The 71,348-nt window shown below is 43.9% G+C and overlaps 1 protein-coding gene across 2 annotated transcripts; it reads left to right on the top strand.

The window, feature by feature from the left end:
- Positions 1 to 12,868: 12,868 nt before the first annotated feature.
- Positions 12,869 to 47,225, top strand: PDGFRA (platelet derived growth factor receptor alpha). Of its 2 annotated transcripts, none has more exons than XM_059844831.1 (23): positions 12,869 to 13,068; positions 20,320 to 20,380; positions 21,718 to 22,032; positions 24,777 to 25,040; positions 25,664 to 25,794; positions 27,143 to 27,314; positions 27,417 to 27,606; positions 28,098 to 28,213; positions 28,700 to 28,826; positions 29,326 to 29,519; positions 29,975 to 30,069; positions 30,179 to 30,311; positions 34,334 to 34,438; positions 35,111 to 35,221; positions 35,944 to 36,097; positions 37,089 to 37,255; positions 38,415 to 38,530; positions 39,085 to 39,207; positions 39,789 to 39,900; positions 41,535 to 41,634; positions 41,756 to 41,861; positions 42,567 to 42,802; positions 43,845 to 47,225. In XM_059844831.1, the coding sequence occupies exons 2-23, from the start codon at positions 20,332 to 20,334 to the stop codon at positions 43,990 to 43,992; spliced, it is 3,264 nt and encodes a 1,087-aa protein (XP_059700814.1). In that variant the 5' UTR covers positions 12,869 to 13,068; positions 20,320 to 20,331; the 3' UTR covers positions 43,993 to 47,225. The 2 variants fall into 2 exon arrangements, with proteins under 2 accessions (XP_059700814.1, XP_059700815.1); XM_059844832.1 differs by lacking the exon at positions 12,869 to 13,068 and adding an exon at positions 13,481 to 13,499.
- Positions 47,226 to 71,348: the final 24,123 nt, after the last annotated feature.

Here is a 71,348-nt window from a genome sequence, read left to right as displayed (position 1 = left end):
CCTGCATTGCTGAAAGTGCTGCATATCTCATACCAAACACTTATCAATATTTTCATAAAATCATGTATTTTTTCAAAATTTCTTATCTTTTTGTGCACCATAGGAACATTTAGGATTGCAATCACCCTGCCTGTTCAAGCCATAGCGAGTCACATCAGCTTCAACCAGATGACACTGGAGGCAGAAGAGCCTGGAAAGGAGCTGTGTGCATTTTTTTGATCCTGTTCCTGGTTTTTGCCACTCTCTGTTCTCAGAATTGTTTAGAGAAGCCTTGCATCCCCAGGCTGACCAAATCCATCAGAATCTCCTTCCCTCTCAGGTCTCTATCAGCTGACTCAGTCCAGAACTGCCACAATAATCTCCTCTGCCTGTGCCACAGGCGCAGCTCAAAGCCTTGGTGCTGGCTTTGCCACAAAGGAGCAAGCGCCGACCTGTCTTTCTCCTGACCCAGTTTTTCTCTGTCCCCGGTGCAGTAAGTGGGAATGTGCTACAGTCTGAAGACAGGCAGATGGAGGAAGAGTCTCAGGATGTGACTGTTGCAAGAGCTTGAAAGTGAGCCAGCAAAACTTCATCATTGCACAAAGGAGTAAACAAGCTCAGCTGGAGTATGGAGCTGAGATAACCCCAATGCTCAGTGTCAGCTCTCAAGCTGGGGAGAGTCACCATGCCACAGGGATGTTTCCCATTCTTGTCTCTCTTTCTCTCTTTTTTTTTTTTCTTCTATATTCTTTGAGAGGGAAAAAAAAAAAGGAAAAATTAAACTCAAAGAAATGTGGAATATGGTAACCTGGTAGTGTTTTAAATAGTTTTCTTTTCCCCCCAAGGCTATGATTTAGATCTTTTTAGTTTTGTCTAAAATGAAGAGATTTCTCAGAGAAAAAGAAAAAAACTTCCACAAGAGTCTATTAAAAATTTCCAGCAAAAAGCAGTAATCTGTTTTGGCTTATGGAAATTTTTAATTTATGTTAACAACTGTCAGAAGCCCATTTGGAGCAGTGATTTTGCACTGTTTGCCAGAGAGGGATTTGGGATGGAAGATATCCTACTTGATGGTAGAATATCTATCATGTCCTGACAAGCTACATTCAATATTCTGAGTTTCTTCCATAGGGATGCTGAAAAAGAACCCCTGACATGAGGAGATGTACAAATTGGTACAGCTTATTGAAGTTTTTTAACCACCTTATAGTGAGTTTTAGGAACCCTAATCTTAACTCAGGCTTCAGGTAGTATGGCCAAGCAGAAAGACTTTTTACATATGATATGCAGAGGTATGGGTTATGGAGCTCCTGATTAGCTCTTATGTAGTTATTATAACAACATTTTTTTGTGTTAGGGAAAGAGCAATGCTTGCAAAAATACTCTGTTGTATCTAATAAATTACATTTCAAGATGAAAAGCTACTATACTACCTCTGAGTAATGTTGCTCACTACTTAAATCCTTCAGCAACTTCAGAAAGTATTTAGTAAAATATTTAGTATGCTATAGCACATTTTTAACTTTTTTTTTACCTACTTTATACCAGAGTGGGCCCTACTTCATGAGAGGAGAGGAAGCAGGAGGGTGGTGGCTTACCTGTCTATAGCAGGCATAGGCATCCCAACAAATTTAAGACTTTTATTGACCTTGTTCTCCTCAGGATCAGGACCTCTAAATTTTAATAGCTGTCTGGTAGCTACAGAAGCCTCTTTATCTGCATGCTTCCTCTACATGATAGCAGCAAATCCAGTGACTCCACCAGATGCAGTGCACAGCCTCTTTGAAGAGTGTCAGACATTGCTAGCACAATGCCCTTCAAACCCAGAGAGCACCAGCCCAGCTGATCTGCAGGGAGTGAAGGACTGGCTGGGTAATATCTGCCGGTCAGGAGCCAGAGCCAGAGAATTTCTGCACATTTTTGGGAGTATGTGTGCAAAGCAAGTACGATGCCTCCTGCCTGTGAACAGAAATTAGAATAATGAAAACACTATGAAGAGGATGGAAAGAAGCAAAATCTGAAAGCAGCCTTTACAGGGCTATGGAATGATTAAAAAAAACCCCTCTGAATGTGCTTTCTGAAATCTACTCCTCTGCAGGGTCATGAGCTGTCGTGTTAGTCTGGCTGCAGACAGGAAAGGATCTCCTGGCCCCATCACTCTGTGCACTGCCACCACCATGGGGCCTTGGGCCCTTCTGTCCCACCAGCTCTGCCCACACTGGAATCCTGGTGTGTTTCTTCCAGAGGCGCCTCTAAGTCTCCAGGGGCAGGAGTCAATTTTGGATGGCATGCAAGAGCGCTTGCAATGCCTGTGCAGAGCCTGCTCCTCTGCGGCGAGAGGCTGAGGAATCTAAGTGAACGGTCAGCTTCTTGAGATTTAGGAAACAGTCTGGTATTCAGGCTAGAGTAAAAACAAATGTTGCCTGCAAGAGCAGATGAGGATGCTGTGTCTCACTTCCTGGAATTTAGGGCTGGCAAATGCAGAACCCTTTTAATTCATATCATAGCAAGGTCTTCTGCACATTCCTTCTGAATGGGAGATGCTGGAAGTGGAAAGTTGGCTCTGGTTTTTATTGTTTCCAAAACAAAGTTCTTTTGGTGATATTCCTGACAGAAACACTAAAAACTTTTCCTAGAACCCCACCTCCAATATACTGATTTTTCTGAGACATGTCTAATGGATCCCTGTAGGTACAGCCTGTTACATTAAATGTTGTCCTTACAGATTTTCTGATTTACCATTTCAGTTTTCAAAAAGTGAAAAACATCATGAATGATCACTACGAGTTCAAAGAAAAAAGACATCCTCTTGGTCCCATTCTTTTCTCACTGTAACTTGGTGGATTTCAACCATTATCCCTCTTTTACATGAGTGAAGTTACTGTAATCAGTATGAAGTGATTGGTCTTTCTCCCTGTACAACTAGCACTAACATGAGTTGATCCATTTAATTTGGTTGGTTGAACCAAGTCTTCTGGACCATAACTCCAAAGGGTATTTCATGTGTTGGTGTACATGGGCCCAAAGTTTTCTAAACTAATATGAACAGAAATAGTGGGTGGTCTGAACTTTCACCTTTGTAGCCTTGTAGCTTCTTTAGTGAATGCGAAGTGGATAATTAACATAAATGCCAGCATGAGGGCACAGGCCTCTGCCTATGCTTTTTCCACAGGCTTAGTTGCTCTGTCTATTCTGGATTTTCCCTGCTGGAGACATACTCATGCCACTAATGTGGACCTAATCATCCAATCATCAGCAAAACCACTCTCCATCCAAATGGAGGATTTGAGGAGTGGCAGCAATGCATTTCAATATGCCTGGAGACCACCACCTTAAAGACCAGGAGGTACCCTGCCTGTACCCTCTGCATGTGGCTGTACCCTCTTGCACTGTGGTCCTGTTCTGATTCCAGGTCTCAGCACTATCCCTGACCTCAGGGGACCACAGACTGCATCCAGGTCTTTTCCAGCAGAAAGCCTGCCCTCCAGTGTGTTACTCTCCTGTCCCTCTGGCCACACCTATGGGCTCAGGTGTGGTGGGACTTGGGTCTCCTCAGCAAATGGTAGTGATGCAGGTCCACAGGAGTTAGTCATTACGTTGCCATACCGATGAGACACACTCAAAGTGACATCAGGATGACATCCTATTTCTCAGCACTGACTCCTTACCAAAGCCACAGTGCTGCCATGTTTGGATTCATTACCTGCTCTCATAATGAAAGGGTTACTTTTTAATCCAAACAGGTTCAAAACCATCACCCCTGGCACTTTTTAACCTCTGTAGAGATCTGAAAGGTTTTCTGCCTGAAAGGACACCTCACCACAGACTACTTTGGGTTTGACTTTTGTGGTGTCTCCTTTCTGTTGTGGTTTCTGGAGATGCTGCAGGAGTTGCAGGGTTGGCTAGGCCATGGAGCTGGGTGGAGGGAGCCCATGGTGCCTGTGCTTACAGACTATGCTAATTTTATTTTTGTTTCTGGGTGGGAAGCCAGCAGTTGGTTTCAATCCCAATTTGAATGTGTCTTTCTCAGAGTCTGGCTCTCTTCTCGTGTAACACTGTGACGCTGAGATATTCTGGGACACTTTTACTAATCATGGCAGAGAAACATTCCTGGAGACTGGAGCGAGGGTGTTTTTCAGTGCAGGGCCACATGTTTGAGTGATTCCAGCTGGGAAACCCACTCTCTCTGGTGGTCTGATGGAGCAGAGGTTTACTGACCTTCATAAAACTGTGCCACCCACTGCAGCATGACTGCCTCCCCCCTGTCACACCCATTCCCCTTCACACTGCACACCCCTGTGACCTGGGGCTTCACCCTCGCTTCTCCTGGGTTTGGGCAGGCAGAGCAGTTTAGAAACAATGATGGCAGAGAGAAGGGAGGAAACAAAGCTACCCAAGAATGACAGCAGATTTTACTCAGGCTCCAGTGGATGCTTTGAGGGATCCAACATGCGTTTTTGAAAGACGGTTTGTTACATCCTTAATTCCAAATAATCCTCACTGCTGAAATGGGAAGCAAACATCCTCCACTGTGATCCTGCTTCTCTCCTGCTCTTCAAAATAATTGAGGAGTGATACTTACACAAGGTGACTGCCTACCCTAGCTCCTCTTGTCCCTTTATCTTCATTCAGATGCTAATGATGGTTTAAACCAATGTTTGTGATTCACAGGCCTAAAGCAAAGCTAGGCAGAAGGTCTGTAGACAGTAGGGGAGCCAGCTATTTTTAACTCTCCTCCTTCCCTAAGTCAATATTAGGATAAGCAGCAAAGAAAAAGGCCAACACACGGAGAAAGAATTTGAAGCCAGGAGAGCTGCAGAAGCCGTCAGAACAAGCAGCCTCACAGGGCAAAGGGCAGCAGAGAGACACTGGCAGGTGCTAAGAGGGCTGGGGGACCATTTGTCTCCCACAAAAAAAAAGCACTAGACTCCCCAGATATTTACAATGGCTTCTGTCCACTCCAACTGTCTAACTACCTATATATTTTAACCTCCCCTAATCAGAGCTGTGTGCCTCCAGCATCCCTGTTAATGCAGAGGCTATGGTTATACTTCTGAGTGCTGTTTTGATCAGCCCCCAGCTGTACAGCTGCTAATGTTTCTGGGTAAAGCATTTCCTCAACCCTTCATCTTGTCAAGTTGACTAAATCCTACAATGTTTTGGAAAGGGATAATCTGAACGGGCTTCAAAGATTCTTTCAGACTACCAGAGACTCTGCTTGAAGCTTGCTTAGCAAGAGATTCCCAACCTAGTTTCATTGAGGTGTGGATTTCAGTAAGATCTTTTTCCTACAGTACTATATAATGCATTGGGAGGGAAATAACTAAGAAAAAAAAATAAGTTTAGTGATGGAAATTATGGAAAGGAATTGCAAGAATTTATTTGAATTTATATTGGCTTTACAAATGTTTTCTCCTATTGCAAAGAGAGGGAGAGAATATTCTGTACTCTCTTGACAGTAAGAAGATCATGCTTGCATTTCCTTTGACTATGAAATAAAAAACAGAGATTAAGTGACCTGTGCCTATTCCTTCTTCTTGGTGTCCATGACTGATGGACAAAGAGAACTGTTCTGAACTGTGCATTTCTTTGTATCCTTACCACTATTCCTTCAGCACTTAGCCTGTTAACAAGGGACAAAGGAAGAAAAACATGGACGGAAATAGGGGCCAGGTTGGTGAGGGATTGCCCCACAATTCCCTTTCTCTGAAAGAAATCTCAAATGTGCAAAATCAGAATGGGCTCCATCTTCCTGGCTCTTCCAGTACATGTTCTTTCAAAGATGCAGCCTGGGTTCTCCTCCCGTGTTTGCTTCTTGCAACCTTCCAAGGCACACGTGCAGGGCAGAGAAAGGATGGTGGACAAGCTCACTGCTACAGGAGGTTGTGTGATGTGATGTGTTAGGGTGTTTCCTAATTCTACAAACCTGCTCAACAGAGAGATTAAAAGATTGCTCTGTGAAAGAGTCGGCTTCACCACGGTGTCTTTGTTCACTGATTCAGCAAGGAGTCAAAAAAGAAGGCTGACAAGGCTTGACACTCATGTACTTTTGAAATAACAAAATAGATTTGACTCCTCCTACATGCCAACCCCACTTAAAAAGAGCAAAATACAATTTCCAAATACATGTTCTTCATACCCCACAAGGAATCAAAGATAAAAGACCCTTTCCCCTTCATCCCTTCTTTTCCTACGCACCCTAAAGAGAGATCTGATTAATCCATGATCAAAATCTGGGGCCAGTCAAGAGAATGATAAATGTCCTTGTGATTTCTTTGGTGCTGAAAGGCAGACCTAACAAAAATTGATCAGCATCTTCTCACCAATTGCAATCAAATTATGGTAACATATTTTCTATGATGGGCATGGGCCTAACAGATACAGTGCCAGTGGACATAGAAACTGTTAAATGTCATCTCATTTTCTTACAGAAAATTATTGTGTAGCAATTTATAGTATTTCAGCATTCCTCTAGGAACTCCTTGCAGAGGTTGCTTTCCAGGGTTACTAAGAAACTAGAAAATTGCTCCTTCTCAATGTGTTGAGTTTAGCAGTCAGATAGCAAGGTTTACACCATAAAAAAACCATGTTGATTAAGGTCTAAATTCAGAATTATTTCAGTGCTTGTGTTGTGGCTAGAGCAGTGAAATTCGTTACTTCAACAGCAAGCAGAAGTTTGCAACTGCCGGAGCAACATTTGTATCCTTTTAATGGAATTTGGTGTTTTTGGACAATGTCCTGAAAAATTATGAGTTTCTGTACACAACATTTTAAGCACAGTTACTTGTCAAGGGTTAACTTGGTCAGTGGAACCTAAGCGAAAGTTTTAAAATACTGCTGTCATAGAGAACAAATGCCTTCAAAGTGTCTATAGCATATGTTATTTAAAAGAGCATTGAAATAAAGTCCTGGTTTTAATTATTTTTCTTTGCAGAACTTCTCTAACTTTATTGCCAAAGAAAAGACTTCCAGAGCCAATTTTTAATCTTAATTATACCAGATTCAATCTGGAATATTTCCCTTGAAGTTAGAGTTACACCAGGTTTACACAAAGCAGAATCTGGCCCAGTTTCCACATTAGACTCCTTCTCAAAAGATAACGCAGATTAAAAAGCAAAATATCTGACTAAAAAAAAAAAACCCAGCAGTCTAAGGATCATAATGTAACTAAATGCTGCTGTATCTTCTGTTCTTGAGCCACATCAGAGCTTTCCTGTCAAAGCCTGAACTGTAGCTTCACATGCATGGCTGTGGGAACGTTTACCTGTATTTTCCTCTCATCTCACTCTCTCATTTCTCTCTCCACAACCACCCTGCTCAAGAAAGTGCATATAACTGAGTTCTCTGAAGGATTGTCAACAACAAAAAGGCAAGTGATCATGTAACTGATGCAGAAAGTGCTCTCTGCAAAATTACATGAGATACAGACTAAAACAAGGGGATCTCGGAGAAAAAGGCCAAATAGTCTTTTGGAGAAGTAACAAAAAAAGGGAGGAACTGTTTCCCTTGACATTTCAGTGTTTCAGTCTCTCCTGCATATGAACTAAAGAAAGGAAAATGAGGACATGGGCATTGGGCACAAATGGGCATTGGCCACTTGGAATGGCTTGAGGTGTGATTGGTGCCTGCCTGATTTCTTCCATCACTGATTAGAGCCATAGAACCTTGAGTACAGGAGACATGCAGTGCTGCAAGAAGAATGAACACGTGATTTGTGCCTCCTGCTGACATACCTCCAGCATAATCTTGGTAAATATGAGTAAAATTAGTGAACTAATTCAACGACCAAGAGAAATGGCTGCATTCATTTCCAGGTCTGGAACATTTTGCTGACTGTGACAACTCCTTGCAGCTCTTGCAACTCTTAGTGGTGGCTCCACACAAACTCCAATTCTGCAAGCTCTTAAGAAGCATTAATGCCTTTCCATCTTCTTAATCCTTGGGATAGGGTAGATCCAAGTTCAGAAACACTCCTTGCCAGAGAAATAGAGGGACAATGTTTTATTTTCAGGGGTATTTTGGAGCCCAGTTGAGGAGAGGGATCCTTTTAGAAACCTAATTACAATTAATAAACCTTGGCTGTAGCTCCAGTATTTCCACAGCAAATCACCCCAAAGGTGTGTGTTAATCACTAAGTGCCAGAAGAAAACCTGTTGTGGGATGAAGCAGAAAAATTACATCCCTTGCCTGGAGCATGGGCTGTTTCAGGCACTCAGTGAACAGATACGTTTCTCTCCTGAGTCTGACACTTTATCATGCTCAGCCTATCTTGGCTCTTCTGTGCCCATGGTAGGAATGTAGGGTGGACATGATCAGCCCAGGAGTACATGGGGACCGACATTGACACAGATGTTGGCACATGCCCACCGTGTCACAGTGAGCACAGCCGCGACATCCAGGGTGGCCTCCACACCATCCAGCTCCCCCGTGCAGAACTCAGGGCTGGGCTCCCAAGCACAGTAGCCCGAGGGGAGCAAAGCTGGTACTAATAGTAAATAGCTGCAGAACGAAAGCAGCTTGGTCTGGCTGTGGTTTTGTCCTGCTGCAATCCATTAATTGCTGCAGCTCCAAAGAACAAAGGCAGGGATAATGGGCTCGGGAGTTACGAACCGAAGTCAAACCTGGGCTGTATCAGCAGACGATCCTTTGATTTCAGAGGGAAAAGTTTGTGGCACGGGAGGAATTTATCTCCCTGCTTTACTTGCAACATGCCACGTCCCCCGAGCTGCTGAGCCGGGTGCTGGCTGGACCTACGGTGCTGGACCTACGGGGCTGGAGCCATTGGGTTCCCGGACGGCTCCTCTTCGCCATATTCTGCAGCGCCGGTCGGTCTCTGATGGAGCCCAGAGGCAGCAGCGGTGCCCCTGCCGGGCTGGGCCGGCTGCTCCCGCGGGCTCCGGTGCCCTCTAGTGTCGCGGGGGCGGTGGCACTGCCCGGGCGCCCTCGGCCGGCGGTGAAGGCGCCCCGGAGGTGCCCGCACCCCGGCGGCGCTGCCTCCCCGCCCGTCGGTGCGGCGGCGGGGCCGGGGCTCCCCCACCGGGGCCCGGAGCGGAGCGGAGCGAGGAGCCAGGCGGCGGCGAAGGGCCAGGCGGGGAACAACCCCTTTCCCCCTTGCTTTGCCTCGCCCCTAAATTTTATTCAGCCTGCTTCTGGACCAGAGCGGGCTGTTTATTCTGTCAAAAAAGTCAGGGCGGGAGCAAAAGGAAAAACAAAGTCTGTTTTTCAAAGGCTTCCACGGCTGTTTTGGCATCTTTTAATGTCGAGAGCCGAACGCAACAATGAAGCAAAACAGCTCGACGTCGTGGCAGCCGCGGCCTCGGTGGGAAAACGACGGGCATGGGGAAGGAAAACGACGGGTGCGGGGAACTACCTCAAGCAGCCATGTGGCGAATAAAAATAAAAGCTAGGGAGGGCAGGCTGGGCAAAGTTAATTTCTTTTGTCTGGCTGCCTGTCCTCCCAGTGACACGGGATCCCTGCTATTCAGAGCCAAATTCTGTTGAACAAACAAAATGAGGGAATCTGTAGTCGTGGAAAGATGGAAAGAAATAAAAATCTAAAAATCTGGTAGGACTGTAAACCTACACAAGACCCTCCCGCCGCCAGAACACTTTTCCCGGAGGGGCTCGGGCCCTTGGAGTTCCCGTGTTTATCTCTCCTTCCAGGTGAGGCAGCCCTCACCGCTGTATTCACCTCCCTAGGCGACGGATGCAAACACAGATGTGAGGCCGCTCTGCTTTCTCCCTCTCTCAGGGGTTTGAGGGGTCTCTGCTCCGGGCTGTAGCTGCTCTTCACGCAGGGGTTCCTGCTCTAAAAGGTAAAAAGGGTGACTACTGCTCCGTGCATCGTGGAACGTGGGTAATGATAATTAAAACCAGACAAGCCTTCCCATCCAGTCAAAAGGCCCCCCTCAGTGGGGGCTCCCGCGGAGCCCGGGCCGGGGCAGCCCCTCTCGCCCGCCAGTCCCTCCGGTGGCCACACAAGCCACCTATTAGGTTGTTCAATAGGCTTATCCAGTTAACCGCTCCCCGGCTCACCCTTGGGAGAGAGCCGCAGGAAAGTATTTATTACTTGAAACAAATTGTGATTTCCCCAGGGACGGGGATGCTGAACGGAGGAGGGACTGAAGGGGCCTGAAGGCTCCCAGCCCCCCTGGAAGCGTCTGAGAGTGGAGAGACCCGCCCGGCAATAACCCGAGCCGTCGGTGCTCCTGCTGCCCGGACTCTGACGGCTTCGCGGGCCCGGGGAGGGGGACACAGACCCCCGCCCACCCCGGGGGGCAGGTTGTTAGAATAAACAGGCGAGAGCGGCCCTAGCCCGGGTGCCGCACTTTATTTGAGACGTGCAGCTTCCATCTGTTACCACATAAACACACGCTAACGGGATGCTTTATGCTCCAGCCCTTCAGAGGAGGGGAAGGCAGGAGGACAGGGGAGAGGTAAAAAATCCCCCCACCCCCAGCCTGTCCTCTAGCTAACCCCATGTCCCACTCGCCTCCCTGGACGGGAGCCCCCTGCACCACACGGGGCGGGAGGCAGAGCTCAGCAGCCGTCCTGGAGGGTTTATTTTAACTACCACCTCCTCTGCGCGGGACCAATGCATAGGCACAGCGGAGAGGGATCGGCCCAACACCCAGAGCGGGCAGAGCCCGGCTCCCGCTGGCTCGATGCTCCGCGGCACGGCCGGGCCCTTAGTGTGGGGAAGGGAAAGCTACGTTGGGGAAAGGGCCACCATTCCCACAAGGGTCCCTGAGAGACGGAACACCTCCGTCCCTGTCTCCACAGAGCCGTCAGGCCCCCGCCAGAAGGGCCAGATTGGCCTAGTAGGCAGCCTTGCCAGTCGCCTAGTTTACAGTTTTTATTTTTGGCTGGGTCTTGTGAGATCTCACGTGGAAGCCGTTAACGAACTCTCGATAATGATCGTGACAAAGGCATTATTCAAATGAGGCAGGTAATTGCAACCAGAAGGCACCTCCTCCCCTTTCCTTTTGCTCCTTTCTTTTCGAAAGAGTAACTCTCACATTACATCCCATCCTGATGGTATTTCGCCAGGAATCACCTCGCACGTTGAACCAGATACGCTCACGCCGGTACATCGCGGCCCGAGCCCTGCAGGATCGCCCCGGCGCTCAGGCAGTTGACGCTCATCTTCGAGGGATTTAAATTTGTGAGAGCCCGCAGCTCTGATCCAAGTGATGAGAAAGCATTTCCCTCCGCAAATTAAGGGGTTTAGGATGCTGGGTGCGCTCGCCCTCTCAGATGGAGAGTTCCAGGGTGCGGTGTGGGTTTTTTTTCTCCTGTGTTGTTTGTTTGTTTGGTTGGTTTAGATTTTTTTTTTCCTCTATGTTTTTTGACTCACTGGGAGCCTGTTGTTTATTCACAAGCATTACGGTATCCTGTTAGCATTCCGACCAGGGGCTGCTCATAGATCTGACTCCGATGATTTCCTGGAGGAACATGTGGAAGCAATAGCGGGGTTGTGCACTCACCGGGGCCGAGGACGCACTAGGGGAGGGCGTGCAAAGGGCCGGGAGCGCCTCGGGAACCTTGAGAGCTCAGGCAGGGGTACCTCAGCCCTGGGCGCGCATCCTTGGGAGTTGGGTCTCGTTTCTGCCTCTGTTCTCTTCGCGGCATCTTCGTTTCAGAGGCTGAACTCTCCCTCGCTTAGGGAAGAGAAAAACCACTGGGTCCGGGTTCTTGACATGGAGAACAAACTTTTGTTCAATACTAAATGGGAGAAAGAGGCGAGGGTGGTGGTGGTGCTGGACTGGGGAAGGAAGGAAATGGGAGAAGCCCCAGCACGCAGCTGTGGGGCCGGTGCCCTCCCCAGAAGGCAGGCGGCGGGCAGGGATCCGCTCGGCTCGGCTCCGCTCCGTTCCTGGGGCTGCAGTGCCCCCTCTCCAGCGGCCGCCGCATCGCCGCGCCCCGCCGGCCCCGCTCGCCGCGCTCCGCACGAAGCCTGCAGCAAAAGGGCGGCGAGGGCAGCTCCCCGGCAGCTCCCTCGGCCACCCCTTATCGCCAGTGATAGCGACGGCCAACAAAGCAGAGATACCCAGTGCTGGTTCCCCGGCGGGGATCAAAGCTCCGTCTGGAGCGTGTTCAAACAGGACGGGCTTGGACGTGCGCTGCCCGCGCCTCCGCCGGCACCTCCGGCCCTTGCTGTATCCCTGGTTTGGTTATTACTGGGGTCTGTTTGAGCAGGGCAAAGCGAAGGCAGAGACGAAGAGAAGAGTGTTCTCGGTCCCGTCGGAGCTGCGGGTTTTGGGCAGGCTGACTCCTGGTGAAGGTTACCTTTCGTTGTGTCTTTCATTCATAAATGTTAGTGATTCGTCTCTCCCCCTGTCTCTCTGTGCCTCCTGGTCCTGGCTGGCTCACGGCCGTCCGTCCAGCTTTCTAGCCCGAACCCGAGCGCAGCGGTGTACAAAGGACACGAGGAAGCCGCGAATTCGTTTCCAAATCAAACTCCCCGTCCATAAACTCACACTGTAAGCGTGGACATCGAGCCCTGCGCCCGAGCCACCGTCCTGGAGGGTCTGAGGAGGGAAGACTCATTCATGAAATTTGGGAGCACTCTGAGTTTTCACGAAAGTTTTTGGGTCTTTCTTTTTTTTTTTTCCTTTTTTTTTTTTTTTTTTTATTTTCTCCCCCTGCAGAGCAAAACTCCCCTCTTCCCCCTTTCCTCCCCCTCGCCCCTGCCATATGGCCAACCTCCCCCTCCCCTGCGAGGCTGCTGAAATCTGGAGGCAGAGACTGGCCCCCTGCCTGCGTAAGAGCCTCCCGCCGGCGCGCCCGCCTCCGGCCGCGGGGCTGGGGGCGCCGGGCGAGCCAGCAGCTCTTATTCTGAAGGGAACTGAGGGGGGCTTCATTTCCTGACAGCTATTTACTTAAAGCAAATGATTAGTTTTGGAAGGATGGTCTATAACATTGAATCAATTACGGGACGCGGTTTGTGAGACCATTACAGTCGGATCGGGAGGGAGGGCGAGCGAGAGGGAAAGAGCGCGGCTGAGCAGGGAAAGTCACAAAAGACGTGGACATATTTTGGATGTTTTACAATCTGCAGGATTGGGGCTGCGGATTGTAAAGGAGAAGGTAAGAGGTGCAGGGCATTTTCCCCACTTTTTTCTTTTTTTACACCTTTTCTCCCGCGGTTTTTTTTTCCTCGTTTATTTTATCAGGTTTTCTTTATTTATTTGTTGAGGTTTTCTTCTTTTTTTTTTCTCTCTTTTTTTTTTTTTTTCTTTCCCCCCGATGCTCTGAGCCGAGCGGAGGGCTTCCTCTCTCGGGGAGCAGGCGGCGGGCGCTGGCGACCCCGCGGAGGGGAGCGGGGGTGCAGCGCTGCGCCGCGCCGGCCGTCGGGGTGCGGCGGCGAGCAGCGCGGGCAGCGCTAATGACAAACACATTGGGACGGCGGCGGCCACCGCGCCGCATTCCTGCCGCGGGGGCGGGAGCGACCCGCCGGGGCTCCGCGGGCAGCGGCAGTGCCCGCCCCAGGGGGGAAAGCGGGGACGCGCACCGATCAAGTAAGCGGCTCCCTCTCTTCTCGCTTCCTTCACCCCGCTGCTCTCCCGTCCCTTCCCCCACCCTTTGTTTTTCGCCACCTTCCCTCCTTTAGATCCCCTTTCTCACCTCGCTCCCCCCGACCCGGTAGCCTAAAATGCCCCTAGATCCAGAGCAGAGGCACGCACACAACCCCCGAAAGGCGACCCGACCTCCATCCCTGCGCGTCCCGTCTTTTTTTTTTTAAGTGTTTCCGTGAAAGGGAAGATGCTGAATTTAGACAGGGCTGGTACCTGGAGCCTTTCCAGCCTGCAGCCCCTCTCTCGACGGGAATGCCAGCCCCGCCGTATGCCCTGCCGGACTGCTGGACCCCACTGCTTCCTACCCCGGGAAGGGCAAAGTCTTCGCGGCCACCTTTTGGATTTTGTCAAGAGCAGAACTGCAAACTTGCCAGCCTCTGCCAGGCTGGAGTCCCCTGGAAAAGTCCTAGGAGCAAGTAGGAAATGGCTTTTTGGCTGTCCGCGGCATTGCTCAACATTTTTGGACGCGGATCCCATAGCTCAGGAACCGTTCCAGAGAACAGGACTTGGACAGCTTTTTCTGGAGCCAGCAGCGACAGATCTAGCAAGGCAGCAGCAGTCCCAGGGCACAGCCGCCAGCCTCCGGGGCTCATCCGCACCCCGCCGGGGAGGCGGCTGCGGACCCGAGGCGGGAGCGCTGCCCTGGCCCCCACCAGCGCCGGGGGCACGTTCCCAGAGCCCCTCGACGGTATTTTCGGCGCGTCTCTTGCCAGTGTTCGAGCTCCCTAGCGCTCCTGCGGGGCCCAAGTCTGCAAGCCCGGAGAAGGCAGCACATCGCCTCGGCCCTGATGGGAACCTACGAACCCGTTCCCGGGCCTGCGGGCGCATCGCTCCCTCTTGGTCCCGCAGCTCCCGGGGGGCACAACCTCCACCCCCCGCCGGGACTCCCGCCCCTCTCCAGACCCCGCGCCCTGGGGCTTCATGCTTTGCCTGACGAAGAGGGCTGGAGAAGGAGAGTCGGGTCGTAGCGCCAGCTCCGTAGGGAAACACGTCTGTGCTCTGCTCCTGTCCGTCTCCCTTGTCCCTCTTTTTCTTTTCCCCGGCTACCCCGCATTAAGAAAAAAAAGTAGTCTCTCCAGCTTGGCAAAGGTTTTCCTATTGTTTCCCAGACAAACAGTGAAGTGGCTGGGAGCTGCCATCTCTGCTAGGTTTGCTCGGTGTCCCGGGCAGCCTTTGATCTGCAGCGGCTCCAGCCGTCGGGCTGCGCCGAGGGTGGGCTGTCCCGCTCCCCGGGGGCTGCCGCCCGGGCTCCCCACGGGCCGGCAGGGTCTGTCGGGCGCCTGCAGCCTGATGGGGGCTCGAGGGTGTGAACAGAACTTCCCACCACCATCCACACCCCGGTCCCGACTGGCTGCAGGTGGCCGCTGTCTCCCCGACGGGACGCACCGGAGGAAGCAGGATGGCTTGTTACGCTCTCGGCATCTCCTAGGGCCGATGTAGAGCCCAGCTGGCGTCCCAGCTCGGCTGACTAAGCTCTGTGTCCTTAGATGGGACAAGACACAGGATCAAAGCAAGGAGACAGGCATCAAAGATTTCTCTGTCATCGTCTCGTCAAAATCTGAACTGTGGAGATCCGACTTTAACTCTGCATGTAGAAACACTAGGAAAAGATCTCCCAGCAAGGGACTTCTGTTTTAGCTTCTAGTTAACAATGAGTGTTTTAGAATGGCCCTCAGCTAAACAGCAGTTTAGCCAACCTCAAAGCTTGGGGGAAAAAAGTTTGCAGAAAAATGAGACCCCACAAAACACTAGCATTTAGGAGTCCACAAGCAAACCAGCTCTCTCAGCCTGCAAGCACTCTGATGTTGCTTTTAAATGAGATCCCTTGTTCTGGTACTCCTCTTCAGGCACTGAGGGGCAGGAGTTGTGCCAGTCCTGCTGCCGTCGAGTACTGGGGCCATCTTTGCTGTTACCAGTTTGTTGATGTATGGGAAATCTTCATGTGGCTCTGAGGGTAATACATAGGTATTAGGTTACAAGAAAGCAGGAAGTAATAAATATTTTAATAAAATACCTCTCTTCTCTACTACAGCATTGGGCTAGGATTGAAGTAAAGTATACACAGACAGAAAGTCTTGCATAGCCCAGACCTCACAGATTATTTCCAGCTATACCCGTTGGTCTAAAAAGGAGGCTGAAATGTACAACTTTATATAATCCTTGCCTTCCTTGCTTCTTTATTTCATCATGACTACAATCACACCTACTTTTGTACGTGAACTCTAAAATTTTTAATAGAAGATGTTTCCTTTTTTACCTTTGAAGACTTCAAGACAAAGGAATGGCTTTTGAGAGGTGATTTTTCCTGGTGGTGGTGAGAATTGCTGATAATTAAAAAAAAAACAAACAAGAAAACAAATGATCCTTTCTCTCCCTTATGCCTTGCTCTCCTGCTTGACTCATCTCTTTCAAGCCTATGAAGCTTTGTGTGGGTGCCCAAGGGAAAAGTTTGCAATAGCTAGGCTTCCTAGCTCTTCTGGTCAAGAGAGATGGATTTTTTTTCTGCACAATAATTCTCAGCACTTGAGTTGAGATCTGAGGTGTTCTTTGATTTGATTCTGAGAACCTAAGGAAGATGTGTTACTTGGAAGTGCCAGCCGGTTTGTTTGTTTGTTTTTTCTTTTCCCCCCTGTTTTCTGGGACAGTCTGGAAAACCCTCCTTGGACCAAGTGGGAAAATTTAGGTTTTGCAACTCCCCCACTACCCTTAGCTCCTAGACTTGAGGGACTCTGTCCTGGAGGGTTAGGCTGAAGAATTGGGACTGACTAGAAGGCTCGTTAGGAGGTAGCCTCACTGCGTCCTGCAGAGCACAAAGTACTCAGCAGGAGACCAGCACTGGGCTACCCTTGATGCATGGCTATTCCTTGGGTTTTTCTTGATGCATAGTTTTTCTATGTACAGGCTATGCTGGATTCAAATATTTGTAAAGGGCCATGGAGCAAGCCTCTTTTTGTGAGAATATTTATGCCAGTCTTTTTCACTGAAGAGCTTTGAGCCTTTCCCCAGCAAAACCATCAGACCCACATGTTAGCACTGCAGGGTAGCGCTGCTCTTGTGGAGAGTTGAGTTTGCAGTTTGGGAACTGAGGAGCAAGAAATGTTTCAGAAGGTCCTGTCTGAACATTTACATTCAGCTGGTGACATATACCACAAGAAAGAAATGTCTTTTCTTGGGCTGGCCTTAGCTCTTCCTGGAAAAGATCAGCTTTCCCAGAAGGACAGACTGCCATTCTGACAAAATCACGACTGAAATTACCCAGCCCTCTCATAACAAGGATAATCATATCATTACATGCCAAGATTTACAATCCAAATACTCTCCTATCACTTATGTAAATACAGAGAAAATGGGACCAGGGTTGGTGTGTTGTTGGGGTTTGGATTTTTTTTTTTTTTTTTTTTTTTTTTTGGTTACTTTTCGGTTTGTTTGTTTGTTTGGAGTTTTTGTTGGGTTTTTTGGTTTTGGTTGTTTTTGTTTTGTTAGTTTTGTTTCGTTTAGTTTTGTTTTTTTTTTTTTTGATCACGTCAAATTAAAAATGTAGGAATTTTGAACGTTAAGTTGATCTGGAGAGCCAGCTTGGGCTGCTCGGTTGGAGACCAGCGCAGCCTTTTGCAGGACAAGCGATGAGGCTGGTTAGTGCGGATCAACATTGCCATCCCGCGGCCGCCAGCAAGAACTTCTGCGACTGGGCAGGAAATCAGCCCAGCAGTCCCCGGTGCTCGGGACATGGGCTGGTCTTCTGTCTTGAAAGAGCTCTTGGTTGATTCACAGCAGTATGAAAACAACATTTATCCTTGCCTCTTCTAGGTCCTCCTCCGCTCTTTCTCTTTAGGTCACGTAGAGCACTCACCTAGGAATATCGTAATTTTCTAAGCATGTGTTTCCATTGAGTTTCTGAACATTGATTTTACCTTGTCTTTTGTGGCAAAGCCAATGAAACCTTTCTTTATAGGAAGGCAGTGCTTGGCAGTTAGTGTTTGGAAAATTGACTCCTGGCTGATAACAGCTCTTCAGGATTAGCTTTCTGACTTTTTTTTTTCTTTTTTTTTAACCACGAAAGTGCACAAGAGAGATACCAGGATTTCAGTCAGAACCTTTCAAAATCTATGTAAATTCAATGACTGTCCAACGTGGGGCAAACCCCTGCAAAGAGCTTGGCAAATCTGCCAGTGCTTTACCTTGCTTTTACTATACACCCATGCTTCTATTTCAGATAGCAACGTCCTAAGTATGCAAGAAAACAAGGTTTGCTCAAACTCACATTGTATGTGTCGTGCTGATACTGGGTTTCAGCTTGCATAAACCTACTGGCTTCAGCAAGGCTACACCAAGTTATGGATTGATAGACTAGTGTTAGGAACTGAACCTGAGGTATTTATATCCAGGGCTGAGATTTGGATAGCTGGGGACAAAGACAGCTGGTTTGCCATAAGGAAGGTAAAGAAGCTAAAAAGGTGTATGTGATTGTAAATATAGAAAACCAGGATAGGTGTACCTGCCAGGTGTTGTGGGAATGAGTAAACTCTCTTGCCATGAGTGTGAAATGGTGCCTGTGTTAAACCTTGAGTCCAGCATGGATGTGTGAGGGTATGCTGGTGATGGCACCAACATTCTTAAGTCAGACGTGTGATGTAACTAAATTCAAATAGGTTTTGAATACAGTGATGTGAATCCTTAGTATGTTATTCTGTCTTTCACAACGAAGAAGTGTTGCTCTGGGTCTTGATGAGATTAACTGTCATTGAGGAAAGATCAAAGCTCTGGGTTACGAAAGAAGAGCCAGATGGAAAAAGCAAATTTAGTTAAGTCCTTGTGTTTTTAAAGTGCAGTGCTACATTGAGACACTCATTGTGCCAGCCCAGCCAAGACAGCAAGTTCAAAGCAGCACTTTAGAAATGCCATCACCTGTATTTCCATTGTTGGGCTTCAGTCCTCACTTACACACACAGCTCTGCAACAAGTCCACTTCAGCAGAGCTTCTGGTGTGCAAGAGATGAACCAGCTTGGTTTTTTCTCCTCCTTTGCTGCACCACTTGCACTGAATAGTCTGGCAAAACAACACAAGATGGGGAGAGAGTTGCCTTTTCAGTCAGAATAGGGAGGGACCTTGGCAGAAGTGGGGTAACATTGTCTTGTGGATCTTGGGAGATTAGGAGTCAGATCAGTAAAGCAGACCATGGTAAATCTTTAAAGAGTCACAGAGGGCTACTTTATTAGAAAAAATGCAGGGTATAAATGTGATAAAAATGAGTAAAGGGGCTGAAAGTGAGGGAACTATTTGATATCCAAGAGTCTGTTATTGATGGGAGACAGATACGTAAGCACATGGCAATTATTGCTAATTGAAGAAGCAGGCAAGATGCCTTTCTCTGCTGGAACATTGTTAGCTGGATTTCTGAAGGTGTTTGTACACGCTTTTGAGGCAGGTAGTCTCCTAATCCTGCTCCTGAGACCTTTATGTTCAAATAAAAAATTTTTGCTCTGCAAAGGGGTGCTGTCTGCTCCACCCATTGCAGGAGAAAAGCAGGACTAGATCAGAAACACTTCTTGGCATGTTGTAAGCATTTAGTTCCCATATGGCACTGCCACAGTTGTAATAACTAGATGCACCTACGTGCTTTCAGATCTCAGCATCAGGAACTGAATACCAGAGGATGAATAGAAACTCTCCAGAACCTTTGAAAAACAGTCCCTGTCTTGGCACATCATTCTTTGTTTTACTCCTTGGTCAGTGTTTCAAATTAGGGGCTCTTCTGTGCAGTGTTTTTTTCATCTCTACTGGATTTGGGCCAAATCCAGTTGCTATTAGAAGTCACCAACAAAGCATCTGTTGGTTACAATGGGAGCAGGGATTGCAGGATCTTGTCCTTTAGAAATTACCTAGCATGTTGCTAGAGGGCTTTGTGTAAAAATGTCATTACATGGCACAAAAATGACATAGATGCTGATTGCTATTGTTGCCTCTATACGACAGATGCTTTAGGATTATATGTTTGAAAGCTGGAATAATTGCATGTGATCTATGACTCTCTGCACTCTTGGGGAGAATAGATGCTCTATGAATGGCACTGCTGGCCTAGAGTCTGTAATGGATTTATTTCATTAGAAAATTTCAGCATGTGTTTTAAATAGCATGTCTCTCGATCAAGGGAATTCTTGCTAAATAAGCAATAAGTGCTATTGTATTACATTGTATTCTGTAAGCTATATATACACATATGTACAATGGCAAAACAAAAATATCACTCAGGGTTGTACTATTTGTAATAAGAGTGGCTTTAAAAATGTACTTTTCTCCCATAAAAGCTGCTTGCAGTTGAAAGGTCAGAACTTACTGCATGAAGATGAAACATCTTCATGATGCTTGTGAGGGTGCTGCCTCTGTGCAGGGGCGTTTCTGTGGGCTCGGTCCCAGAGGCTACAGGGTGAGCAGAGCTGCCTGCCAGCTGTTGGAGAGGGGATGCACCAGGACTTGGCTCCTTACACCAGGGCTGGGCTCCTTACACTGCCAGTGGAGGGAAGGGGGTTGGTGTCTCATCTGCCTGTGACCAGCCTGTGGCCACACGCACCTTGTGGCAGTAGGTGGCATGAGTCTCACTGGGCTGTGGCCGTGAATTGAGGTCCCTGGGCCACTCCTCTTCGTGGCACTGTGGGGAGTGATGGGAAGCTGCACTTGGGCGCTGCAGAAGAAGGGTCCTGCTAAGTCTTATACAGTTGTCAGTCCATTAACTGTCTCTCTCTTGCCTTCTCCTTTCTGTTTCAGTTGTTGGCAGCTATGGGTACTTACCCACAGACGTTCCTGATCCTGGGATGTTTTCTCACAGGTAATGTTCCTCTAAGCTTCCCCACCCCTAATTCTTCATAAATCCATGTTTAAACTCGCTTTCATTCTGCCCACAATAACAAATGCCACATGGTTGCCAGCTGGTCACAGACCTGGTTTTTCCGCTTTTCCCCCCGTCCCGGTAGGCTATGACGAGACCTACTGAGAAGGCAGCACTTTCACTGGCCCCTCTCGGCTGCTTCGCCCCTCCTGTGCTGCCACAGCCTGCCACCCGAGCGGTGTGAGTGTGCGGGGACAGTGCGCAGCGCGCCTGCAGCGTCCCCGCCCGCCCCCGGGGATCGCGGCCGGGCTGCCTGGGTGGGCTCCCCGCATCCTCCCCCGCCGCGCCTGCCGGCCCAGCCTCCGGCATTGCTGCGCTCCTGGTGATGGCAGGCAGGGCTGGCCGGGCCACAGGGTGACAAATATAGAAAGGGCCTCTGGAGCAAGGGAACTCTGGGCAGGAGTGGAAAATGATTTCAAAGACAGTCTGGATTCCCGGTGCCGGTTTATTGCAGAGAGTGCCAACTTCACTCAGTGGGCCTAGGTGCTTGTTTATTGTACAGGTCATTTGGGAGACTGAAACCACAAACATATTTCCTTGGTGAGTTCCTCATTTTGTACGGTTTGGATCCTCTAATTTTCCTTCTGTGAGTTGGACCTGCACCAACCCACCTGCAAATTAACTAGACTTGCAAATCTGAGCCTGTAACTGGAGATTGCATCTGAAAACCAGTTCCATCTACAACATAGTTCAGTGAATTGCAGTTTTATTTGGCTACAAGCCTTCTGAACATTTTGGCTAGAGGTAGACCTGATGTACAAGCTCTTGTTCTGGCCCTTTGCAGAAACTAAAGTCAGATGTAAAATGCAGGTTTTAGTCTTGGGAGGTGGTTTCCAAATTTCAGCTATGAGCTTGCTTGAAAGCTGACAGGACTGCTGGTTTCCTGACCACTGCTGTAAGAAGGTGTGAAATGCCGGTGACCCAGCAGCCAGGGTGTGGAATTCACTGTTCTGCAGTAGAGCTGTGTACAGCTTAGGGCTGGAAAGCTGTGGTGTGGATTGGGAGCTATCTCTAACTTCACCTCTGTCTGTCTTTCACCTCTTGATTTGACAAACAGAAGTCAGCAAGCAAACACTTAACATTTCAAAGGAAAGCCATTTGCTATTCCTCTGGCAAAGCTTTGGCTTTTAAGAAGAGCAAATTTCCTGGGACATCAGCAGGTCTGAAGCAGTCAGAAAAGAAAGCTGCTCTGGACTCCCTCTGCTTCCTTTCACATCCCTGTGCTGTGTATTGCAGTTTTGTGTATTCACGTGCTATTTATTTGTGTCTTTTTGCAGGACCACTCCTAACATTTTGCCAGCTTCCTCTGCCAACTATTGTTCCCAACAGGAACGAAATGGTGGTACAGCTGTATTCCAATTTCACACTTAAATGCTCTGGAGACAGCGAAGTGAGCTGGCAGTACCCAGTGACCGAGGGAAACCACAGGATAGACATTAGACACGAAGAGAACAACAGTGGCCTCTTCGTGACAGTGCTCGAAGTTGGGAATGCCTCGGCCGCCCATACGGGGCTGTATGTTTGCTATTATAACCACACCCAGGAGGAGGATGGCGAGGTGGAAGGGAAGGACATCTACATCTATGTGCCTGGTAAGTGGGAGATGCCACAGCCGCAGCTGCACCTGGAGCTTGGGGCGGGAGAGGTGAACCATGGATGTTCAGAAGAGGTGTGTTGCTGGCGGCAATTTACTGTCTGAGGAAGAGATATAACCCCAGGGTTAAATCACGTGTAAATGAAGGCCAGCCCCTGTAAATCTACAGATGCTCTTCCTTCTTTCTATTGGTTTTCACTTTTTGATAAGAGTTTGAGTTCTCAAGAAGAGTGATGAATTCAAAACTTTAGAGCTGAGGTCTTCTGACCACCAGGGGGCTGGAAAGCAGACCTTGGTGGCTGGTCAGCTCATCTGCGGGAGTATGCCCAGCCTTCAGGTTTGCCTGGCTCCCAGGGGGGAATTAACAGAAATTCCAGGCTTTTCAGGGGGCACTTGGGTGGATATCTTGGGATGTGTACTGACCAAACCAATGCTGTGTATGATACTAAAGCTCCTGAGGAAGGCCATATCCTGTTCTTAACCTGAATTAGGCTTTAACTAAGAACTGGAAAAAGCTCATGTGTGGACTGGGCCTGGGAAGTGTAAAGCAATGGAGATGTCCTAGAGGTGACTGTCCGAGGGAGGGGAAAGAAGTGCTCTTGCTGGCCCGCCTGATACAAGATTAAACACATGTTGCTACTGTGCAGTGCCCTGTAATTTTCAAGGCAAACACAGCCTTCCAAGGCCCTGTATTGCATTTCTCTTTAGTGGTGGAAAACTGTTGGGCTCAGAAGAAATGGCATCCCTTCTTTTTGGAAGCGCCTATTTCCAGTATTGCCCTCCCACCCCCTTGTTCTGACTGGAAATCTGCTTAAAGGCTTTCCACAATCTCTATGGGATAAGAATCTTTATTGTCATAGCTGATCAGCTGAGATAGCTGATAGCACCAAAGGCTGAGCCATGACTGACTGCTCCTGTAAAGCCCTGTCTGGATGTTTCCTTGGCATTGGCTGGGCTTCAGGGGGTGAGGGTCACAACTGCAGGGCTGGAAGAGATCAAGCCACTGGATTTGCAGTAAACATATTGAACAGGGAACAAAAGAGAGAAGAGATTGCAAATCATCCTGCAAAACTGCAGTGTGTTCTGAAGGAGTGACGTCTGCAATGGCAAGGAAGATTCTGGAAGGGCAAAAAGCCAGGAGGCAATAACAGGACTTGTTTTAAAGGCTATTTTGCAGTGGCATTAAGTTTTTGCTGTTGACAGTGTGTGATTCAAGGAGAGTGATTCTTCCAAGACTTTCCATTTGCCACAACAAATGTAAAGTGTTTGCATTCGTTCTTGAAGCAAGATGTTTCAGCAGAGCTGGATACTGCCAGCTTTGGCACATATATCTCAATATCCAAGCAGCTCTAACCAAATTGCCAGAAGATGTTGTTTACGTTAAGCAGTCATGCAACTCACCCAGTGGAGGAATATAAAGGCAAGAGCTGGAAGATTTCTTCAAGAGGACTTTTTGGTTTGGTTTTTGAAAGCCTCTCGACATCAGCCTACCAGATTTGCAGGGCAGAGACACCCTGTAATTTTTTCCACTTGCTAACCATCAAGATGTCATAAAGGCAGAAACATATCCTTTTCTCCAAATTATAGAGAATGTCTCTGTTTCCACTGTAAACTTTGTCCTTACAATTGCTTTTCCTGCAATGAATTAGGAGGGCAATGGGTGGCAGCAACCCACTGTAGCCAGGGAGGATTACGTTGGGACTTCACACAATATCCTATTTTCACTAACAGCACATAGAAAACCAAACTAGGTGAATCTTGTTTCTGTTTTAAATTACAGTGGGAAAATGAATACATGGAGTTGGCAGCATTTTTGGGATGGAGCGCTGTGTTTGGAATATTGCTACAAAGAGCCTGCCAGTGCAGCAGAAAGTCTATTGTTGGAGGGATTTGGATTGCTATTTATTAAATTTTATTATAAAGCTTTGCACAGAAGCTTCAGGCTAGCAGGGATTACTTGTTTATTCTGAATGGCCAAATGGAGACGATTTGAGGGCTATGCTTTTTATGCATAATGTTATGCAATTATGTTTTAAACTCAGACTTTGGATTGGCTGGATAAGAAAGTTGGCATGCATTTTGTTGACTTTAAAAGAAATAAAACTACCAGGTCCTTGTTTGCTTTTTTTCCTAGTTGAATACTGTATTTTGAAAACCACATGCTGTGACCATAATTAACTATGCCTCATAACTGTAATGTTGGACATGTTAGAAATACATGAAGATAAGTACCTTGAACTATTTTTGATGAAATGTGGCTTTAGTGGTGCTCAACATAAACAACATGAGACTGACTTCTACTTTTTTTTTTTACTTGGAAAGTGTTTGGAATTTTATTTTATTTTTATTTTACCCCCTGCTAATATATTGCTTAAGAGACAGCTACTAATAAAAAAGGTGAAAAACATCTAACTTAAAATCGTGTGAGTTGTGGATAATAACACTTAACATTTTGGGGGGAGGATCTTATATATTTATCATTTTGCATCCTGAATTGTCACAAAGGAACCTAAGCCCTGTCCTGTTTTGTCCTTAGGAGAAATGATTCATGACATGTCACATCAAGTAGCTAAAATGAGATACCACATGAAATTAGCAAACCTTACCTGCAATATCTGAAACACTGGGAGAATGAACTGCGCAAGTTTCACTTATGACCTATAAGTGGTCATTGATATGCAATTCTTGTACACGGACTTGCTGCAAACAAGACAGTGTAAGATTATCTCTTGTTTTTTACAGACCCAGACATGCCTTTTGTTCCTTCTATACCAGAAGACCAGTTCATCCTGGTAGAAGAAGGTGATCCTGCAGTTATCCCTTGTCGGACAAGTGACCCAGAGGCTCAAGTGACTTTAGTTAACAGTCTAGACAAGCCTGTGCATGCCTTATATGACACCAAACAAGGCTTCATAGGGAATTTTCCTGCAGGCTCATACACGTGCAAAACAATGGTGAAAGGTGTGGAGTTCAAGTCTGATGAGTTCCTCATCTATATTATAAGAGGTATTTATTTCTATTCATTTTTTAAAAAATAAAAAGTGCTTGTGTTCTTTCTTCACACTGTAAGAGCACCAGCATCACGGGGTTATATCAGATATTTCTCCAATGATGGGCTCCTCGCTTCTTAGGTGTCCCTAACTTTATCTTCTCTCCAAAATTATTGCAAGAAAAATGTTTTGTAGTCCATATATTTTCAGTCTATTTGCTGAAACACAACTTAAAAGGCTGGTGTTTCCCAGTGGCTTTGAACTGTAGAACTCTGGGTAGTCTGAAAAACATAATGATTTCATTATTTTGAAAACATTTTTCCTGGCCATCAAGGAATTCTCAAAGACAGTCACTGATTAGCAAAATGGGAAATTGCTTTTCTACCAAATGCTTTTGTACAGGGGGGTTTGAGATAGGAACCTGTAATTGAAATTTTATTTGTGGGATTGAACTGCCTGTGCAGTTCATGTTTTAAATACAAATTGTTTATATTAGTATGGATCAGCAGTACTTTTAATGACTTTTCAAGGTGATTCCTCAGTACAGGAATTGAAATGGAAATCTTCCTCTGAAACTGCACCATGTGAAAATTGTACTCTTTCAAAAATTAAATGAGATCTCTCTCTCTCTTCTCTTAGCTACTTCACAGCTGCCTGTTGAAATTGAAGCTCTTAAAACTGTCTACAAAACAGGCGAGACCATCGTAGTAACTTGTGTGGTCTTTGACAATGAGGTGGTTAATTTACAGTGGAATTATCCTGGGAAAGTGGTAAATATCTCTCTTTCTTTTTTTTTTTCCACAACATTTGTAGTTATTTATTCGGCAAGCAAGTGAGGTTGTAAAATATTCTTCTCTTATCTGAGTGAGGGCTGCTGAGGAGAGAAAACCAACTAAGTTCTTTTAATTTTAGGTTATCATAAAAGAAAGTCAGTCCCAAAAGGTAAATTTGCTGTTAGTAACTAAGCAAAGCATGAGAAGAAGGTGAGGTATGGCTGAGGAAGTAATGCTGTCTCTCAGGTCTTGTGCTGCTGGAGAAAGAGAAATGTTGTGAAAATTGAAAGATCTACGTATGTTGGGCATCTGAGTAGAGCTCTGCTGCTGAAGGTCTGAGCCTCTAAAACATCTCTCTTAAATCCTGGTTCTTGGTTATAATAAAGAACAATGAAGAACCAAGTCTATAATCTTAAGTGTTCTTCATTATGCGGATGTAAACTGAAATGATTCTTACAGTCTCTGAATTTACTAATGAGAAACATAAGAAAACCATGTGGAACCCTGAAATTTTTAAAACTGGTTTAACATCCTTGTAGAACCTGAAATTTTTTTAAACTGGATTAACATCCTTCTGCAGTGAAAACTTTTATTCAGCGGAACTTGGCTAGGGCCAAGCAATTTCAGAATATCCCATGTAAAAAGTCTGGTTGCTGAAGGAATGATGTAATTGAAGTCTACCTAGCTGTCACTCCAAATCCCACTTTTTATTTAAGTTAGGAGCCGAAGAGGAAAAATTATTTGAGCAAGGTTTGTCTAGTTTTCCATCGTACACATCATTACAGTCTCTGCTATATGCCACCTTTCAAAACTAGCCCCAGCATATTTTTGTACCAGCTCCTCATGATAACATGGTGTGTCATTTTCACCACACCTTTACTCTCAGGAGTTTTCTCCTTCTCAATAAATTATTCTTGTTTTGAGAGTAGCCAGTACATAGCACCTAGTAACTGGTTACTTTTTGTCTGGTGAAGGGGATAAAAATTCATCTTACTTCATGGACATTGAACAAAGGGGACTCAAGTGGCTTTTACATCTGAGGAAAAGGTAGTGCATAAAGAGTAAATTTCTCAGTCAAGTTGCTTACTCAAATTTTCAAAGGTATTTTTTCTTTTGTGAACAAAATATGAGCTCTCAACCTCCTGTGCCCACCCCCAAAAGGGTGTATTTTCATAGGCACAGATTTTCTGTTGGGGCTGAAAAAGGCATCCTTATCTGAGTAAACAAGTCTTCTGCCACACAGAATTTAGATGTTTACTCTCACTTCAGGGGTATCAAAGAACCTCAGTGATGTGCTTTCAACTCAGTTACTTAGACAAGGTTTTTTTCCTTCTCCAAACTACAGAAAGAAAAAGGTCTGATAAAACTTGATGATATCAAAGTGCCGTCACAGAAGCTGGTTTACACCCTGACCATTCCTGAGGCATCGGTGAAAGACACAGGGGATTATGAATGTACTGCTCGGCATGCAACCAAGGAGGTCAAGGAGAATAAGAAAGTAGCCATTACAGTTCATGGTATGGTCTGATTTCAGTGTCTAAAATTATCAACACATTGGAAAACACCATTCCTGAAAAATGTTGCATAGTGTTGTTTACACAAGGCTTTTTCATTTACAGACAAAGGCTTTGTTCACCTGGAGCCTCAGTTCAGCCCTCTGGAAGCTGTCAACCTGCATGAAGTCAAAAACTTTGTTGTTGATGTGCAGGCTTACCCAGCACCAAAAATGTACTGGTTGAAGGATAATGTGACTCTGATTGAAAATCTTACAGAGATTGTAACTACTTCAGGAAGAGTCCAGGAAACAAGGTAAAAAACCTTCTTTCTGACCCTTACTTTGCCATGCTGACTTGAGTTCCTCCCCCAGGAAACTGGGCACTACTCCTGCTCGCTCTTTATGCCTTAGTTTGTTGCTTCTTCCTCAGTGGCATTTAAAAATTGTTTGTATGTTTTCTGTTCTAAAGGGCAATGCCTAATTTACTTCTTTTTACTATCTTCATAATATCAACCTCTTCAAGGTTCCTGAGCTCCCTTTAACACGTCCCACACCAATAATTCCTGGCAATTTCCAGTAAAATCAGGGCTTTGTCAGGCCACTGCAGAAAGTAACTAAGGCCACTTCTTTCTCAGTTGTATGTTGATAGTTATTTACCACTTGAGTAATGACTTAGTTGAAGGCATGCTAGAAATGCTAAATGTCACTATGTTATAATTGCAACATACCCAGATTACATGTTGCCCCCAAATGATTTTTTTAATGCCTGCTTTAAAAATACAAACAAAAACTTGCATTTCTGCAGGTTTCAGAGTATTTTAAAATTGATACGGGCCAAGGAGGAAGACAGTGGATACTATACTTTGGTTGCTGAAAATGAAGATGAGATTAAAAGATACACCTTCTCATTGCTAATACAAGGTAAGCAGCCCCAAAGCCTTGCCCACCAGAACTCATGGCACACCGCAAAGACTTGATCCACTCACACACGGCATGGCCTGGAGTATGGATACATAAAAGGCACGCACCAGGCTGAGCAGAGGAGAGCGTGTCAGTCTCTGGAGCTTTTCTAGCCTGATCCTGGCTTTCACTTCTGCACTGGCCTTGAGCCAAAAAGAAACTTCATCCACCCAGCTAAGTAATTCCAGCTGACAGTAGGATGATAGCTCATTTAACATGACATGAAGACGTGGCACAACTGCAGCACTTCCTTCTCATTGCTCTAGCCTAGAATCCGCTGTGTGCTACAGCAGATAAGCACCTCCTGGTTGAGTCAGTGTCTGTAGCTCTTGCTAAGGCATTGGCCAAACAACACCTGTCCTGCTTTGAAATTTGAAGCTGGTTTTTTTTTTTTTTTTTTTTGTAAGCACTGACAAATATTTTAACAAACTCCTGACTCCTTCCCAGTTCCAGCTCTGATCTCAGCCCTCGTGGATGATCACCATGGCTCTGCAGGTGGGCAGACTGTGAGATGCTTGGCAGAGGGGACCCCACTTCCCGATGTGGAATGGCTGGTTTGCAAGGACATTAAAAAGTAAGAGGAGTGGGTGTTTTCTTACCTGAAATATGACCTAAATCCTCAATTATCTTAACATAATTAGTTACTTTACCATGTTTTCCTCATAAAGAGACAGTAAGTTTCAGATAATTCATATTTCTTTTTAGAGGCGTGCTGTTTATATTTCAAGAGATGCTGTCAGTGCCCTTCTTTACATCCTAAAGGACACAAAACAATGTGTCAATTCAGCTTTCTCTCATAAAAGCTTTCTGTTCAGTAAGCTGACTCCAAGGATTTCACAGCCCAGGTCTGAGTAAGGATTTTGAGAAGTAGCTGTCCCTCCATTTAGGGAGTATTTTTATTTTGAAGGAAGAAAGGTGCAGGTTTTTCAGAGATGCAGTCTAAAGACCCTTCTGGCCCTTAAATATGTTGTTGTCAGAAGAAATTTGCAGGGAAAGGTAATTCTTGTTCTGTTCACTCTTATTTATCCATAAGTACACCCAACGCCCATTTCCCCCATTATTCTTCTCTGCAGGTGCAACAATGACACCTCATGGACCCTTTTGACTAACAATGTCTCTGATATCCATATGGAAGCCCACCTGGATGAGAAAAACATGGTGGAAAGCCAGGTGACCTTCCAGAAGGTAGAGGAAACCCTGGCTGTGCGATGTGTGGCAAGGAATGACCTCGGTGCCGTTACTCGAGAACTGAAGCTTGTGGCTCCCAGTGAGTTTGCTTTGTCCTTCTATGCAATTACAACAGCCAGTTTGGCCCTGCTCTAACTCCCCCCAGCTCATTCCTAATGGATAAAAATATGAATTGTTGTAGATGATAAATTAGGGTGGATTTTCTTTTTCACCCCGGTATTTCTGAGGATGAGGCCTTTTACAGGTCTTTATGGTGCATCTGCTTTTTGCTTATTATGTGGCTCCATAATTCATTTTATCATTTTATTAGTACTGGCTATGGGACATTCTTCTAGACAATCTGCATTTGCTTTTGAAACACGATGGCACAGCAGCTCTGGGCTTGGAAAGGCTTTAGAGTCACCAGCCTTAGGAACTGCTCCTGCCACTTCTGCAGGACACAGGAACTGCACTGATAGGGGAGGTGGGTGTCTTATGTGTGTGATGTTCCTCATGGCTCATGAAGAAAATATGGTCTATCTTTTTACTCCACAGCCTTGAGATCAGAGCTAACTGTGGCTGCTGCTGTCTTGGTGCTGTTAGTGATTGTGATAATTTCCCTGATTGTCCTGGTCATCATATGGAAACAGGTATGTAGAGAAGTGTTTCAATTTGGGTGCTGAGCCCTGCTGGGTTTTGGTCTGCTCTAAAGTCAGGTCCAGGACTAATGCTTGGTTTTGCATTCAATGTGCTCTGCAGAAGCCCAGGTATGAGATTAGATGGAGAGTCATTGAGTCTATCAGCCCTGATGGCCACGAGTACATTTATGTGGACCCAATGCAACTGCCTTATGACTCCAGATGGGAGTTTCCTCGAGATGGGTTAGTGCTTGGTAAGTTTTCTTTAAGGGACTGGCCCCACCCTTCTTTTGGGGAAAGACATTCAGTGACCATTCTGAGGTGTCTGCAGGATTTGCAATGGAAGTTATGGCCACAAAGTCCAGAGTGTCTGTCTGTTCTCATCAGTTCTCCTTCCTGACCTTCTTCTACAGTGGCATCAGCCCTGAGCTCCCTGTTAGTGTCTCCTGTGCCTGCATTCCTGTTCTCCTCCTGTGTGCAGCATCCACCCCTACATGGCTTGGGGGAGTCTCTCAGTGTTAGACACCCTTTTCAACCCTCATTTCTGCTGAGGCATCCACAAGAAGGACATAATTATTTTTTGTTTGCAAGACATTTAAATACTTATGTGCAGAGACCAAAGAAAATCTGCAACTAATTATGTAGTTTTATTAAAAATATTTTTAAAATTATTAATCCATGCCATGCACATATCAGTGCTGAGTAACTACATATTTTTGTGGCTACTGTCCTTCTTTCTTCTTCCTTCCCCTTTGGCTTTCTTGTTTTGCTATTCCTCATTGGAATTCATACAGAATTGAGTCGTAATTATTTCCTCGAGGCTGGCCCAACCTCTCATTTGTATCAATTGAAAGTGTAATGACTATAGAAAATTTTAATGCTCTATCAAGATAGTGCTCTAAACATACAAGGCTTCCCTTTCTTGGAGATATCTGTGAACCAAATTGTATTGCAAAACACAGGAGAAGAAGATGAAATGTGTCTTTTGTTTGATGTATTTCAAGAAACATATTCCCCTGGTGTATTTCTTCACCATCACAGAGAAAGAGTTAATTCTTGAAAGAAGCACGAGAAAAATTTCCAGTTCAGGAACAATATCCTTTAATTAAATTCATGTTGCTAATTGAAGACTAGAGGAGGGTGAATGTTTTATGGAATTATTTTATTATAACCCAGACTTTAATTATATGCCTAAATAGGATTTGTCAGATCTGAGTTGTTGAAGACCACCACTGTGACTTTGTCTCCCTCTGACTCATGAGCACAGCCTGCTTCAAGGCCTTCTTGTTTACAAGTGTATTCAGGATAGTCAGTAACTTTCAAACCCAGTGCACCATATCCTTCTGTCAGTCTGGGTTGCACAACTGCTCTACTTGACACACTCACCTGCTGGCACTTTAGCCATATTAAATTCTTGCTGGTGAGGGGGGACCCTCTTTTGTTTCTGGGGCTGACAATTCTGATTTGTGGTGATTTTCTCTTATTTAAGTGGGAGATGACAGCAAAGCAGTTACATCTTTAGTTCAGGGAGGCTCTGAAGCAGGTCACAAACCCATTTTGGCTATGCCAGATTAGTGTTTTCCATCCTAGCTGTGTAAGCCAGCTGGCATTCATTTGTTTTTTTCTAGCCAGTAGTGCCTGGAGTGCAGTGCTCTGTTAAACACCAACTCTGAGCATTGGCTGGATGGAGCTTCAGTTGATAAATTTGGGTTGCACTGCAAATTTCCCTTTGCGATCACTGATCCACAGTATATGCAGTGCACTGCTCTTTAGAGGGCTCCTGATCCAGTGCAAGTCCAGGAGATGTGTACCAGAAGGAACAATGCAGTAATGCCATGAGCTGTTTGAACACCACTGCCTTCTCCTGGCTCTGCTGAGAGTTAGTGTGGTCCCAGCAGGACCTGGACCTCCTCATCTGGCTGACAGAGCTGAGAGCAGTGCCTCTTGAGGCATGGGGTCTGAGTGCTGCTGCTCAGGGAACCAGGGAGGCTGTACAGAGACAGCAAATTGCTCTCATCACTTCCCAGCAAGCCACTTATTTGTCCTGGTGACCTTAATTAAGTGAAATGCTGGTCTGACACAGAATCTGACCCATCCCTATTTGAAAAAGGCAAATTAAGATTCAGGTCACACAACAGTCAGAGATGTGGTATCTAATTTCATGAGTCTAGAAACTGGGTGTAGATTATAAAGCTTGACACTTGTTTGGCTTTTAATATAGTCCCAGAGAGTTACGTTTCATTTAGAGTGGGTTGATTATCCCAGACCAATTTTAGAAAAAGAAGCATGTAGCTGAGATGGCTGCATCTGGAACAAATTCACACGCCCCACCCTTGTATCCTCCGAGCAGAAAAGCAGCACCTCTCTGGCAGGCACAGCAGATAAGCTCTGTGGATGGGTAGAGAGGCTGAATTAGCTGCTGTTCCTCCCCTAGTTTGAGGAATCTTGAGCTGCTGCTGTGTCTGCACAGTCCCTCTGTGGTGGTGAAGCAGCACTGCTCCTTCAGCGAGCAGATCACAGCAGTGCCTTTACACTGAAAAGTAAACGCATGCTGTAATTTTGCGCTTCAATGAAGAACCCATCAAGAATATGATGGCATTACAGATGCTTGGGCAGTTAGCTCCCACCTGGCTCCAAATTTCAAATGCAAAAGATGTGGGGCTTGGGCTGCATCTGCAGAGAGGGTTGAAAAGGGGAAATAGCAGTGGTGGCTCCCTGCCATTCCGGAAGTGCTCTCACTGCCTCCACATGCACCCCAGCCCAGCAGAGGTGATGGAGAGGGAGATGTGTGCCTCGTGCTCAGCTGACAATATGGTTTTGGGGAGGAATTGGCTTGTGAAGACAAGAAGATCAAGGAGCATCAGCAAATGCCATCACATTCTGAAAGGCTGCATCCTGCCATATGGCTCCCAGACCTTCAGCCTGAAAAGTTTCAGGGGCCAAATTTCAAACTCAGGTTGTTTGAATTAGTCTAAAATTTAGTGTGAAGCTTTCTCACATCCTGATTGGGAAGGATAACCTTTGGAACACGGGAATCTTGAAAAGAAATCACATAGCTTCTGTGTGCATGACAAACTATGCTGTCATAATCTTGGAGAGGTTCACCAGTGCTAACTCAGCTAAGCATTCTTTAACCATTTATTGTGCTTATTAATGATGTAGATATTGTTTGGTTGGAAAGTTTCTTTTGAAAGCATGTGTACAATAAAAGTGGAGGCAGTAGCTAGAGGATAACAGAAACATATGGCATTGCATGCCAGATAACACCTTCAGAAGTGTAAAAGGTGACAAGTTCAAACTGCAAACGAATGTCAAAGACAAAATGCTGTGTATCTCCATAGTAAAAGTTAGTACTCATTCTTTCTGTGCTTCAAGTTAAAAAGGAACATAAAACCAAAGCTTGTCAGGCATGTGATTATATTCGGGCATCTGAACCTCATATACAGGTTTGTTCACTAAGTGTTCCCTTGATGAACTTGGTTTTCAATGCAGGAGCTATGAAATACAGCATTTTGGAGTATGTTTGTGCAGTTCATATTTCTCTAAAATCTCAATCTGTACAAAATTCTTCTGGAGACTGTATCCATATTAGAAGACAGGATATATTAATCCCAAATTTTTGTCTAAATTGATTTGTAGCAAAAGGGTCTATAAACATTAGCTGTTTTATTACAGAACTTGGAAATTTGCAATAAAATTTATTCCAGCAGATGTACATTAGACTTCAGAGAAATTTCCCCTCATATGTGATCAACATGTATTTCAGCTTCTTGCAGATCTGAAATGGTGCCTGTTTCTGAATGGGCTGTTGATGTGCTTTAGTCCATTTTACTGCTGGATGTATCCAGCATTATATAAAAGACCAAAACTACAGCTGAGGGACCCAATTAAGATTTGTAAGTCAGGAACACACCTGTATTTTAATCAGGTGTTGACAGAGGCAAAGAGGTCAGCTTAAGCCTAGGACAATCCATACTGTGAGAGGATAAAGTGAAGATGGCACAGCACAGGAAGGGATGAATTTGAATGAGCTGAACTTCCAGGTGCAGGTGTCCTCTTGATGTTTGCTGGTGTCTTTTTAGGAACTGTACTTAATGATAGCACCTCATATCTGCCTTTTCTGCTTAAAAATAACAATAATAGCAGTAATACCGGTGGTCTGGCTAAGGGATTGTGCCCTTTCCACACAAGAATCAACTTGTAGAGGAATGGAGATAGGAAAGGAGCTGAATTGCTGTTACTTTCTGAAATGAATAACGCTCTCCCTTGTGTTCAGGTCGGATCCTTGGTTCGGGTGCATTTGGAAAAGTCGTTGAAGGGACTGCATATGGATTGAGTCGCTCTCAGCCGGTGATGAAAGTAGCCGTGAAAATGCTGAAACGTAAGTTGTCATGGTTCCATTTCCCAAGCCAGGCAGGGCAGGTTCCCACAGGGTTATTCGAACATTGCTTGTTATAAACTAATTCTTTGTATCTGAAGTTGAAAATGAATGGTGAAATGATGGGATTTTCAAACTATATGTTAGATTGCTTGATGGCATTTCACGCCTGAAGGTACCCAGGCTTTTGAAAGCATTCAAAGTTTAGGTTTAGCTGAACAGCTACAATAACTCAAAAAATACTGAGAAAGATAAAGCAACCATGAATGCCTGTGAACAAATGAGGGCTATACAACAAGGGGAAATAGGCAGGTCTTGTATAAGTTCACTGAAGATTTCCTGCTTCATGAGAACTGAGAATCTGATGCAGTGATTCTGTAGGAACCATGGGGAGCTTGCTTGTGTTGAATGAGCAGCTTGTAGAGTGCTTCTGTGCCATGTGGCAATCCACTACACCTCTGGAGAGGGACAAACAGACTCAGTCAACTACTGAGCTGGATCAAGGGAGTCCCTTATTCATCATTTGCAGCTCCTCTCCAAGTCTTCAGAAAGACATGTATCAAGTAAAGGACATGGTGGCAGCAGTGCTCCAATGAGGCAAGCAAGGAGAAATTTTTTTGTTAATGTGAAAAAGGTGACTGCTCCCACGGGGTGGCTAATGTGTTTTTTCTACAGCTACAGCTAGATCCAGTGAAAAACAGGCACTCATGTCTGAACTGAAGATAATGACACATCTTGGCCCCCACTTGAATATTGTGAATCTGCTTGGAGCTTGTACAAAATCAGGTGAGTTTGGTTGAAAAAATAAAGGTTTGCTGTGGGATCATTATTCAGTATTTAACAAGCACATTGGTGCCTAACGATTTTCAGCTTTTTATGTAATCTTCATGTATTTGTAGACTGTTAAATGCCTGGGTACAACTTCTAGTACTTTTCCAGATTTCTTTCCCACAATGAAAAAATGTTTATTGATGCATTTCTTAAATTTTATCTAGTCTTGCCTGTTAGTTTACTGAAGAACTTTTATTTTGCACCAATAAAGATAGGGTAGGAATTTGGGGGGAGAGCTCCAATGGGGCAGAACCCAGGGTGGAGGTTACCTAACCAACTGCTCCTCAAATTGGACAATATTGGCTAGATATTCTAATTGCCCTATTTTATAGAACTGTGCAAATTTAATTCGGAGCACATACTTTTTTAAATTTTTTTTTGCCATACTATGTATCTGAAGGCTTTTGTACTATCATTCTTATGTTATTTGGAAAAGTTTGTGTTCTATTTCCAGGCATTGACACAGATTTCAAGTAAAGGACTTACCAATAAATATAAATAAATATAGGTTTTCAGAAAACTTCTTGATATTTGGCAATAATTGCAGTCAAAACTTAGTAGGTAGAAATGCATTAACTCAGAACTTTATTTTCTACTACATTTGGAGTCTTTTTGTATTTGTTTCTATTTTTCAAAAACCCCACTCATCAATGCATAATTTTGCTTTATTTTAACAGGTCCTATTTACATCATTACTGAATATTGTTTTTATGGCGATTTGGTGAACTACCTGCACAAGAATAGGGACAATTTCCTGAACCGACACCCCGAAAAGCCTAAAAAAGATTTGGATATCTTTGGGATGAACCCTGCTGATGAAAGCACAAGAAGGTGGGAAAAAAATGAAAAAAAAGAAATCAGTGACCTGCAACTTAAGGACTTAAGCCATTATAAACCCTTATTGCATTACTCTCATTCATTGGTTTAAACTCCTCCCTAATATTTCTCATTAGACTTTTATTTGTCACATTTCATAAATCTGGGAAGGTTTCAACAGTTTTTATTCAATCTCCCTGACATGTGTCCTAGATTTGTGTTTCCTGCATGCCTGCAGTCTGGTTTCTCCATAGATATCCAAGTGCATCTATCTGTCTTCTTGTTCCAATGCTTGGGGAATGTCCAGTGTCTAAAACTCCTTCCCTTCAAACAACCTGGCAGAGCTTGTTCTCCAAACTCAAGCTCTCTCCTTTATCTACCAATGGCTTAGCCAGTCTTAATAGTGTCCTAATTGTTAATGTTCATCCCAGAACTTTTTCCAGATGATGGTTAAGGAAGCTTGTCATCATATATTCAGCAATAATGTAATGCTATAAAATGAGCCAGGATTTAAAAAGTGAACAAAGATTCATTCAAAAAATCACTCAGAGAAATAGATCAACTGCCTTGCTAGCTGAGTAAAGCCAGTACCATTCATCTGGGCATGGGTTTGTTCAGCAGGCCTGGATTTGATGCAAACTGTCTCTGAATAAATTACACCTAACATTTGGAATACCTTGAGCTAAAAGCCCTAGGTAATGATTCTTGAGTTCAGTGGGATTTTGGGAATAAGGCATGGTTACATACGTGACTGTTGGCAAAAGCCTAAGTTTGGAGCGCTTGTGTTTGACTACAGTACTACACAGTAACATGTATTAATAAGGGATGGTTATGTTATACACATGATATCTGGTAATGATCTTTATATATGCATATTTCCTACCAAGAAGCCAGCTGTTGAATTTCACCTCAATACAATGGTACCCCTTAAATGAATGGTTAGATATGCACGTGCTCTGACAGGGAAGTCACCACCTGATACACTTGTGTTTTTTTCCAATTTCAGTTATGTGATACTATCGTTTGAAAACACTGGAGAATACATGGACATGAAACAAGCTGATACCACTCAGTATGTGCCAATGCTGGAAAGGAAGGAGGGCTCTAAATACTCTGATATTCAGAGATCTGTGTATGATCGGCCTGCTTCATATAAGAAAAAATCCATGTCAGGTAACGTAGAACTGTCCCTTCTGCATATATATCATTAATACAAATGACTCTTGTGTAAACAGATATCTGATTTTTGTCCTCTAAATGCACAAAAACTGCTTAGCTCTGCTCAGCAAGAGTGTGAGCATAAGCTGTAAGCTAAAAGCTTGTGGTTGTGTTCTTCCATTCTGCTCTGGGGGTAGGAGAGCATGTTGTGGGACAGAAGGGGTCCCGTTGTGTGTTAGTTTCTGTGCTGAAGCACTGGGCAGTTGTGCTCTGCAGTGGGGCTGTAGGCACTCTTTGGAGGCAGTGATTTTATCAGTCTTGTAGCTTGAAGGATTTTGAGCAAGAGCAATGACCAATAATAATAGTAGTTTATATTGTACTGTATCCACTTACATTTCACATTAACTGACACTTACCAAACGCAGAACACTCCCAAATACTTTCCTGGATTATGTAATGAAGATAATGAATGCATCCTATTCCCTGCCTTGTTCTCAGAAACCAAATATGCTTTTGTTTAAAAAGAGACACCGCCACTTCTGCCTCCAGGCCTCAGAAACTGAACCATATCCAGTCCCAGATTTACATGGCAGACTTACGTACTCATGCTCTAGGACAGTCAGGGAAAATGAATCACTGAATTTTGACTGGTTTGTTTCCGGCATTTTTCGTAAAATAAATACAAACTGTTGCCATGAATTCCTGACCCTTTTTGCTGGCACTGGATTAGTCCCACTGAATACTTCCTGGGAAACAACAGGGTTCAGCAAAAGTAAATGGATAAGAATGTATATGCATGCAAAAAACCCAAATGAAGGCATTACCTCTAAACAAATATTTTTGTACCACACAATGAATAAACAACCTGTGTGACAGTCCAGTAATGTCCAGCAACACTTCTTTCTCACTTTACTTTTTCCTGCTGTTCCTAGGGGGAAAAAATTACAGACAGGAGAAAACTCTAACCAGCTTTTTAATACTGCCTGTTTTTAAAAATGCAATATGTGTCAGTGAGTGATGCAGACATTAAAAGTGGCAATAGTTACTATGAAAAGACTGTTTTGGTCATGGTACTCTGCTAAAATTATCAGCTCGGAACCATGATAGGTAGGGGAAGATGGATGCTCCTTTCACACTCCACAGCAAAACCACATCGTTCTTCTTTTTTTGATAGAATCAGAAGTCAAAAACCTTCTTTCAGATGACAGTTCAGAGGGCCTCAGCCTATTGGATTTGCTGAGCTTCACCTACCAGGTTGCACGGGGAATGGAATTCTTGGCTTCTAAAAATGTAAGTAAATAAAAAAGTAAGCAAAATGGAATAAGGTGTCAAAATGTCTTTTGCAGCTATGGTTTTAAATTTAGATTTTGAGCATATGAGACAATATAGGATTATTTTTGGAGATACAGACAGCTTTCTCACTTACGTGGAAATGGAGATCACCGTGGTGTGAAAAAATCAAAGCAGCAGTCACTTGTCTTCCCCTGCTTCATCCTGTGACATTGCTGGAGTCAGGGTACCAGAGGTGGTGGAGGATCAAAGCAGGGTCTGGGTGAAGGGTCCATGCAGTCACAAACCAGCATGGCCAGAAGCACAGGCATATCATTAGTACATGAGGGGTAGGATGGGAAGGGGTGACCTCACTTTTGCCTCCTCCTCCCTAAAATGAATCCGTGTGAGTCCTCGTCGGTCTTGAGGCCTGGTGCCTCCTTGCCCCTGCTAGCAGGTGCTTGTTCAGTAGAAAGTCTTGTTAGGACTGCACCTAGAAATCCAACCCTTTTGTAAGGGCAGTGGCCCTCATGGAAAAAGCATGTCCTTGAACAACTTCATTTTTCTCCATACAGTGTGTGCACCGTGACTTGGCCGCTCGTAATGTCCTCCTGGCTCAAGGAAAAATTGTGAAGATCTGTGACTTTGGGCTGGCTAGAGACATCATGCATGATTCCAACTATGTCTCCAAGGGCAGTGTATGTACTTAATCTCTGCATCTCTGCTTTAACTGAAATGAAAATTGTCAGTTTTAAATGCTATTTCATGTTCTTGCCATTCAGTGTTGGTCACAGTAAATGACCACTGGGATGTATGCTCCTCAGAACAATTTATCTTCAGATCACTAATTCCTGTAACTTTTCTAACTTTGTTTTAAAGTGAAAAAATACACATTCAGTACTTCACAGTCTGACATTTTTAACTGGCAGGTTTTGTGACTGGATAAATTATTAAGGAACTGTCAAACAGTGATATATCAGACCTAGTTCAGCAGTGCCAGATTTTGCATCATACCTTCAGTCATTTACTACCTGGTCATTTGCCAGTAATGAAATGAATACACCTATGGTTTAACTAGTTTTTGTGGGGAGCAACAAGTAGCATTGCTTATAATCCTGGTACCTCTGTATTAAATTGAAGTAAAAATAAACACTAACAGGGTTAACATAAATTTTCTTACAGAGAGATGTTATTCCTGGCTATCAAACAACAATTGCAATAGTAATAATTTATTTAATGACTAATCTGTGTGTTTGGGCTTTTTTTCTTTTTATTACAGACTTTCCTCCCAGTAAAATGGATGGCACCTGAAAGTATTTTTGACAACCTGTACACAACATTAAGTGATGTCTGGTCTTATGGCATTCTGCTGTGGGAAATATTTTCTCTTGGTATGTACTGTGAATATTTTCCTATGTGCAGTGATTAAGTTTTTTCAATTCAAACTGTTCTACATGAAGTATTTAAAATTCTGCATATAAAAATATATGCATGAAATCCACTGTTAGTTATTCTTCTGTATGGGATTTCAGATTCCAGTATTAGGTGTGAAATGAGATGTCCATCTTGCTCCTTTGGGAGTGAGAACTCCCAAAGTTCTTGTTAGTTTTGGTACAGATTGTTTTTTTTTTGTTTGTTTGTTAGGGGGTTTTGGGTTTTTTTTGTTGTTTTGGTTTGTTTGTTTTTGCAATATACTTTTTTTCTGTAAAACTAAAAGAACTGTGTGAAAATCTTTTGTGGAAAAGTATTGGTGTGCCACAGCAGGATTGATTTTCTGTCTAATATGAGAAGGAACATGTTTCTCCCTTGCAATGGGGTGCCTGGGGCTGCAGCCCAGCTCAGCAGCTGCTTTGGAACAGTCTCTTCATACACGTTTCAAAAGAGCCTGTCTTAGTCTCATTACAGAATGAAAATAAATGTCAATCTTCTGGGACAATGATTTCTCATTCCCAGGTCAACACTGTTCACACAGTTGTTTTATGGCAGCGTGAAGTGGTTATGACAATATATAGCAGTTACAGACAATGCACAGCTCCCCGCTGGGAGCAGCCTGGCTCTCTCCTCAGCCTCATTAATTAATTAGCCTCCTGGATGGGTGGATGGCCAGCTTCAGCAAGCCTGCATTGCCCAGATTTACTGCCAGCAGAATTACTCATGAGTGCATGGTGGTATCTCCTGCTGCCCCACAGCACCCCCAAGCCTAATGTTATTTGCTAGAATAAGTTGTCACAGAGCTGCTTCTCAGAAAACAACAGTTGCAGCACTATTTATGGTATTGATTCCTGTAATCTCTGGGCATCATAGCTCCTGTAAATAGCCATTCCCCGATGTCCCTGGGAGGCACTGGACAGATCAGGAACTGAAGCACTACACTTCACTGCTCTTACCTGTAAAGAAGGTTCTGAAGCTCAATTTTAGGTGAAAATCCTGCTTTTGAAAGGGCAGAGATTTCTTAAGTAATATTACAGTATGCCTTCTCCATCTGAGAAAATGGTTCCTTTTTGGAAAGCAAAACATATCCTCAGCAGTGCTTGTTAAAAAGGTCAACTATAACGTCTTGCTGCAATGTTGAACTCAGCTTGAATTACTCTTTTAGACATCAGCAACAACTGAGCATGAGAGCAATGATATCTCTGTGCCGCAGCCACAAGTTATTGGTTAACTGTTTAGCTTGGGCCAAGCCCAAACTTTTTGACAACCCATGCCAAATGCAGGCTGATGATCTGATCCAGGTATCATCCAATCTCTGTCCCCAGTACATTCTACAAACACTGTATCTTTTTTCTCACTAGTACCTACTTCAAACTTTTCTAGCCAGCATTTCACATTAGGGCTTAATGTCATCGAGACAACAGCTCTGACGTGAAACGCTGGCTAGGGAAGAATCATTCTGATGTCATGTTAAATTATAGTGTTAACACTTCATGACATGAACAAGAAGACTTTTTGGGAAAGAAGACAATTTGGGAACTCTGTATGGATATTTAAGTACAGGGTAGTACTTTTGCTTCTCTGTTATCTGCAGGTGGCACACCATATCCTGGCATGATGGTCGATTCTACTTTCTACAATAAGATCAAGAGTGGATACCGAATGGCTAAACCCGATCATGCCACCAATGAAGTGTACGTGTGCATTTGGCTTTTCCACACCTGCCCAGTCTCCAGAGAATTTTGGCTTTACTGTCTGTTTACTCAGTTATGTTCCTCTACCAGCTGGTTAAACTGGTTTCCTTCTTATCTGTAGGTATGAGATTATGGTGAAGTGCTGGAACAGTGAACCAGAGAAAAGACCTTCTTTCTACCATTTGAGTGAAATTGTGGAGAGCTTGTTGCCTGGAGAGTACAAAAAGGTTTGCTCTTTGTAATTTTCTCTGTGTTTTCTGTATACTGCTTCAGAGGGAATTATAAGCATTGTTCCAGCCATGAGAGCCATGAGCACTGAACTGGTACATTCTAAGCTATGTGAATTATGTGATTAGCATGGGGACATTGCATGTTCAGTTTTTTCAGTCAAACTTGCTGAGAGAAGCAGTTCTGCAGTATTAACTGGGAAGCAGAACCCTTTACGTCTAATTAAATCCTAACAACTCAATTTTTTTACTGGAGAACTAGTTGTATATATTTTCATAGGATTTTGTAGCTGTGAAATAATTATATAAAAGGGACTTGGCCCATGTGTATAATCTCCCTGTCTCCTTCTTTGGATACTGACACCAGCAAATTTTCCCCTCACACTTCTGATAGCTCTTGACTATTTGTGCCTTCCCCATCATTCAGTGTTTCATTTTTCCCACCTACCTTAACTCCCTTTTCCCTACCTTTCTTTCACATCTACTTGTCTGCTTTGTGCTGCCATAGAGCTTTGCTCCTGCATCATCTAAAACTTACATGCCACTTCTCCCTTCAAAGCATTGAAGATTCTGGACTTCTCTATCCAGCGTTGCTGGCTCATAGGGCAGAATATTTGCTAGCCTAATGAATCACTGCTGCCCATCTGAAGAAAGGCAGCCTTAGTGAATAGCATCTAACGAGGGGGTTGAAATGAATTTTTTCAGAGCTATGAGAAGATTCATCTGGACTTCCTGAAAAGTGATCACCCAGCTGTCACACGCATGAGAGGGGACTGTGACAATGCTTACATTGGTGTAACTTACAAGAATGAAGACAAGCTAAAGGACAGGGAGAGTGGGTTTGACGAGCAGAGGCTGAGTGCTGACAGTGGATACATCATTCCCCTGCCTGACATTGACCCTGTTTCTGAGGATGAGCTTGGCAAAAGAAACAGACACAGGTAGGTGCAGTTTACAGATCACTTAGCCCATAGTCACCACTTGGGGTCATGTTTGGCAATGTCCATTTACACTTTCCAGCATTCTACTCTGCAAATGGTTTCCTTAGCTCTGTTCAGACTACTTATTCGGGCAGTCACACATAAATATGTAGTATGACTGCCCACAGTGTTTTCAATGGGAAAGAGTTAATGTTGCCTGTCTTGTGGTTTCCAGGGTAGGATGACTGCTGGTAGGGGGCTTCCATATGTTTTTGGGACTCCTTTAATAGCTTGGTCAAGTCACAGTAGTTGTCTTGTGGATCTGTAGGAATTTGCAACACATCTTGCATCCTTGGGGCTTTGTATGAGATCTCAAAGGATTGATTTCTTTTTTTTGATTGATATCTTCTATGTTCTATGTCTATATATCTTCTAGTTTTCTATGAAAGCAGGGTGTCCAGAACTTTTTACTTCTTTCTTGTCAATTTGCATGACCAATGCCACTACAACACAGCACTGTCTGACCCTTATTGTGATTGGTGCAGGTGTTATTCAGTCCTTAATTCATAGTGTATAGATACAGCAAGCTAGAAATGTCTTTTTTCCTTTTTTTTTTTTTTTTTTGTATATTTTTGTGCTTTATTCAAGAGAGGGAAGAAAAAAGTCCTTAAAAGTACTATCAAAATTAAGACATATTATCTCTCTCTCCTATTCTTATCTTACTGTCTGTTATTACTATCTTATTTTCACCTGATCTCCCCAGATTTACCTAAGTGACCTATTGTCACAGTAGTGTCATAAAACTACTTCTCCAACAAGTATCTAGCTAAAAGTGCTTGGAGGAACATAAGAACAGCATGCTCCTTTGAATTCCAAGGTGTTTCACTACTTTTGATATACAAGATATGTCATGTCCCAAGAAACTTGTGGTCATAGTCACCTAAGATTGCACTGTGGGTCAGAAAGCATCTGGGGAGGTAGTGTTCAGTTCTGCCAGAGACTGGAGTATTTAGCCAGCCACAGTCACCAGATACCTTCTCTCTGAGATATCTGTCTCTTCCAGTTCACAGACATCTGAAGAAAGTGCCATTGAAACTGGTTCCAGTAGCTCTACCTTCATCAAGAGAGAGGACGAGACCATTGAGGACATTGACATGATGGACGACATTGGGATCGACTCCTCAGACCTGGTGGAGGACAGCTTCCTGTGACCCCACGGACACCTGCCTGCTCTGCGCACGGGGAAGCTTCCCCAGTTGTCTACAGACTTCTGCTCCACAGAGAAAACCACTTTATTGCAACGTCAAGGATGTGAAGAGGAGGTGGATTTGTAGAAAGGAACTCCCAGAAATGGGCAGAGGACTCAGCCTGAGTATAAATGAAAGAGACATGTTGAAGATGGATTTTTTTTTAGTGTTGCTTCTTGCAGTACTTCAGTAGCATCTCAGTGTTGTTTGCCATTCCAACTGGTAGGAGGATGAAGGGAAAGGCCACAGACAGACCGGTTTTGTGTTTCAAGGGCATTCATATGACTTTGATGGATCAATTTTCCACTGCAGCAATACTTCGCCGTTGTAATTATGTAAATAACTGTCTACTCAAGGATCTTTTGAGGTGCACATTGAACATATGCCATGGATTTTAGAAGAGGTCATTCATGAATTCTGTGTACTTCCTCCCTCAATCTCAATGTCAGCTGCTGTTGAACTATCATGTGAATTGAAGAACATGCAAAAACCACTTTTGGGCCAAAAAGGTCTAAAACCACAAGGGACTGACCGGTACTATAAAATATGTTACTTTCCACCATTAATGCAAGTAAAGGGGAATAATAATGATAATAATAATAATAATGATAATTAAAATTCAGTCTATAATAGGTGTTAGAAACCTAGTAAGTCTTTATTAACTATAGAAGGTAGCTGTTTTCAAAATAATACTACTACTGTTTTCAGTAACACTAAATGTATATTTTACAATCCATTGTCCTTCAGCAAAAGCACAATATCAAAAGACTTTTTAAAGTGCAGGGGAGAAATTTTCAGCCCAGAAAATTTTATGAAAAATTTTTTTCATTTTTTTATTTACACAGTATGGTAATTGTTCTGGTTAGCTAAAACTACTTTAACATGGAGAAAAAAATTAAGATTTTTTTCTTTCATGAGCTGAGTAGCTTTTCTAATCAAATGTACTTCAAGTACAATTAGGTGAGGTCCTAAAAATTTCAATTAAAAAAAATTTATACCAGATTTCCAAGATGCTGGAGAATGGAAGATTATGATAAACCACCAGCAATACCCAGCAATTAGTGTTTCATGGTACTCAAAAGAAACCTTATCCTGAGGTTAGATCTGAAGAATTGATTTGATATTTAAACTGTTCAAGAAACAAAGACATTTCTCCTAGCCTGAAATGCAACTTCAAATAAGCAGAAATAAACATGCAGAAAATATTCTTGTCTTAGTTTTCAAGTTTAAACAGGAGCAGAAATCTCTACTGTCTTTGCAGACTGTAGCTACAACAGGTAAATGCTTCTAGGAGTGTCTTTTGGAAGAAGGTGCATGAAAATGAATCTGCTCTTAGCCTGAAATTGTTGGTTTTTGACACCACTTAAATGAACAAAGAATTGTGATTACTGCTATCACTGTACAATGTGTTATTGAGATATGATGCTTTGGAAGACTTACATGAGAAAAAATTATATCACTGCCAAGGGCTCCATCCTTTCTGGTACTCAGCTTTCAAGCTTCGCCTTAATTCAGTGCAATGAGCACCTTGTAGGATATGCCCAGCCTCTGTTACGATACAACCAATGCAAATGCGGTGCAAACTCATTCCTGTGTTGCAGTATTTTCCTAGGAAGTGTGAAAGAGTGACTGACAGAACATGCTGCCATGTTAAACTACAGTCTACCTTCAAAAGGCCCTACAAAAAGCTTTGTAAGTCCCCTTGACTTCACTTGTGGACAGCTACAGATCAAATAAAAGCCAATGCAATACTGGCAGTGTTACAGTGTGGGACACTGCACAGGCAAATAATTCTGGGTGTGGGTTTCAAGCTGTCACCTGGCTGAGGCCATGCACAAGATCACAGCAAGTGTGAAAACAGGACCTGAAGCGAGCCCCCACATTTTCAACCCCGATGGAAGCTGACAATCAGAAGGAATGGTGATTGATGGTGCATCCTCTACTTCTTGCATTCGACAGATCAAGAACAAGTGTCTTCCTGGGACCATGCTTTTGCCAAACATGTCACTGAGCTCTGTACGGGGTCAACTGTGAAACACAGACTCTTGATATAGCCAGGACAGATGAGATGGTGTGAAATCTCCCTCCAGTTACGAACTATGAGTTGAGGAAACACAAATTGTCTATGGATATCACAGATATCTGAATGGCCACTTGAGATGACATGTGCCTTAATTTGCATGTATAGTCTTTACAACTGCACATTCAAATTAGGCAAGCAATTTCACCTGCATTTTTGCACATGGCCTAGTGTTCTTCAGGGTTTGAAAATCAGCCCCAGCATGTTTTATTATATCAGTTACTGGAATCTAAGGACATTTTCATGCAGCTTTGCCTTCCCCTCACCAGCCTCATTCTGTATCTCACAGTGCATCTCAGGCTAGACTCAGCCAGTGAACCAGGGCTGGCTCACTTTCTGGTACACGGTAACGTAAATTCCCCATCTTGTCATGAGTGATGTACAGATCAATTGCATCCCTGGCAGGGGTCTAGCCAAACCCAGCTCACTGCAGGCTTGGAATCAGACAAGCTGGCCTGGAAACTGGAATGAGAAGGAGAGGAAGAGAGAGGTTTTACTAGAGAGGGAGAAGGGTGAAAGGATGAATTGTTTAGTTTCACAATGTTATCAGTATTACAGACTTTTTTTTTTTATGGCTTACTTTTTGAGAAGCCACTGGAAAAGATATTCCCAAACCTTTTGCTACAGTAATTGTATAATGACAATCAGTGTTATCCTACAAAATGCAGCTTTTGATTTGGAATGGCCAACCAATTCCTTACAGCGTGGTCTGCAACTTGTACAAAATGGTCCTATAACGTCATGAAGGACGTGAGATATGATGATGTTATACATCAATATGTATATAAGTATTTTTATATAGACTTCTAGAATACTGCCAAAACATTTATGACAGCTATATCACTGCCTTTGTTTATATTTTTTTTACTGTGATATATTCCACAGGCACGTTAACTGTTGCACTTTGAATGTCCAAAAGTTATATTTTAGAATAATAAAAAAGGAAGTGTTTCCAAAATGATGGCTGTTGTGAAATGTTTGAAGAAGGGCAAACTGGCCTGAGTGATGGTAGGCACAAAATGTATTTCAAAAATGCCCCTGTTGATATTTTGTCTTTGAAAAAATCTTGTAAATTAAGATCTCTATATTTCAATAAATGATATATAATTTAAGGATATGTGAGGGGTCTATACTCACTTATTGAAAGATGGTTATAAAGAATCAGTCTTGCTCAGGGATTTTTTCCCTCAAGAGGTCTTTGAGTTCTCTGTGAAGCCATCAATCAGTAATGACAACCACATCTTCGAGCCCTTCCATGGGCACAGTGAGGGAGTGCTGGCAGCAAATGACCAGGATACCAGGTGACATCTGTGGGCAGTCATATTATCTCCCAGCACACAGCAGGTATGGTGCTCCAGCACTGGGTGGGTGAGTGGCTGGGCACTGGGCTCCCTGCACAGGATGAAACCCTTGGCCTTGGCAAATGTGGGCTGGGGGGTTGATGCCTGCTGGTCTGCACACACTCAGGAAAGGCCTCTGGCTACAGGAGCTCACCACCATTGTGAATCACACCAAGTTTTTAGTGTGGTTCTGTGCTCCCACGGTAACCAATTTTACACAGCGTATGTAACTGAATGTGACTTTGAGAAGATTTGCAAGATTTCAACCTGAAATCAGAGTTAAACTTGGCATCTGCACTTCCTGCACAAAAGCCTGTCATGGTTTTCCAGTGGGAGCCAGGCAAGGCTGGCTGTGGGAATGCCCTGTGAATGGGTAGGTTAGCAGTCTTCTGTCCTTGGGGTGGCCACTGCTCTTGCTGGGAACTTGCTGGGAGATGAACTCTCCATCTAACACATCCCCCTCCTCATTCACATGGGGTGCAGCATCCTGGCCTCGCCTTGGATACGAGTTACAGTAGGTTATGTCTCTGCTTTGTGTGTCCTCGCTGAAAGGAGCCTTTATCCTGTAGCCCTGCACAGACACAGTCCACTTCCTGTCACCACAGGGGGACAGGAAAGAGCCCTGGAAGTGCTTGTGCCCTGACATCCTGCTGGGCTGGGCACCTGCTCTTCTGGCAGCTCAGCAGCTGTGTGAGACACAAGGACCAATGGACTTGTCATTTCTGCTGTGTGGGGGTACCAAAATCTCTCTCTATGCAAGAGCCTGGCTACAGAGCATCCTCCCAAGCACAGGGCATGGCTGTGTGTGCCTGGGAGCATTATCTGTCCATGCTGGGGAGCATGGATAGTGAGTTTCTCACCTTCTTGCTGAAGTAGACCCATTTTGGGCAAAATTCTAGCTCCTTGCTCCACCAGACTGGAGGTCCAACATGAGTTCCACGCATCATCTTGCTCCCTGTCTCAAGGCCTCAGCAAGTATTTGGCTGGAAATGTGCTGAGGGCATGCAATGGCACAAGGCAGAGGCAGTCTGCCCAGGAAACAGGAGCTGTGAGAGAGCAACACCGTGCCAGGAGCAGAGAAGGGCAGGCTTCTGGCCAGGAGGATAGGAAGAGAATTACTTTAGGTTATGTAGGTAAAAAGATTTTTGGTTAAGCTGTGTTTCTATGAGTGGAAAAAGCAGCAGGTTCACAAGCCAGGAAGAAGTTATCCAGCCCCCTTGAGATGCCCCCATGGCTCTGGAAACCTGAGGCATGGTGCCTTTGCAACTGTCTCAGCAAGATCGCTGTGTCCCATCGAGTTATCCCCATTGTTAGAGGCTGTGTGGTATGGAAGCTGTGTGCTGGCCTAACCCCCAGGAAAAATGAAAGGGAAACAAAGAAAAGACTTTGTAGGCTCAAACAAAAAGCAGAGAGAAAGTGACCTCATGGATCTGGGCTAGCTCATGAAGCCAGCAGCTGAAGCAGAGTCCACACTCTGCCGGAGTCCCATCGCTGCTGCCTTCTGCAGGGTGAGGGTGGGGCTCAGCACTCGTGGGCTTGTCCTCCTGTCCCCATCTCTGTCCTGCAGCCCTTGGCACAGCAGCTCGTATGAGACCAAAACAGAGTGTGTGGCAGAGGAGGCAGCAGTCCCTTCCACTGCCGGCATTGGTGTTCAATGCTTTTCAAAGGGAAAACCAAGCTTCCAACCCTGATTCATTCCCATCCAAGCAGCTGGAGGTAAGGATTAGAACCACCTCTAAAAATTCCAGTTTCCTTTCATTTGTTAATAATAACTTTACTGAAATAAAACCCCATATTTTTCTTTTCCAAGTTGGCCACAAGATGGAAGCAACAGACAAAAATTATGTGAAATTGTTCTTTTCCTCATCCTTTCTCTGGTTTTGCTTGCACAGCAACACAGATGTATTGCCACTGCAGAGGCAGAACAGCTGGAGCTCTCAAAGCAATAGGAGGAACACACAGTGTCCATCAGCTCCAGCTGGTTTTTTTTTTGGAAGAACTTTGAACCTATTGTGATAACTGTAGTTTTTCACAGGATGAGACTGGCAACTGCCTTGCTATCCCTGGTAGTGCTGAAGGGGACACTGCCTTTTGCCTCAAAAAATTTACCTCTTGTGGAGAGAGGGAGGGATTTAAAATAAAATAGGATTTAAAAGGAGGCAAGAAGTGATACCTTAGATATCCTAATAACACCTGAGATTATGTCTTTTTCTCTGCATTCATTATTTTGTTGCTTCAGTGCTGTGCTGGTGGTAGATGGGGAGCTAAAAGCAGTGCTGAGCTGACGGCCAGGTTCATGTACCTTTGTGAGACTCAAAAAAATAGTTGAGACCAGCCTAATGTATGTACCAAGACCCCCAAAATGTAACCCCCAGAAAGCATGGGGGTTGGAGGTTAGCTCGAGTTTGCAAGCTATTCCCTGCAGCAATCTGATGCATCAGACTTTGCTGTATCCACCCTGCCATTAGCTCTGCTGGCCTCTGCCAGCAGGAGCATTGTCTGCTTCAGCATTTCTCCATAAAAGTGATGCAAGCTTTGTAAGAAGGGGGATGTCATTTATTAGACCACCTGATAAATCTGAAAAAAATGAGAGAAACTCACATCGGGTACTCGGGCCCTTTGAGGTGGGGCTTGGGTAGCTAAACCTGGGTTGGGTTTTCAGCTCTACTCACTGGCTTCATAAAAGCTTTCTTTTGCATATTACTTCTGGGTGGCTGAGAAAACAGCCCTTGTGTTGCCAGCAGAAGCATGTGCCAGCTGATACCCAAGTCTAAGAAAAGCCATTAAAAGGCAGCTCTAAGCTTTGCAATTGCAGCCACCTTGTCTAAGGTAAGCCAAGCATGTGTGGTTCCCAGAGACAGCTCTGCAAAAAAGCATATACAGGTGTAATTGTATTTATACCAAGTGCATTTGTGATCTTGTTGATTGAGTGCTTTTAAAGGTAGAGTTCTGTTTTTTTTCACAATCTATTTGACATGCAAAATGATGGGTGCTTTGGTAGGCAAAAATGCTACTATATTGATGTGGGAACGATGTCAATGTTCGAAAGCTAATCTTCAATTTTACAAAAAATAGTCTACTCTAGTCATTTAACCTGGCATACTGTATGATACAAACCAGAGGGTTTTCCCAGATTAATTCCCATTTGAATCAGAGCCTGCCATCTAGAAAAAAAAATACCAGGCTTTTCTCATCTCTGTGAATCCTTGTGTAAATATCAGGTTTTGCAGCTGTTTACATATGAGACAAATGTTCTTAGTTCAACACTCTGGGCATGCACCAAACCAAGACTTATATTTTCACACTGTTTGCTCAGAGGAGCTCAGAAACCCTATCATTTCTAGTCTGATGGGCTGGATGAGCAGGGAAGTGGGATTTCATCAGCATATTTTAGTTGTTTTTAGTGTAGTTCCTGGTGTCTGCCTGCAGCAGTCCTGGTTATGTGTGTGCAACACTGATGCTCTGTGTATGAAGGGGGAACTCCTTTGGCTAGAAGTTAGTGGAGGTGGACTGGCCTGAAGGAGAAAAGATGCATGTAGGAAAAAAATAGCATAACATTTCTATTCAGTAAAAACATGCAGGTCAATTTAGTTAAATGTGTTTTCCCACTCTATCACAAGACCTTCCCATGCTTCTTTGAGCTGTGTCTCCCTGTTGTTGGCTCAGAGAGATTGCTCAGTGAAGAGCAGGAGGGGCACCACTGCCAGCCCCTCCTGGGCTGGGTCAGAGAGCTGCTTGCCCTTGGTTTTTATGAATGCAAAAGCAGGAATGTATAGAGGACCCTCCAGAGCATTTCCAACTACAGTGTAACGTAGCAACACGGAGGCTTTGAAGCTGCCTTCGGTTGTGAGTACAGGGGACAGCTGTGGGCTGGTCAGGAGATGCTCTCCCTTGACTGCAAGGCTTGGCACAAGTAGTGAGACAATGCTGGGACATGACACCGTCTGTTTTTTCTGCTGTCTCACTAAGACTGCACCATTTGATCCAGGGTGCATTTGACTTGGCCCTTTTCTCCTGTGCCTACCCTTTTCAGCTTCCCCCCGGAGAAGGGCTGGGAACTTTGCTGCATCTCTGCTCCACTTCAAACTTGGACAACACCAGCTGCTGCCAAGGGTCAGAATTGAAGGGGTCCAGTGCCACTTTGAGCTGCTCTTGAGAGCTGGCATTGCTAATGCATTTCCACGGCTCCTCCCTGGATCCTCGGCTGTTCCCCTGGCAGTGAGAGACCCTGAGAATTAAATACCGTGAAAAAGCCTTGTTGAAAATGTTCAAGAGAAACTGCATTTCAAGAGAAACTGCATTTCAAGAGAAAATGCATTTGAAAATGTCAGCATACTGTAAAAGAAGACGAAAAAAATGGTGAGAATATATGTTGCTTTACTGTCAAAAACTGAGCAGCCCAAACCTGTCCTGAGCTGCCAAAAATTAAAAACTTTATTTTTTGTCTTGAATATTTTGGTATTCAGATTTTTTCCTGAAAATTCCATTTTTGCTATGGACTAAAAAGCATGCTATTGGGTTTTCTTGACCTGGTTGAAATCCACTTTTACCTCCTCCCTCCTGAGGTTCCAAAGAAATGTTGGGAGAGGATAGAGGATAGAAGATAGAGAACTGTGTCTGCTGGGTTGCTGGTCAAGCTGTGGATAAGGGATACCCAGGCATGAAAGATTCATTTTGTTCCCCTGCTCTGCACTGTGGCAGTCGGCTCTGGGAGCCAGAGGGAGCCTCCTTTCCAAGGGGGTCCCCGACACAAGGGCTCAAATGTGTGAGCACAATGCATTGGCACGTGTATGTGGGCACATGTCTACCTGCTGGCTGCCTCCTGCCCACAGGCACCTCACCTTTATGGCTCAGGAGTAATGGGAAAGAGGGCTCTGAGCCCCACCACAGCCTTATAACTTCACACTGGTCAGAGACGCTGCTGGTGCTGCCTGGGTTTTGCCAGCCGTGTGGATGGGGCTCATTAAAGACATTGCCAACCTGTGAACATATTAGCCCTGGGACCATCTCAGCCAGGGAGCTCTGCTGTGCCAGCACTGAATTTTGTCACAATACTGCTCAGGTTATCTTCTTCTCCCCACCAGGAAGAGAGCAAGAGGCTCGTGAGAGTACTGAGTCAGTAGAAAAGAAGAATTTCTTACACATCTGCTGAGCAGTGGTGATGGAGCTCATGGCAAACCTGCCTCCCTGTCTTCTCCTCTCTCCAATACTATATATCTGATTCCAGCAGCCTTCTATCACGCTGTCTACAGGCTCCTGATGAGGTCCCTCAGCCACACACGTACACACATACTGCTGTCTCTACTGCTGAGACCTGTCTCACTCATGGTGTGGGAGGAACAGTAGCTCTGTTCCAGGAGACCTCTCCAATAACAGGATCTGCTGCTGTGAGGGAGGTAGAAGGACCCCTGTACAGTTGTAGATGGTAGGAGGGGGAGCCATACCACGTAAGCACTAGACAGGATAAACAGCATATTATGGCACATCCTAGAGTGCTAGCAGGGATGAAACCCTCTCACTTTGTCCAGGACAAAGCACCTGTGTTCTCACTCCCAAGGAGCATTGGGCAAGACTCTGGTCAAGACAAGTAAGTCAAAAGTGTGACATTCCTGGATCACCAAGAGGGACAATTAAGGATTTAGCCTTGAGGTTATCACCAGAACAGCTTCACAAAACCTTAAAAGAAACTACTGCATAGAAGGAGGCTCCTTTAGGGCTCAGAGAATGTTGTGATTCTGGCATGAAGTTTCTTACTTCTAGATGTGCTTACCATCACTCGAGACATCCTTGCTGAGTTTTGTGCATTGACACCTCTCTTCTAGGGAGTAGTCTGAGAGCTTTTTTGGCACTGTCTAGAGAACAGAGGCATGGGTAACCTAAAGCAAAGGGAGTAGGCCACTGTCTCTCTTTACTCCAGCCAAACATCTGCCAGAAGGTAATGGCAATGATAGTTCCATTACTCCCCTACTGCTGTCGGCAGCCTGGGCTAGATTTGAACAGCTGACAACTGATCCTCCTGTCAACTCCCCAAATCACCCATTCTTCATTTTACCTTGAGTTTTCCCTAGTAGCCATGCAGCAGCTAAAATACTGTCAGATTATTATTTTTATGTCATTATATTGTTGAACCTGACGTGATGTCATGAGATTAGACTGCCTTTATTTATATATACATAACTGTACCTTCTCTCTCTTTGAATAGACAAGCACTCCAAATATTGGGAATGTTTGCAAGTTCCTAATTTTTTAATGAATCTGGAAAAAAGAAGATAGTAAAAAATAGTTTAAAAATATAAACAATTTAAAAAAATAGCAGTAAATAAAATAAATAAAAAATCAATTACTATCTATCTCACATAACCCACAGCCTAGGCTGAGATCAAATCTTTTTAGTACAGCAGGCACATCTCAAAGATATACCATTTTTGCTAACCATCTGAATTCTTCTGGCTTTAGTAGCTCTGTGATTGGAAGCACTCAAAGTCTAGACACAAGTACTAATACTTCAGAACAAAAGTGAATATTCATTTATTACAGAAATTGTACATCTTTCAAACTTTTCATTACATTGTCATGACTACATCAAAAATGGCTTGTTGAAATGCAGTTTTAGCTCATCAACCTTTGCATGTGATCTTACTTGTCAGCAATTCTATATAATAAATTCTGCTAATTATCTGAATGTACAGCTACAAAAGGGAAACAGTTTCTCAGCAGAGAACATTTTGCATGAAAATACAATTATTGTTTTGGATGGAGTAATGAAAGCAAAGGATGTTAGGTAATGAGAAGGTTCTGGGAGAGCTGGAGGAGAAGGGGCTACCTGGGCAGAGGCTGTGCTTGCTCATGTCCTATCCCAATATAATCCCCTCACTTTAGGTTTCAGCAGGCTCAGCTCTTTTAGCAAAGAAATTGGCAGAAATATTCCTTTGCATGCAACAAGCAGAAAGTGGCAACTGATAAATACTTGCCTTTCCTGCTTCGCTCCCTCCCTCCTAATTCTGCAAACATATAATTATGGAAGTCACAAACCAACAACACTTTTGTCCTTTCCTGTCCTTCCTCTCCCTTAAGACCACATCACCCCCGTGATATGTCTGTGGTCAGTACTTTGGAAAATCAATTTGACTCCTTCTTCCCTCCCTGCAGGTGCTGTGAGTCATTTGCCTGAGCCTTGCTCTGGAGGACACAAATACTTCACTCAGTGCCCACTGAGGTACTTTGCTCCACACTCACTGCAATACTTTGAATCACATATTGGCCTTGGGTTTAAAACCTACGGGTTTTGAAGGGCCATACATGTGAGTAACTGTGCCGGAGCTCACTGGGATTGCATCTTTAAAAATATGTCTTTTGATGCAATGTGCCAAATGGAGAAGCAGAGAAGCAGAGAAACTGTATTATCAAAATGATACATGGACAATATGCACCAGTGTCCCAATATCCTCTCCAGTTCCTCAATTAATGACTCTTCAATCCTTTGTAAATTACGGCACATTTTCATCTCTGCTTCCAAAATATTATCAAAGGGTTATTAAAAAAAGTCCTCATATGCTGTTTCATCCCTATTCATCTTCTAGTACAAGTCTGGAAATATTCCTACTGGCATAGAAAGATTTTGACTCAAAGTCTGTCTTGATTACATAGTGGGCAATCTGCTCCTTTCTGGCTAACCTTATTAACCCTGATTGTTGCCTAGGAGGCAAAAAGATTATGGTGCTCAAGGAAAAACCTGAATCACTGCTGTACCAAATAACAGGAGTCATAAGCTGATCCTCCAAGGCAGGATTTAAAATCTAGACAAAACATACTGGGTTCTTTCAGTTGCACTTGATGGTCTATGAGGTTTGTGCTTTTTTCACATGATGTTGTTTATCTTTAATGATGAGAGTTAGCAATGCACAAATGAAAGTGAAAAATCTGTGATTCCAGTAGGTGGGACTTCACCATCCATCACAAAAACATGGCAAAGGAATCTGGTACAGCCCATCACCAGTCCCACTCTCCCGTCAGAAGTCCACAGGAGCTCACAGATTACAGGACTTCTCCAGAAATTCTCTATGTGGGAAAACCACCAGCATTCAGCTGATTAAGTAGAGTTGTATACTCGGTTAAGTGGTTTGTCAGGAGAAAAAAAAAAAATCCTTTCTCTTGTCTTTTTCAGCTTGCAAGTAACTTTTAAAAAATGAGAATCCTGGAATCTGTGGCTCAATAGTTCTAGAATTTGCCTGTTGAGCTTTAATAACTAGCAGCAATCTAAATAAAACTGAAAGAAAGTTCAGGAGCTATACTGAATAGGATATTCAGGCACTGCCTTCAGTCTCAGATATTCACACCCATAAAGCAGAACTGTAAGAAAGCCGTGATTAATTTCTATTTATCTCTCCCATTTCCAAAAAGTCAGGTTTATACTCTGTCCTATGTGCAGTCATTAGCCTGTAATAACATAGATAGCTATATTCCCTTATCAGACGGAGTTGTTCGTCTGCTTTTCATCTTCTGCAGGGTGAGATGGCTGTGTGTACAGTCACAGGTGTACGTGCACGCTCTGCTTTGGATCTGACACTTCCTCTTTCATCCCATCCATTCCAAGCCAGGCAGTGATGAGTGTTTTGTATCTCTGAAGTCCATTTCCCTTAGCTGCTCCTTGTCATTTCCTAGCATGATTTGTCTGTGTATGTGAAGGCACAGCTGGAGAGAGGTGATGTTTGTCCTTTTTTTTCCTACAGCTGCTCTGTGTGTGTCGAAGCTGTCAAGGAGTCTTCTTGGTCACAATGAGGAACAGTAGAGGACTGTGACCTTGGAGTCTTCTCAGGACACAAATCAGCTCCCTGGTTTTAATTTGGTACTTCCTGGGGTTTTCGATGTAGAATTATTTTCCCTTTTTGGTTCTTGGAAAATAAATTAATGAGAAATGGGGAACTGAGAAAAAAAGCTGAGTGTCTTGGGTTAATGAGAAGAGGCAGGAAAAGAGCAGAGACAAGTCCACAGCTAGGGAAGGTGTTAGAGATTAAATGAATCAAAGTTAAACCTGGCTCAAAGTTTGCAGCAAAGGAGCAGCTGTAGATGAGGAAAGGCCAATATCGGAGGCAAAGGTGGTGTTTATACAGAGGCTGTGAAACCAAGGGCAGGTACTAATAGACTTCCTTCAATCTGTATTACACCAAAGCTCTCATCCAACAACAGCATTAAAAGGCACTGAAAGCTGAATTTAAAATGTCCTTTTCTAGACTGATTTCACAAAAACTCACATTCCAGCTGTGACTGGCAGTCAATTTACCAACAGAATGAGGGCTAGGTCCTCTAAGAAGAGCACATCTTACCTTGCAAATCTCTACCTTTTTTTGTTAAAAGTGTGCTGTCAAAATGATACCTGCGTATTTCCTAAAATGAGCTAAATGTAGCTTGAGGATTACACCTGTCTTTGCCAATTTCTATCATTAAACAATTTCCTGTCTCCAGTTTTGTGCTTTATTTCCTGCTGATGTCTAGAGGATGCACACTGACAGCTGAAGAAAGCGACTGTTGTGAAACACTGGCACTGCCTGTGGGGCCGTGATCAGCAGCAAGACTGACTGGTGAGCCTGGGTGAGATGTTTGCTTTTGTTTTGATCAATCGTTTAGCGTGAGAAAACTGTGGCTTTGGCAGATCTGGCACTATTCACTAATTGGGCTGAATGTACAGATTGACTAAAGCACATGCTTATGGTTTGGGTGATCCAAGTTCAACTCCGCCATCTGCTTCAAGCCTCGTCTTCCTGCAGCCCTTGCTGAGCAGGCTCTGGGCTGAGCAGAGCTGGCAGGTGCAGAGTGTCTCTCAATGAAGCTGTTACACTTTGCATGCAAAGATTAAATATTTATTAGTGCTGATGGTCCTCTGTGTCCCAGCTCCCACCTGGGTGCCCCGAGCACTGTAAAGCTCCCTCTGGGGCAATTAGAGTTCAATGTAAAGTGCAAAATGAGACCACACCAAGGGGAGAGGTGGCTAAAGCCTTTCAGTGCTGTGCAACAGTTTGTAAGGAAAATACAATCTCCTGGGGAAGGGATGCAGTTATGAATCTCCTTGTGCAGAGGAAAGCAGGGCAGAATTGGGTTTTCCTTCACTCTGAATATGTGCCAAGCTTGAGGCTCTATGGAGTTCCCCCTCGGGTGTGGAAACTTCTCCAGTCTCGGAGCTGTGCAGAGGACCATGAAAAGTGCTCAAGAAGCCTGAGCCTGCAGGCAACATTTTAAATCCTTTGTACTAGCATCCTCACCTGGCAGCTTTGGGGAAATTCAGCTAATCAGAAGAGCTGGAAACAAGTGGAGAGATGCTGGAGTAAAGGGCAGTAACACTCTGTAGAAGAATTAAAACTAAGATTAGCTGCATTCTCTTTTGGCTTTTACCAGTTCAGGTGAGATGCATTCAAGTATTTCTGAGGTCTAAAAATTGCCCCAATCGACAACACAACTGCAGAACTGATTCTTTCCTTCAAGATTTCACAGGCTATAGTACGTAAATATAGTTCAGACACAAATACGTTTTTAGACGAAGAGTGTTCTTTCAAATCTTTTTTTCTCTCTTCTGAGAGTGCCAAGCAGCACCAGTTTGGAAGTAATTTCTGAAATGTGGACATCTGTCTTCTAGAATTTGTACTGAAAACACCATCTTTTTTCATATGGCTTACCAAACAAGTCATTCATTAGTAACTAGTTTTCATTTTAATGACTTTGGGTCTGATTATTGGTTGTAACTCCTGAACTTTGTGCTACTGTCAGTAGGGTTTGCATGAACTTACATCTGGGTGTAGAATTGAATCTGTCCCTCTTTCTGCTCAGACTAATTATTTTCATGTGATGTTTCACAGGTCTTCATTGATCTTCAGAGCAGTTTTAATGCCTGAGAATGAAAAAAGCTGCAGAAGAACAAATTACTCTAAAAGTAACAGTTAATCTCCTGTTTGAGATGTTAATTGATAGAAGGAAATATTTTGGAATATACCCTGAATCTTGCAATTGACTTGCTGTTTTCTTGAGGTGCTTTAACAATCTTCTTAGCTGAGAAAGTATGTGTTCTACACCCAGGTCTTAGCAGTAGTTGAAAGGTATTTCACATCAGTCCACACGTAAGAAAAAGTATTTCATCAGCCTGAAGTAAGGTATAAACAACCTCAGGAAGTTTGGAATATGTTATTAAAACTGTTCTCTAGTATCCTTCTTACAGGGTGTTTTGGCATCTCATGCTTTAATGTAAACTTATTATGTAAGTCACTTGTTGGCTCACCTCTGGTCCGTCCCATGATCTCTCATTAGAAAATCACATTGTTTTGTAAGTGGGGTATGGAAAGAGACTGCTGTGTGCTGCTATTCATGTAATGATTCATCTGACTTGCTTTCCTCCTCTTCTAGACCCCCTCTGTGTCTGAATTTCAATCTCTCTGTGTCTCAGGCACTTCTTCTGACTTTCTCTTTCCCATGTTTTGGGCGCATCTGCACTCAAAGATGTCCGGCTTGCCTTTGGTCACTGCCCTGAGCATGGTGTCAGGGGTGTGCTGGCCCTCAGGCCCTGCTGCAGCCAGGGGAGAGGCCATGGCACACAGTGCACACAAAAGCCAGCATTGGCATGCAAAGGACACTGAAGAGGAGCCCCTTTGCTCGCCTGTTGTAGGGCTGGAGCTGAGCCTCCCCAGAAGATGGCTCTCTCTAAGGCCCGTGCACCATCCCATAGCAGGCATGCTGCCACATTCAGGCTTTGCAAAGAGAGGTGATGGGGTCCCTAAACCTCTGCAGGAGCTAAGAGGAGTTTAAACCTCTTTAAAAAGGGAAATGGGGCCCCCAGATATTTGTGTTTCCAGTTTCCAGTCACTGCCTTTGCCTCTTACCTCACATTTGATGTTTTCAACTAAAGGATGCCACAGAGAGATCCTGTACCTGAGGATTTTGAAGATCAACCAAAATAGCACTCTTTGAAAAAAACTTTGAGGCCCTGTAGCTATGGATGCAACAAGAGCTGTTCATTCGTGTTAAGGAGGTATAACTATATGTGGTCACAGGCAAATATGAAACATGAATATGAAATATTTACAGCACTGAACAAGGAAAAGCATCAGGTAGTTAATTTTCTTTGACAGCATCTCTTGAAATGAACAGGTCAATGTGTTCCTAGGATGACATCTGAGACCTCAGACTCTTCAAAAGTCTTCAGGGCTGTAGTCATCTGTCTCTTTAAAAGACCCTTGACCCCATGCTGTTATTGGTCAAGCTCCTCATGCTGAATAAGGTTCGTAAATCACCGTGCAATTCAAGTAACAGACCTGAAAACAGCTGAGCGATGGGGGCTGCTGAGCACCACCACCACCAAAGAAAAGCCAGCTCGAGCTTGTGGTGAGGTTATCCGACCTGCCCAGAACCAGTATCAGCTCAGGCCCCCCAGGGCTCCCTGCACAGCCTGTGGGACCACCAGGAACCGCTGGCACCAGGGACACAGGTGCCACGGCTCACAGGGCACCAGGGGTGGCTGCAGGAGGAGGAGGATGAAGACAGGAGCGAAGCAAACCTTCAGAAATATTCCTGCAGTTTCTAAGGCATTGGCAAAATTTGACTCCATGCTCATGCAGGAGAAACTGGAAGAAATATTTTGGTGGCAATGAGTCCGAAAAGAAACCCATTAAGTGGACATTGCCAGTGTTTGCAGATAGTTTTTCCAAAATTTCTTTGGAGGTGGAACCAACCCTGAATATTTCTTTGCTCTTCTTTATACAAAAGAATGTTTAAGACACCATTTTGAAAAGGTTATCAAGTGGCTGCAAGGTGATATATTTGGGACTTTTTTAACAGAGCTGTGAGGTGAGGGGTGAGCAGCAGGATCAGAGTAACCCGAACCTTGCAGTGGCAGGGTAGTGTGGCTCGGGAGGAGAGTGGGTGGCTGCAGTGGCCAGGAGGGAGGGCAGCAGCCTTCCTGTGGGAAGTGAGAAAGCCTAGGAGAATGTGCTTGCAGAGGGAGAAAATACACAGCAGCTGGTTACCTAGTCTGTCCTTGTGGCAAGTTGAAGCCCATCAGTAGAAGCTGCTATGGCTGTTATACACTATAGTTATGATATATAACAACAGTTACCCACTATTGTCCCTCAGGAATTAGTAATGTGTTAATGATACCTTATCTATTAATAAGTACTATAATTTAGGTAGCACAGAATTCTGTTCATTCTCTGTCTCTACATTTTACTCCCTCTAAAAAAGGCAGGTCTGTATCTACTTATTTGCTTATCTGAATTGCTTTTGCTGCTTTTGCTACCACTGCTATAAATTTCCTAGGAAACCACCCTGCAAAGCCATGGTAGGAATTCAAAATTTCTTCAAGGTCACTCACATCAGAGGTTTTGTTCAAAGCTTTTAAAATAGCTAGCCTGGTGCTGAGTCAAACATATTTTTCTTGACTTGGTTTGTATTAAATTCCTGAGCTACTAAGCTAAACCTTACTCAGGCAAAACTTTATTTTTGCCAGGGCTTTGGCTCCTGTTGTGTCCTGGCTTTGCTTGCTTTAGTAGAAATCAACTTGCATGATACCCTGACCTACACATAGAGTTGGACACTAACCTTCTTTGACCAAGGCATCCTTGCTCATCCTGTGCAGGCAGATATGGTTATCACAACAGATATGGACACAGCACAGAGGGAGGGTTTGGACAAACCACTGGGACACAGCCATTTCCTGAACCTCAGGCACAGCTGGGTAAGGCCATCATGAACACCTGTCCATTCTTCTGGGACAGCAGTCAGATCTTTGCAAAATATTCCCCCTCAACCCCAGCACCATTGTCCAGCTACCTTGTTTGATGCTAACAAATGTTCCAAGGCCCCAGTTTTTCTCACTAGAGTGGCAGTAGACTTATTAGCTTGAAATGTTATTTCAGGGAGCAGGAGAGTGAGGTGAGGCAGTAGTAACCGAGTAGGAAACAAAGGCGGCCTGTTCAAGCAGCACAGATGTTCCCAGGAGGTCCACCAGCTCCTGGGACTGCTCGGGGTGTGGGGCTGGGCTCTGTGACTGCATGGAAAGAGCAGAGTATCTGGCTTGACTCTCAGATTGGTGTTTACAAGGCAGGCAGAGGAAAAATGGATGTTTTACTTGAAATGTTATGGAAATCGTTCAGAAATAATGCCTGCAGAAGGCAGTTCTCAGAGTCTATTTCTGTTCATGAAAGGCGTGCACCAGAATCAGAAATTCTGCAAATCCATTTCCTTTTGTTTTATCACTGCTAAGTTCATGGACTAAAAGAGGAGTCTGAGCAATTTGACTCAGTTTCCAAGGGGAATTATTAGGTTTAACTTTTTAAAATATACATATACTCAAAACTATTGTTTTTTTAAGATAAACTGGGATTTTTCCCTCCATACAACAATAGTTAAATCTGATACTCAGTTACTTGACTAAGAGACTGATAGGATAAAAACCTAAAAATACAAAAGATAGAAACCAGATTGTGTTATCTAAAATATACATCCTCTCCTGTCGTGCTGGTAACTTAAGTTCACACAGTGTAAACAGAGAACTAACAAGCTCTGGTATTGTCATTTGGGCTAGGGATTTTTTTCTTTTTTTAACATAAACTAGCTCCAAGCAGCTCACAGAGCTCTCTCTGAGAGCAGGTACATAGGTTTCAATGTGTCTTCAGTCCACAAATGTTTGATTGATATAGCACAGTACTCCTGTTTGTATAAATATTTGAAGTTTGAAAAACCTTCTGGTTTTAATTCTGTTAGAAAAACCCAAGAGTTTAAGCTAATTTCCCATGGCAGAACAGTACTTTCACACACACACAGACACACAGACACACACACATCTATGTGCAGCTCTGTTTCTTGTGTGTAGATCCCCACCAAGAACAATGGGCTTCATGTAACGCTTGGCCCTCGCTGTTCCTTACAAACCAGCAGGAAGGTACCAGGGGCCTGATCCAAAACCAGCTGATTTTTCATATTCCTCACTGACTTTGGAGGACACTGGAATAAACAGAGTTGTAGTGCTACTTGCTTTCTGGGTTTCACGTGTTTCTAGGGATTCCAGTTGCTCTCTTCACCCCTCATGCAAGCTGCAGTCCCAGCACAGCGGTTACAGAGGTAAGTGTCCTCACAATAAAAGGCTTGGACATCTCACACAATCTACTAGTCTGGATGTTCAATTCATATGGAAGCCTTTTTGTTGCTTTCGCAGCTTTCTGAAAACACAATGCTACATTTTTATCTTGCTGTTATGAGAAAAAAATGTTACCAACTAGATAGATCCCTCATAAATGAGTACCTGAGAGAAGGGAAATGAGAACACTGCAGATTCTTGTCATCCTGGGACATGGGCAAAAGCTGTGAGTAAGGAAACCCAGAAGAGAATGGTCAACAAAAAAGAAATTGCAACTGACATTAAAAGTTATTTCTGAGCTGCTTTGTTTGACAGGTACAGAACTGGAAACCATGTGTAAGAAGCCTCAAACAAGGAAAATCATAACTAAATGTCAGAAAAATCAAGAGGCTGATTCCATAATCAATGAAGGCAAAAGACACAGCAAAGTCAAAGGCATAAGACAAAACCAGACTCCTGTGCTCTGGGATTTGCCTGTTCTCAAGTTGTTTTTTTTTCCTTCTAGCTTCTCAGTTTCTCTACTAGGACTCCTCCTTGCCTACAGTCTAACACTGAAAACACCATTCTCCTGGTTACCAGTGTGGACCACGGCATTGACGAGCCCAGTTATCACAGATGGGGAGGAGATGCCTGACATACTCCAGTTCCAGCCTTGGAAGGACTTTCAATTGAACACTAATAAACCCAAGCACCAGCAGAAGTCGGAGCAACCTTTCAGAAGCCGCTCATGTGTAACTGGATGTCTGCAGCAGCTGGGGACGCGTGTGACTCACCGAGCACAACGCTGCTCCCAGCACAGCCCGCAAAGGCTCGCAGACGCCTCCATCACGAGATGCACATCCTCCAGATTCTGCCAAGTGTATTGGGAGCCACAGTTTGGCTCCCAGTGAGGAGGGAGCTTCAAGGCTTTGCCACTTCACTAGCCTAGTTCCATCATGAGTTGGTGTGGCTTTGCCCGTAGTTTTTTCAGGGAATTAGAGATTGCATTGCAGCGACAGTGTTTTTAATTTCAGGCAGGATTGTTAACATTTTTGCACTGAGTATCTACCCAACTGGCAAGTAGGAGCCTACAAGCACAGTCAAAATATTGAGAGCCATCTGCACTGGTTTCATTGTCAGGGCGGCCTTTGTCCTTCATCCTACCCAGAATCATGGAATAGTTTGGTTTGGAAGGGACCTTAAATCATCTAATCCAACTTCCTGCTGTAGACAGGAACATTTTCACAGGTTGCTCACAGCCCCATTCAGCCTGGCCTTGAACACTTACAGGAACAAGGCACCCACAATTTCTCTGGGCAATTTACTCCAGTGTCTCACCACCCTCATTGTCAAATTTTCTTCCTTATATCCAATCAAAACTTACCCTCTTTTAGTTTAAAACTGTTGTCCCTTGTCCTGTGACTACAGACTCTGGCAAAAAGTTTTGCTCTGCCTTCTTATCTTCTTGTGCCCACACAAAGTCTGTGATGCATGGAGGAGCTAACAAATGTGTGTCAGCAGGGGAAGAGGTAAAACCTTCCTGTGAAAACTGGGGTGAAGCAAGGTCACTGGTAGTGTTTATTCAAAGCTGTCCAGACCAGGTCAGTTCTATATCCCTGCAGGTTGCTTTCCTAGAGCAGCTGCCTGGCAACCTGCAATTAGGAGTTTCCCTCAGTCTTGCACCCTTGTGGGAGACACCACTTTTCTGGGAGAAGTTATTTCAGAGACAGGAAGCCTGTGGAAGGAATAAGAGGCTGTCTCTAGTATGGTGTGAGCTCAAAAGCCTACACAGTGTATTGTCCTGTGCTTCTCAATACTTGGAATCGAGTACAATTGCAATGTTTAAGAAGGTAGGCTGCCTGATTTAACTTCACCTTTGTAACTTTAAATTTATTTGCTGTGGTGGGGTTTTTTTCTTTCTTTTTTTTTTTCTTTTTTTTTTAATTCTGTCTTATACAGGTGGAGCCAATCTATGCATTAGCTTGTTCCTGTCTTCCTGTGGCTTAGCCATGTATTTTAAGACTGTTTTCCTTTACAGGAAATGGGAAGCTGTGGAATGCAAAGTATCATTTTAGTAAAAATAATACTGCCTAACAAACCCCAAATGATTTAGTGCATGCAAAAAAGCCAGATATACCAGAGAGACTCACTTGGAAAGTGTATTTGGTGTTTAACTTTTTTTTCCACACTGCACTTTTTAAAGTTAGTTGGATACATCTAGAGAGGCTGACTTGAGTAGGTGGTTTGTTATTCATCACTTATTTTTCAGCTATTTCTCCAGGCGTACACAAAATACAAACATATTCATTCTGCACCAGTGTTCCCAGCAACATTTCTGCCTCTAACACAGTCAATCGGAAGCCATGATCCTATACAATACAGAATTATCACTGACAACTTGAAGTTCAAGGAAAGTGGGTAGCTAGTTAACCTTTGGGATGAGTTACTGGTTAAGAAGCAAATATGAATGTGTCAGAGATTCCTTATTCATTCATGAAAAATCTTCCAAAAATAATAGAATGCTGCTACTTTTAGTGTTATACTGAGGACTGAGAACTTAATCAAAAAGGCAATAGTGAGTGTTTCTAATTGCCTAAAAGACAGATGAGTGCTGGGGTGGCCAGTGGTCTGCACTACGTGGCCATGGTCTGCAAGTGCAGAGCCTTGCAGGGAAAAATTTGCTTTCAATAATTTCACCTCCTCAGTGATCTGGCTGCTATTCCTTTCCTCTGTTTCCCCACACATGCACATGTGAAGCAGATCAGCTAATCAAGTAGAAGATGTGCCAATTTGTGAATATTTTCCGTGGGCAGAGGGGAAAATTAGGACAGCCCCTCCAGTCTGACCTTGGGTGTGGGGCACGGGTTTAGCCCCCGAGTCCTTTGCACTTGCAGGTGCTGAAGGTTCATGGTTATGACTGCAGTTGGCCATTTGCAGCTTCCACACTCCAGGCACCAGGAGCTGAGGTGCTGGTAGCTTGGCAGGGTGGGTGTTGGGAGGGGTCTGTGGCTTAGCTGCCCACCAGCTAAGACACTGTGCCCAGCAAACCCTTATGTGCCAGAATGTCTTCAAGAATAGCAGGGAATCAGTTTGCAAGCTATTAATTTATTTAGGCTGGAATTTGTTGCACACACTAAATTTATTTGCACTGAATAATTCCATCCTCAGCAGTGAATGGTTAGTTTTGTTTGTGGATGGACTGCAGGAATGAACACAGACTTTTCAGCATCTGCAACTCAGTTTTGACCATGAAGAGTAATTAAAGAAAATATATTAAATAAAGTATGCTTTAGCCTGCATGTTGCAGAGGCTTCTCTTGGCAGCTCCAATTACTTTCAAATGCAGTGATATGTTGCCATTGTTCTGGCAGAAACTCTCCACAGCAATGCTATCAGAACAACTTTCAGGTGCCACACGTGGACAGGAAAGTCAGCCCAGGTTCCATGGAACTGGGACCATCCCTGAGCCCTAAGAGCTCTGTTTTGCTTGCCAGGGAAATGAGAGAGGATGTGCATGGTGCCACAGCAGAAAACAAATTAAAAAGAAGCTGTGAATCCACTGACAAGCAAGGTAACCATACCAAGCATATCTCTGCCATGCAGCTGTGTCAATTTGGTTAAAATATTTACATTTTATACATGTCAAAAATACAAAGCATGCTACTGTGTCTTTCTTAGAAAAAAGATAGTGTGTTTCATAGTGTAAGTAAGAGAGAGAAACCCTTATTTTATAAAAAAATTTGCTACAGATATTTTTATTTTTTTATATGAGTGCTTATAATAAAACATCAGTGGGAAAACGTAGGCCATTGCTATAACAGGTTATCCTTTGTGCTGACCACAGCATCAGGCAAGTGCAGCTTCCTGAGACACCATTTGGCATCATGATTTTGTTTCTCCTGGACATCATCCTTTTGTTTTGAAAGAGGGAAGAAGAAAACAACATTCACCTGCTGTTGTCTCATGGATGCCTCATGCCTATTCATTTCATTTGGTTGTTTTTCATATTCCAAAGTAAACACATTCTTCCTCACAGTGTTTGGTGTTTGCCATGCGCTGGAAAATAGATTACTGCTGTCTGGTACCTTCTCTTCTGCTGGAAGGAGTCCAAACCAGCAAGGTCTCCAACCTGTGAGTAATACTCAAATAATGGGACACTGCATAGAAAGCATAGAAATCATAGAAATTACTAACTTGAGAAAAGATTGAAAAGTCAGTTTTGCTCTTAAGAAAACACTACTGATCATGAACAGAAAAAGGCAGAAATACAAGCTGAGAGTAGGAAAAGAAACAACAGCAACAAAAAGACAAAAACCTGAAGGCAAGACCTTCAAGTCCTAGAATATACCTCCTGCAGTACTTGCAGGAAAACAAGTTGCAGGCAAAAATGTTATGTCCACAATTAAGTGTTAGGGAGTTAATTCCATTTAGGTCCTTCAGTGCCTGATATGTGGGTACACCAGATGATTGATGGTTACTTATATCAATCACACCAGGTCATAAATACTGGCTGAGAAAATTATATCTCAGTGCTTAAAACCCCCAAAGCAAATCAGATGCTAACATCAGGGCAGCCCAAATAGCATGCCTCATTTCTTTCAAAGAATTATAAGTGAGAAAAGCCCCATCAGTGCTAGTGTTTCTTGCTTGCAGTGGACTTGGGTCAAAGCATCACCAAGAGGAGTAAATGCTGTAAAAGGAAGCATTCAAATTCAAGCTGGAGTTTTAACGTGATATCTACTGCAAAAAACATCACATAAAGACTGACATTTCCCCTGTGATGTGGTTAAACTCACACTAAGGTCACCGAGGGAAGGATCAGCTAAAAAAAATGCATCCACAGGTAGTGATGGCAATTTGAATGTTGTAAAGAGTGAGCTCTTAGATCTAGGGGTGCTCTCCAAACCCTCGAAGTGTCCCCCCCTCCCAGCTGGGAGCAGTGCCCTTGTTCAGGAGGGCTGGCTCTGATTATAAGGGAAGCTTTTGCTCATCTGCTGGGCTAGACCTATTTTCATGAGACTGTCTGTGCCATACTAGTTTGAATAGCTGGCCTTTTCATTTTACTCACAAACAAAATGAGGCTTTTTAAAAACCAGAACCACAGGACTGTGTTAGCACTACCAAACTATTCAGATTTGTTTCTCATCACTTTGCAATGTCTTTCTAGTTATTAAATGCAAAATTTTTGTTTAAGGCAAAGCGAGGAAAACAAAAATTTGCTTTTGCCCTTTTGTTCCTCAGCTATTAGGCCATGGTGCCATTTCAGTGGTCCACTGTGTTGGAAATAGGTGAAGATAAGGCCATTTCCAGAGTAAATCTGGGTTCCTCTCACCCTGTTACCTCATTATGAGATTGATGAAGGTTTTTTTACTAAGTTGCTATAGGTCCAGCAGTTGAAATGCTGCATTAAGATGCATTTCTGAGTTGTACTGCTGGGCCCAGCTGTCTCCAGAACAGAGAACTGGGAATTCTTTTTGTTAGCTAGAAAAGGCCTTTAAAAGACATTTTGTTCAGTGTAGATCAGTCTAGCTTTGATATCCTTTCTGTGTACTTTTTTCATGATAAAATATATTTCTTTTGTAATAATGTCACACTTGCAATTGGTGCTATTTATTCTTACTCTTGAAGGGACAAGTTTGCTGCTTTATTTGTGCAGTTCAATTGTAAAATGTAATACTAAGATCATAGTGCAAAGGTATAGGAGCTTTCCTTCTCTGTGTTCAGTTTCACTTCTTGAAGTCTCTATACCTAACATATGTATGTATGAAAAGTGCTGCTATGGAAGATTCAATTTGTTGAGAAGCATAGCCATTGATTTGTGATCCTTTTCTTCTGCTGTAGTCACATCTATTGCATTAATGCTAATCAAATCATTTTCTTTGTGAAACAATAGCTTTTATACATGAGTGCAGCATTTTTATTACAGCTCCAGTTCATAAAAGGTATAGATTTACCTTAAAAAATGCAACTTCTAGGCTTCTTTGATTTGTTCTTGGTTTTAATTTTTTTTTTTTTTTTTTTTTATAGTAAGGAAGAGTTTAGCCCCAAACAAATATTTTTTCAGACCATTCTTGTTAGGCCTGAATACTTTTTAAGTTGCTTAAGTGTTTGGTATTAGAAAAATTCAGTTTGTGAGAACCCTTTTACCAGGGCTGGTAGCTTTGGTCCAGGTCTCCATTATTGCAATGCTCTGAGGAAAGGTGTCAGTATAAGAGCTTGTGCATGTGCTGGGTGCTGCTCAAAAGGGACTTGTTTCTCTGTCTTCATGGAAGTCGAAAATTTTGAAGCCTTTGTTTTCAGCAAATATCCTGTGCACTATTTAATGATTGCCAGCCTCTGAATCACTCTCCTTTTGGCTGACTCCAAAGTTTCCATGACACTGGATTAGGGAACCATAAGAAGCATGCCTTACAGATTCAATTACAGCCTGAGAGAAGAAAGGTGAATAAGATGGAAACCTGCAGCCAGAGCGAAAAGCTTCTCTCTCTAAAGGGAATCCAGAATAATATACTTAGGAAAGGAGGGGGTTTACCTTAAATACTGTGAAAAAATGGAACAGCTGTTTCCTGAAAATAAAATGAGGCTGATGTGTATTCTCTTGTGTGTGTCACTCTTGTAAAGTGTATCTTTTTCACAAGCTGGTTGGAGTTGAGATGATAATTTGCATGTCAAGCAAACTGTCTTAATTTCCTTGTTCTTGCTTCCCTCCTAGGATGACACTGCCTGATATGTGTTCTAACAAACGTGTTTGTCAATGAAGAAATCACAGCAAATGCACAAGTTAATGACAGTGTTAGCTGCTCTCTGACTTCATTGTCAAATCTTTTGGTAAAGATAGCCAGCAACACACTCAGGGACACACAGCCCAGCTCAGGGAATCTGTACAATACATTATAGTCCAATATTTCTCCTCACAGTCAAATTAACTTAGAATTTAAAGTGTTTTAGCAGTTCTGATGGGACTCTGTACCTGCATACACTCCTGGTCTGAAATGCCTAAAAAGCCCAGTCATACAGCTCTAATTTAAATTAACTCTATCTTTTGTAGCATTAGCATTAATTTTGTGAAACTAAATGCACTGTAATTACAATAAATCCATTGGGTTTTCTAGTCCATTAAAAACACAAATGAGAAAAAAAAAAGTTCTTTTTCCCCTCCCCAGAAAGCAGTGGTTTTGAGCTGGGAGACAAACAGACATTTCAGGAAGTCCAGGTGTTAATGTGAATGACTTTATTGTTTCTGTTTCAAAGCATCCTATTGTGACAGGTACAAAAATATGAATGAAGACATTTAAAATCAATAATTCCACATTGATAAGGAAATATCTTTATCAAGTACAGTGTTAATTACTGGCACAACGATATTACTAAAATGAGAAAAACCTTAGGAGGCAAAAAGGAAAAAGAAATTCAGGAGGAAAGGGAAAGTGTTATAAGGGAAAGCCATGCTGCCATCTCAGAAAGAGATTGTAAACTAGGTAATATCTTCTCATTTCAGGGTTCACTGGAGTTAGTAATCTTGCATGTTCTGCTCATTCCTGAATCTTCATGGTCAAGTAACAAATATCTAGCCAAGGCCCTTTGATGTGGAGCAATATTAAAATGCATTCTCTGCACCAATAATTATACACCTCTCACTTATGGCCAGGAAGTCTTGGTCACGTTTTCCCACTGGGCACTGCAATAAGAGCACACTGGCTGAACTGCTGCACTCTTTCAGCACAAAGCTTCTGGCTTGTCAGAAGATTATCTTTACAGATCAGCTTTTGTGTTAATTAAAACAAATGAAACAGTTCAATTTTGAGTTCTTGTCCTGACAATGAAAGTCTTCTGATATACTTCTTTCTTAACATTGCTCAGATTTGAAAAAGTACTAAGGGTGAGGGTACTCTTGGAGTACAGGAGGCACTTTGTGCTCACCTCCACTCAGCCTAGAAGTGCATTGCAGCAGGCTTATTTCAAACAAAAAGGTTTGTTTTGTTTTTTTTTTTTTTTTGTTCCAGAAACTAGCCCTGGGATTTATGGCAAACACTCCTCCTTTTGGGCTGCTGGGCTGCTTCTCTGCCTTTCATCCAACTGTGTGTACTCTTCCCACAGCAGGTTCTGCTTAACCTGGTGTAGTGAGCCGTGTGATCCAAGAAGAGCTGGTGGTGCCCCCATCTCTGCAGTGGGGTGTCCCTTTGCTCAGTCAAAAACCTCCCTCCTGTGCCCCCAGGCAGGAAATGCACCAGGTCCCTGCAGAGCCTGGGGAGCCAGACCCTTCAAAGGGTGGGAGGGCAGGGCCTTGCAGGGCTCAGCAGGGCTGGGGAGGCTGCCTGCTGGAGGCTGTGCATCCTCTCCTTCCTGAGCTACACCTCTTTGCAGGGTTACACCATTGGGCATGATCTACCACCAAACTGTGCATGGTAACAGCTCTGGTGCTTGATGCAGCATTCACCTCCTGGCAAAGCTTTCCCTTTGTGAGCAGGAGCCAAAGGATTTCGGATGTTCTGTCATGTTGCACACGGCAAAAACACTCAGTGTAAGCATAGAGGCTCCTGCACAGGATCTTAGCCTCAACAGGCATCCACTAGAATGCACCAGATACTGGATGAATAGTCAGTACCACTGAAAAGAGAGGTGTGCCTTGAGTGGCTTTTGAGGCAGAGCTTGGAAAGGCCAGACTTATATAGAAAAGAAAGCAATGGCTGGCCTTCATGTATAGATGGCCTACACATGTACTTTCAAAACATTCCTGTACTGGTAAATCTAACTCCTGCTTCCATGAGAACCACCAGCTTCACTAAGCATCCAGGTCTACAGGCAACGCT

The sequence above is a fragment of the Haemorhous mexicanus genome, chromosome 4, assembly GCF_027477595.1.
Source record: "Haemorhous mexicanus isolate bHaeMex1 chromosome 4, bHaeMex1.pri, whole genome shotgun sequence".
NCBI classification, from domain to species: domain Eukaryota; kingdom Metazoa; phylum Chordata; class Aves; order Passeriformes; family Fringillidae; genus Haemorhous; species Haemorhous mexicanus.
The sequence above is the reverse complement of the archived record's forward strand: the minus strand, read 5'-3'. Positions and strand labels throughout refer to the sequence as shown.

Bases quoted from the DNA above. Each gene is read 5' to 3' on its own strand.
- PDGFRA (XM_059844831.1), top strand. From the start codon at position 20,332: ATGGGTACTTACCCACAGACGTTCCTGATCCTGGGATGTTTTCTCACA. The intron at 34,439-35,110 runs GTAAGTTGTCAT...TTTTTTCTACAG, and splicing joins AGCCGTGAAAATGCTGAAAC to CTACAGCTAGATCCAGTGAA. The intron at 37,256-38,414 runs GTAACGTAGAAC...TTTTTTTGATAG, and splicing joins TAAGAAAAAATCCATGTCAG to AATCAGAAGTCAAAAACCTT.